Below are 72,089 nucleotides of genomic sequence, written 5' to 3'. Positions count from 1 at the left end.
CCCAAAGACCAGTGTTGAAGAAGATGAATAGAGCACCAGTTTGGAGAAGCTAGAAATTTGTGCAGAAAAACAACAGGTTGATTCGCAGAAACAACTGATTGAAATTCTGCAACAGAGTGAGCTGCCCAAGGAGTGGAGGATTCCTAGAGATCTGTCAGTGGATAATATCATAGGGCAGATAAAGGAAGGTGTTTCCACACGTAGCTCCATCTCAAACTTCTGCAGGCACACAGCTTTTGTCTCCCTAATTGAACCAAAGTCAATTGAGGAAGCTCTCAAGGATGAGAAGTGGGTTGAAGCTATGCATGAAGAGTTGAATCAGTTTGCAAGGAATGAGGTATGGTTTCTTGTCCCTAAAACTGATGAAATGAATATTATTGGTTCGAAATGGGTTTTCAGGAACAAGCTAGATGAAGATGGTGTGATCACAAGGAACAAAGCAAGGCTAGTTGCCAAGGGCTACAATCAAGAGAAGGGTATAGACTATGGTGAAACTTTTGCTCCTGTTGCTAGATTGGAGGCTGTGAGGCTGTTGCTGGCTTTTGCTTGTATGAGTGGTTTCAAACTCTTCCAAATGGATGTCAAGAGTGCCTTCTTGAATGGCTACATCAATGAGGAAGTTTATGTAGATCAACCACCGGGCTTTGAAGATCATAAGTATCCCAACCATGTCTTCAAGTTGAAGAAAGCTTTGTATGGACTGAATCAAGCTCCAAGACAGTGGTATGAGAGGCTTAGCAACTTTCTGCTATCTCATGGTTATGAAAGGGGAATGGTAGACAAGACTCTCTTCATCAAAAAGTCAAATGCAGAAATAATTCTTGTGCAAATCTATGTTGATGACATCATCTTTGGTGCTACACAAGATAGTTTGTGTGAAGAGTTTGTGGCTGCAATGAAAGGTGAGTTTGAAATGTCTATGATGGGAGAACTGTCTTTCTTTCTTGGATTGCAGGTTAAGCAAACAAAGGATGGAATCTTTCTATGTCAATCAAAGTATTGCAAAGAGATTCTCAAGAAATTTGAAATTGAGAGTTGCAAAGAAGCAAGCACTCCAATGTCATCAAGTTGTTACATGGATGCTGATGCTGCTGGAAAGAATGTAGATTAAACAAAATACAGAGGATTGATTGGCTCTTTGCTTTATCTAACAGCTAGTAGGTCGGACATCTTGTTTGCAGTGTGTCTATGTGCAAGATATCAAGCAAATCCTAAAAAGTCACACTTTAAAGCTGCAAAAACAATTCTGAAATATCACAAAGGAACATCATATGTGGGTTTATGGTATCCTTCTCACTCTCCAATTCATTTAATTGGTTATTCATATTCTGACTTTGCAAGTTGCAAGCTAGATAGAAAGAGCACAAGTGACACTTGCCACCTTCTTGGCTCAAGCCTAATCTCATGCCATAGCAAGAAGCAAGCATGTGTTGATATCTCTACTGATGAGGCTGAATATATTGCTGCTGAAAGTTGTTGTTCACAGATTATGTGGATCAAACAACAACTTGCAGACTTTGGATTACAAATCAGCAAGGTTCCTTTGATGTGTGATAACACAAGTGCCATGAATCTTACCAAAAATCAGATTCAACACTCAAGGACCAAACATATTGAGATAAGACATCATTTCATCAGGGATCATGTAAACAATGGGAACTATGAAGTGAAGTTTGTGGAGACCAAACTGCAGTTAGCTGACATCTTCACGAAACCATTACCAAAAGAGAGGTTTTTCTTCCTAAGAAATGAGCTAGGTATTCTTGATCTTAATAATCTCTCCTAAATCTGTTTTGATACATGCTAAAAGTCTATTTGTGAAGACAAATAAGGGGAGAATTAATTGGTTCTTGTATATCCTTATCTGAAACTGTATAAACTGTTAAAATCTCTTATTTAAAGTTGTTTTCTGTTGCTGCTGATAGAAACAACTGATTGTTTCGTGTAAACAACCGATTGTTTATAATGTTTTATGCTTTGAATGTATAAAAATCTAACCTGTTGCTGTAAGAAGCATTAGATAGTATAAATGCTATTTTTGCAGGTACTGCTTCAGATTCAATCAGATCAAACACAAGCACCAGGGATTTGCCTTCATCAAATAGGGAGAGATTATTGAACCAAGTGGTGTTCAAGCTTTGAAGAATCCAAACCCTTTGAAGGATGTTGAAGGCTTGGCTGTGCTTGTTGTTGCTGAGCTGTTTTAGTTAGGATCTGGGGTAGTTTGAGCATTGTAATACACTCCTTGATTGAATCCAAAGCATAGGCATTCTTAATCTTTTTGAAAGAAAAATGTTTTTCAAACTAAGTTAAAAACAACCGATTGCTTTGTCGAAACAACCGATTGTTTATACTTAGATGCTTTTAGAAAAGATTGAAAACTGTGTTTCAAATGGTTGAACTGTTAGAACCAAAACAACCGATTGATTCGAGGAAACAACCGATTGTTTGTTTTGGTACCATAACAGAAAAACTGTTTTATCTTTGACTGAGCTTTAAATGATTTAACTGCTTACGCTCCAGTCTTTAAATTCTTTGACCAATCCTTAAATGCAATTAAGAGTTTGTTAAGATTTTATAACAAACAACATCTTTGAATATATTCAGAAAAATAGATTTGAGTAATAAGATTTTGAACACAAGTTTTTCAGTTTTTCAAAGAGTTGAGATTGCTTAGTGTTTGTGATTGATCAAAGTGTGTGGAATAGGATTTTTGCTTGTATTGATTTCAGATTATCTTCAGTAACAAGTGTAATCCTTGTACTCTGTTGAACAAGTTTCGTTTGTGTGTTTGCTGAGATTTGTTGTGTGTTCTTGAGGGGATCAAGATCAACAATCTTAGTGTTGGTGTGTTGGCCAAGAGAAGTGTGTGTCTTGAGGGGATCAAGGTCACTTTCTTGGTTGTGGTGTAAGTGATCAAGGTGTGATTGCTTAGTGGATTTCCTCAGAGGTTTCTGAGAAGACTGGATGTAGCTCTGGGTTTGGAGTGAACGAGTATAAACATTTGTGTGCATTCTCTCTATCCCTAACTCTTTAAATTCAGTTGTGATATTTGTTAACTGGTATAAACAACCGATTGTTTCTGCGAAACAACCGATTGTTTTACTGTTACAGTGGTTTTTGCTTTGTGTTTTGGAAAACTAATTTCTCAATCAAGGTATTCGCGAAGTATTTTCATTCAGGGCTTAAAAGTTTGCGAAAACTCTCTTTAAACAATTCACCCCCCCCCCTCTAGTTTAAAGCCATATATTCTAACATTTACATTTGCTTTAAGAATGTCTTAGGTATAGTTTAGAGGTTGTTTAGAATAGGCTTTTTGCTAGGTAACTCACTTCTTAACCCCTGACCATGTGATAAGAGCAAGAACAAGTTTTCTGAAATTGTTTTTCACATGCTTTGCAAAAATACCCTTACTGCATAAAAAATGAATCTGTTCTTTTCTAAATTAATAGATTCTTTTTTAAACTGATGCATTGACTAAGTCTTTTGAAAATCATGGTTTGTGCTTCAAGTATTTTAACTAAATCCTCATTCCATCAAAACAACTGTGTTTTACTTGTTAAGAATTTTCTGTTATCGTTTTGAAAAATAAATCTGTTAATCTGTAAATGAATAGATTCTTTTTAGTCTAGTGTTATGTTTACCTTAAAAGGTTTTTTTCGTTTTATCCTTGCACCAGAGTGTTTGACTATGTTTTCTTCACATAACAAATTCCCTAACTGCTTTTGAAAATAAATCTGTTCATTTTCTTTTCAATCTGTTCTTTTTATAACAGCTTTAACGGTTTTTCGAAAATATGTTATAAGTTGTTCTTCTATAAAAAGAGAGCTTGTTCCTACGTTCAAAGGTGAATCATACAATTCAGAAAACAAGTTTAACAACAGAGAATTAGCATGTGTTCTTGAAAGATTTTACAACTCAAAAGTGTGCTTGTTCTTGGTTGGCTCTAAGGCTTGGTTAGAGGTGCTACTACTGTGTGAGCAATCTGTTCTACTGGTCTAAGAAAGATTTCTGCATCCTCTATCAGGTGTATTCGTTTCATATTTCATTTCTTGTAAAAGTGTGGTTGTAAACTCTTCTTGATAGGGTTTCTTGAAGAGTTGTGTGTGCTGGAATAGTTTTTTTCAGCAAGGTTTGTCATGTTCTTGTAGGGTTCAAGAACTATGGTGTTTTGTAATTGTTTGAATTGTGTTTTAGTGAATTTCACCTTGGATTAGGTGAAGACTGGATGTAGCTCATTGGAGTGAACCAGTATAATGCTTTGTGTTCATTCTCTCATAATCCATTCACTCAATAACTGCTGAATAAACTAAACAGTCAAGAAATAAATTTGTTCAATTGTAATTGAATCTGTTCTTTCTTGGCACGTATATACTGTTCTTGTTTTTCTAAAGAACTTCTGCATAAATCCATATGTGGTGAAACATCAGTGAATTTCATGCTCTGTGAAAGATAATACAATCTGACAAGTGTTTTTAAATAACAAGTATTGGCTCTATATTTAAAGATTGTGATTAACTGCTGAAGCTCACTGTTTTAATTCTGCACAAATTAATTTGAACCTTTCCTGTGTATTGTGACAATATCTAATTCTGTGCGAAACTTTTAAAAGGTCAATTCACCCCCCCCCCCTCTCCTCTTTGAACTTTGACACTATTGAACCGCTTTTTGCTGAGGGATCTTCTGTCAATAGACCACCTATGTTTAATGGAATGAATTATGCTTTTTGGAAAATTATAATGAAGATTTTCATGGAATCTATTGACGCGTTAATTTGGTAGGCTATGGTCCATGGACCCTATGTGCCAATGTAGGTTGTCAAGGATGAAGAAGTGGCAAAGCCAAGATCTGAATGGAATGAGATTGAAAGGAAGAAGGCTCAATATGATCTTGTGGCCAAGAACATCATAACCTCCTCATTAACAATGGATGGGTTCTTCAAGATATCCCAATGCAGTTTAGCTAAGGAGATATGGGAGGTCTTGGAAGTCACTCATGAGGGTACTGAAGATGTGAAGAGATCAAGAAAACATTCTTTCATCCAAGAATATGAATTGTTTAGAATGCAACCCGAGGAGAGCATTGCTGATGTGCAGAAAAGGTTCACTCATATTGTGAATCACCTTACTGGTTTGGGAAAGGAATTTGACAGAGAGGAACTCAACATAAAAGTGTTGAAGTGCCTCAACAGAAGCTGGCAACCCAAGGTGACTGTCATATCAGAAAGTTGTGATCTGTCAAAGTTGTCAACTGCTACACTCTTTGAGAAATTAATGGAGCATGAGCTGGAGCTCAAAAGACTCAAAGAGCAGGAAAACCCAAAGGACTTGCACTGAAAGCAAGTGAACAAAATGAGATCAATGAGGAAAAAGAACATGCTGAACATGATGAAACAATCAGCCTACTTACAAAGAGGTTCAGCAAATTCCTCTAACTACACTTGCTTTGGCTGTGGCAAAACAGGGCACATCAAAATGGATTGTCCAAACAATCAATCAAAGGACAAATCTGCCAGCAAGAAGGTTGAAAGGAGCAAGGGGAGAAGAGCTTACATTTCATTGGAAGAAAATGAAGTACCTTCAACCAGTAGCTCTTCAACTGAGAGTGAGGAAAACAATTTGTTCTTCATGGTGAAGGATGAATGGTCAATCTCTGATTCAGTAAGTGAATTCTCTATGGAATCTTATAACTATGATCAATTGCTTGTTGCTTTCAAAGAAACACATGATGAAGCAAATAGGCTAGCTGTAATATGCCGTAAGTTGCAAAAGGTAAATAATGTGTTTGGACCTAAAGTAAAAACCATTTAGGAAGAACTGCATAAGGCCAAAACAGATACGGTAAGCCTTGAACTAACATGCTTGCATGTCTCTATTAAAACCTGTGAAAACTGCAAAAAATTGGAAAAACAAGTAGAGTATTTGCTAAAAACCCTTTCCAATTTCACCAAGGGAAGAGAGAACCTTGAGTCTCTCCTTGGATCACAGAATGTTGTTTTCAACAAGAATGGTATTGCTTATAACCCTGGAAATGTAACCAATGACAAAAAGCTTTCAAGTTTTTTTGTTCCAGCAAAATCAGGTTTCTCAACTTTTAACAGTGGCAAAAAGGCATCTCATGTAACCTGTTTTTACTGCATGAAATCTGGTCATATATCTAGGTCATGCATTGGTAGAAAACATCTTGTTCCTAAGAACTTAGGAAAATGGTTACCAAAGGGAAGGTTTTAATATGTGCTGGACCCTATACTGAAAAGGGTACCATTTGTATCATCTTTGCTCTGTTTTGCAGAAAGGCAGCAAGAGAAATCAATGGTACTTGGACAGTGGTTGTTCCAAACATATGACTGGAGATCTTACAAAAGTCACTGTTGAACCAAGTGCTGTTCAAGTTTCGAAGAATCCAAACCCTTTGAAGGATGTTGAAGCCTTGGTTGTGATTGGTGTTGTTGTGCTTGTTTAGCTTAGTTCTGGGTAGTTTATATGTTGTAATCCACCCTTTGATTAAATCTAAACTATTAGCATTCTCAATCTTTGTGAAAGTAAAATGTTTTCAAACTAAGTTAAAACAACCGATTGTTTATACTTAGGTGTTTTGAGAAAAAGATTGAAAACTGTTTTTAAAATGGTTGAACTGTTAAGTACTAAAATAACCGATTGATTCGAGGAAACAACCGATTGTTTGTTTTGGGACCATAACAGAAAAACTATTTTCTGTTTGACTGAGCTTTAAGTGATTTAACTGCTTACGCTCCAGTCATTAAATGCTTTGACCAATCTTTTAATGCAATTTAAGAGTTTGTTAAGATTTGATAACAAACTACATCTTTGAATATATTAAGAAAAACATGTTTGAGAATTAAGAATCTTTGACAAGTTTTTCCTAAGAGTTTTGAGTTTTTCAAAGAACTGAGATTGCTAAGAGTTTGTGATTGATCAAAGTGTATGGAATAGGATTTTGCTTGTATTGATTTCAGATTATCTTCTGTAACAAGTGTAATCCTTGTACTCTGTTGAACAAGTATTTGTTTCTGTGTTTTGCTGAGATTGGTTGTGTGTTCTTGAGGGGATCAAGATCAGCAATCTTAGTGTTGGTGTGTTGACCAAGGAGAGTGTGTTTCTTGAGGTGTTCAAGGTCATTCTCTTGGTTGTTGTGTAAGTGATCAAGGTGTGATTACTTAGTGGATTTCCTCAGGGTTCTGGGACCTAAAGTAAAAACACTTGAGGAAGAACTGCATAAGGCCAAAACAGATATGGTAAGCCTTGAACTAACATGTTTGCATGTCTCTATTAAAACCTGTGAAAACTGTAAAAAATTGGAAAAACAAGTAGAGTATTTGCTAAAAACCCTTTCCAATTTCACCAAGGGAAGAGAGAACCTTGAGTCTCTCCTTGGATCACAAAATGTTGTTTTTCAACAAGAATGGTATTGGTTATAACCCTGGAAATGTAACCAATGACAAAAAGCTTTCAAGTTTTTTTGTTCCAGCAAAATCAGGTTTCTCAGCTTTTAGCAGTGGCAAAAAGGCATCTCATGTAACCTGTTTTTACTGCATGAAATTTGGTCATATCTCTAGGTCATGCATTGGTAGAAAGCATCTTGTTCCTAAGAACTTAGCAAAATGGTTACCAAAGGGAAGGTTTTAATCAGTGTTGGACCCTATACTGAAAAGGGTACCATTTGTATCATCTTTGCTCTGTTTTGCAGAAAGGAAGCAAGAGAAATCAATGGTACTTGGACAGTGGTTGTTCCAAACATATGACTGGAGATCTTACAAAAGTCACTATCTTGAAGCTCAAGGCAGAGGGACATGTAACCTATGGTGATAATAACCGAGGAAGAATTCTGCACAGAGGCACTGTTGGAACAGGGAATTCAACCACTATTGAGAATGTGCTTTATGTAGAAGGACTCAAGCATAGGCTTCTTAGTATCATTCAACTTTGTGATAAAGGATACAAGGTGAACTTCAAGTCAAAGGGCTGCACAATCTCATGGAAACTAACTCTTCAAATGAGTGTTTACTGTCTAGAAGTGATGAGTCTTGGCTTTGGCACAGGAGGTTAGCTCACACACACACTAATCACTTAAATAAATTGAAATCTAAAGATCTTGTTTTTGGTTTACCTAACATTAAATTTCAGGACAACAGGCTCTGTGATGGTTGTGTGAAAGGTAAACAAATCAGATCCTCTTTCAATTCAAAAGACATTGTTTCTACAAAAAATCCATTGGATGTATTGCATATGGACTTGTTTGGACCCTCTAGAGTTGCTAGCTTGGCTAGAAATTTGTATGTTTTAGTTGTTGTGGATGACTACTCTAGATTTACATGGACTTTGTTTCTTGCACATAAAATGATGCTTACAATGCCTTTAAGAAATTAGCAAAGGTTTTACAGAATGAAAATGGTTGCTGCATAAAATCAATTCGAAGTGATCATGGGGGAGAGTTTCAGAATGCTAGTTTTGAGAGGTTCTGTGAGAAACATGGGATATCACATAGCTTTTCAACCCCTAGGACACCCCAACAAAACGGTGTAGTTGAAAGGAAAAACAGATCATTAGAGGAACTAGCTAGAACCATGTTAAATGAATCTAAGCTTCCTAAGTATTTTTAGGCAGATGCAGTCCATATTGCAGCTTATGTGTTAAACAAAACCGTAATTAGACCCATTCTTAAGAAAACTTAATATGAATTGTATAAGGGCAAGAAACCTAGTGTGAGTCACCTTAGAGTGTTTGGGTGTAAATGCTTTGTATTGAATAATGACAAACAAAATTTAGGTAAGTTTGATGCTAAATCTGATGAAGGTGTGCACATTGGTTATGCTTTGAATGGTCATGCATATAGAGTCTTTAATAAAAGATTGCTCATAGTAGAAGAATCAATGCATGTTGTATTTGATGAAGCTGATCATAGCATATCTAAAAATGCTACAGATGACCTTGACTGTGATGAATTTAAATCTGTTTTAAATCAAAATGAATCGATTCATATTGATACTGCTGACTCACATGGTATCCAAGAGCCTACTGTGTCTGCAGGTTTGCCAAAAGAATGGAAAACCCCTAGAGACCTAACCCTTGATAATGTCATTGGGAACATTGAGAAATTGAGAAGGGAGTTTCAACTAGGAAATCCCTGAATAACTTCTGTGAAACAATGGCCTTTGTATCTCAAGTGGAACCCAAAAATCTGAATGAAGCCCTCAAGGACAGTAACTGGATTCTGGCCATGCAAGAGGAACTGAATCAATTTGCTCTGAATGAGGTCTGGACTCTTGTTCCTAGAATACTTGAAATGAATATCATTGGAACAAAATGGGTATTCAGAAACAAGATGGATGAGCATGGGGTGATTACCAGAAATAAGGCTAGAAGCTGTTAGATTACTACTTGCCTTCTCCTGCATCAAAGGGTTCGAGCTATTCCAAATGGATGTGAAGAGTGTCTTCTTGAATGGTTATATAAATGAAGAGGTATTTGTTTTACAGCCACCAGGTTTTGAAGACCATCAGCATCCAAGACACGTGTTCAAACTCAAAAAGGCTCTCTATGGGCTCAAGCAAGCTCTTAGGCAACGGTATGAGAAGCTAAGTGATTTCCTCACCTCACAATGCTATGACAAAGGCACATCAGATAAGACCTTGTTCATTAAGAAGAAAGGAGATGACACAATTCTAGTACAAGTATATGTGGATGACGTCATTTTTGGATCAAATAATGGAGAATTGTGTGAAACTTTTGTGGAAATCATGAAGAGTGAGTTTGAAATGTCAATGATGGGTGAGTTGACTATTTTCTAGGCTTGTAGGTCAAACAACTCAAGGAAAGGCATATTCTAGAATCAAGCCAAGTATTGCAAGGATCTGCTGAGAAAATTTGAAATGGACAAGTGCAAACCAATCAGCACACCCTTCTCAACTAGTTGTCACTTGGATCATGATGAAGCTGGAATTCCTGTTGATGAAACTAAATACAGAGGACTCATAGGATCTCTACTGTATTTCACTGCCAGCAGGCCTGACATAATGTTTGCAGTGTGCATGTGTGCTCGGTTTCAATCTACTCCTAAAGAATCACACTTCAATGCTGCCAAAAGGATTTTGAAATATTTGCAAGGAACTAAAGAAGTTGGCTCGTGGTATCCAGGTAACATTTCCTTATGTTTGACTGGCTATTCTGATTCAGACTTTGCAGGTTGCAGAATTTATAGGAAGAGCACCAGTGGTACCTGTCACTTGCTTGGATCAAGTTTGATCTCATGGCAATGCAAAAAACAGGCATGTGTTGCTCTCTCCACTGCTGAAGCAGAGTACATTGCAGCAGGGAGTTGTTGTGCTCAAACCATATGGCTAAGACAACAATTGAATGACTTTGGTATCTTACTTAACCATATACCTTTGTTGTGTGACAACACAAGTGCCATCAACATAACCAAAAATCCTGTCCTGCATTCAAGAACCAAACACATTGAAATTAGGCATCACTTTCTAAGGGAACACATATCAAATGGAACATGTGAGATTAAGTTCATTGGTACAGATTTACTGCTTGCAGATTTGTTTACAAAACCATTGGCTAAAGATAGGTTTAATTTTCTGCTCAATGAATTGGGAATTATAAATGTTAATTGTGCCTCGTAGTGAAAAATTAAATATGTTTATTCGCAATTAAATGTGTTTATTGTTGGTACTCAATGAATCTTTTGTTTTGCCTCCGCATGGAAGGCTAAACCTTTTTGATTGATTCTTTTGTAATTCCCCATTGAGTTCTGAGGTTTTGTTCAATAAAAGTTTCGATTTTTAATTCTCTATAACAGTTGTTTTTATTGTCTAATCTCCTGGAAAACTGGTTTTTGTGAGAGGTTGTACTTGAACGCATGATTGAGAGTCTTCCTTATCTTAAACTTTGGTTTCTTAGTTAGTTTGCATTGTTCTAATTAATTTCTTGGGCGCATGATTCAAGGGAGAGGAGGTAAGCATTGCCGTGGAGTATATGCATGGAACAAAGTGGGTATTGATTAAACTAGTAGACGCATGCTTTACTGGTGAGTTTCAGTTGAATCAAATCGGCGCATGTTCAATCTGGTTTAGCTCTGTTGGAGGATTGAGAAAAGATTAATCTTTAGAGAACCTGTGAAGAATTCAATGGTGGAAGAACTTGGGATCAACCGCTTTTTATTTGCTATTTTAATCTCTTTTATATTTTTTGCACAACTATCTGAAACCCCCTTTTCATCTTTATTGTTATTGCTAACTTTTATTGCTTGCAGATAGATTTTAAACCCTGATCAACTGATTTTAGTATTGGATTCGTTGGGAGACGACTTGGGGACATTTGTCCACAGTTATACTATCATCTCTCTAGTGTTAGACAAGTCTACGCTAGAATCATATTAATTTGACAGCAAAATGACAGTTATCAAATTTGGCGTCGTTGCCGGGGATTCCAATTTGATTTTGGTTATCAGGTTTTTCTGCATATTTAACCTTTGTTTTCTTCCTTTTAGTTTTTATTTATTTATTAAAACAATAAAAAAAATATAATAATAATAATAAAAAAATAAAAAAATAAAAAAATATAATATTTAGGATATCTCTTACCTTTATTTTATTTTGATTTGTTTTTATTTTCTTTCTATATATCTTTTATCTTTATTTTGTTTTGATTTGTTTTATTTTCTTTCTTTATATCTTTTATCTTTATTTTTTGTTTTGATTTGTTTTTATTTTATTCCTTTATATCTTTTATCTTTATCTTATTTTGCCTTTATTTTATATCTATTATGTTTTTAGTTATTTCTTTTATTTTGTTTTGTCATCTTTATTTATTTCTTTTTTTTTTTTGTTTACTGTTTTTATTTTCTATATTTTATTTATTTTAACATAATTTTTTTTTCTCTAACTTTTTTTTTTAAGCATTAAGTGTAGCATTTGCATTAGTTTTTGTTTTTATAGGATCTTGCATTTAGGGTAGACACTTCAGTTGCTACTCTTTGATTTTTTAATATTGAAAGCAATTCAGGGAAGACTCTGGCTAGGAAAGACTTGGTTTCTAAGTTTGTCCACTTGTGACTCACCTAAAAAAAGAGCTCTAAGGCATCTAATAGGTGTTGGTGTCCATAATATGCATCCCCTGTTTTCAATTCTAATATGGAACGGAAATTACCTGAAGAAATTTACAATTATGATATTCATTATGAGCCATGTTTGCAGCAACCTTCACAATTTTATGAGGAGCCTCTACATTGTGAACCATATTTACAACAACCTCGATATTTTAATCCATATTATCAGCCGTCATATAAGCAACCTCAACAGCAACCATATTATCAACAATACTATTTTGATGAAAGGCAAACACCTTTTCAACCATTTTTGCAAACTGATAATATTCCTCATAATCTTGAAGAGCCATCTTTAGAGGAGCTGGTGAGACAATTAATGATAAATACAATGAAATCTCAACAAAGCATAGATGCTAGTCTATTAAAATTAGAAGAGAAAGCTAGTTAATTGGCTAGACAAGTTGAAGATATTGCTAAGAACTTTGATGATACTTGTGCAACATGTGTTGAGATGAACAAATGCATATCGTCTGATGATATGATTTGCACTGCAGACGCTGATATTACTACACCAACATTGTCTAATGAGTCAGAGTGCATAGATGCAACCATACCAATTGTTTTTTATGTTGACCCAGTTGATTTGCAGGTTGTTAGGATCTCTGAACCATTACCAACTAATTTCCAACCTCCACTGATGGAGGAAAAATCATTGCTTAATCAAGAGGCATTAGACTCTATGACACCTGCTGATAAAAATCATTTTGTGCATCATATAAACACTGAGAATGAAAATGTGCTTGAGCTTCTAGGAGATTTTAACTTCTCCAATCCAGTTGAATGTACAAAGGATGAGATAGATGAGTTCTTAGAATGCACTAACCCTTGTGATGCATGTCTTGATACAGAAGTTGTTGATGTTGTTATACTTGCTGAATCTACTGAAAAAGATAGCGCACTAGCAGATGGCTCTAACAGGGTTTTGGAGGTAATACAAGAAGAGGAAGAGCAGACATTACCCATCTTTCAAGTAAACACGGCTAGTGGAGAAGAAGATGACATTATTCTTCCATCCTTAAAGCTTCAAAGAGTACAACCTCCACTATTTAAGGTGAAGCCCATATCACTCATTCCATCATCTCCACTGGCTACACTTTCTATCATAATTGGACGTTTGAAAGCAGCCTTTACCAGCCACCACCACCTCCTAACTTACATTTCATTCCATCTCCCACCCCAACTAGACCGTCTACCCTAGCTAGATTGTCTAGCCTTAGACCACCACCCTTAGACGATCCCCAAACAGTTAACCATATTAGATCGTCTATATTGAATAAATTTACATCTTCCATATATACTCTGGAAAATACCATCATCCATCCATGGAAGAAACTGTACCATTTCACACGTCCTCCAGACCTACCCCAGTTCCATCCACTATTTCAAGGCTTCTTCATCATAATATGTTTGTTACATACAACTATGCTCCAACAATCAAGTGATGACATGATCGTTCAAACACTGGTGAAATAAGATGTTGTGTTGTTGAAACTTGTTGGAAGAGACACAACAATTACACCACTCAAGCGTTGTGAGAACCCTTAAACATTGTGAGAGCATTCAAGCATTAAGTGGGTATTTGAACAAAGAAGAGACATAATTAATTCTACTATTTTGGAGTTGTCTCGTTCAAACAATATGAAACTACTCAAGCAAAAAAGTTTTCTTCAATTGTAAGAATCAAGATTACTTAACTAAAAGAAACTCGTTCAAGTGACAAATAGTTATATAATAGCAACATAATATGATATTAATTGTATAAATTTATATATTTAATTAATGTGTGATATGTATTAGATAGAATAATAGGTGAATCATTGATATATATATATATATATATATATATATATAATTTTATTTAAATTTTAAATCATAAATTCTTAACCAAATTATTATCTTTAAATTTAAATTTAAAACAAGTTTTAAATGAAATAATATTCTAAATTATCAATGAATTTTAATTAATTTTTATCTAATTTACAAATAAAAGCAATGGGTTTATTAAGATAGGAAAGATATTTTAAAAAGTAACATATTTATTGATATTTTTAATTTAGCTAAAGAATATTAAAATAATTATGAAATAAAAGTAGTGCTAATATAGTAAATAGTATTGTGTTTCTCATTCATTACCTTACGAGTAGTTTTCTTATTCTAATGAGATGAGATAGTCACTGCAAATCTTTTTATCTTTTTTTTTCTATTCATCTTTTATTTAAAAAAAAGTTACAAAAAATCTCACTATTAAGGAAAAAACGCAATTTTACCCAACATTTATAACTTGAAAATTGGATTCTATGAAACATATCTATTAATTAATGCATTCATCAATAAAAACACAACAGTTTTGAATCCAATAAAAATATATAATAAATGCATTCATCACACAAACACACACAAAAATGCATAAAAAATTAAATAAAATGAATGAATAAATAATAAACATGGTGATAGTTTCATAAAAAACATTAATTAGTAAACCTAGAAAAACCTTTATAAAAGGAGATTGAACCAAAACTAAACACATTATCATAAACCATGAAGTCTACACTATCCCTCACTCTCTCTTTCTTCCTTCTCTTCACTTCCAACTTTCTTCCATTAGCCTTCTGTAGGGTTCCTAAACAAGTTCTGGACTCAAATGGTTTACTCATTTCTCCTTCTGTTCAATACGATATTTCAGAACTCAATTGTCAAGGTCCACAAGGTGGTGGAGTAGAGTTAGATTTTGATGGGAACTCAAGATGCCCCAAGTTGTTGTTATACTGAATTATGATCAGTTTTTCCCTGGGGAGGGTCTGAGATTCAGCACAGAAGGAAGAAGCTCAGGTGCCATACTGACAGAGACACCATTAGAGATTAGATTTGATTATCATCCTTATTGTGCTTCATCCTCCAAGTGGGTGGTAGTTGGTGATGATTTTCCTACAAAATGGGTTGGTATTGGTGATGGTACAGACCATGCAGGGAAGGAAATCTTAAGTGGAACGTTTATGATTAAGAAATATGGTGAGGGCTATAAGTTTGTATTTTGCAGCAATAACACTAATCACAACACTTGTTTTAGTATTGGGAGAATTGATGATCATAAGCGAAGGCGTCTTGTTTTGATGGATGATTCTCATCTTAATACTCCCTTTAATTTTGCACTTATTAATATTGGCTGAAGAACCTTCACAAGGTTTAATAAAATGTTCCTACTAGATATATGTGAGTGTTGTGGTAAAACTATTTTAGAGTTATATTTTTATATATCTAAATTCGTTTATTAAGAAATGTACTTTTAAGTTTGATTCAATTTTCTAAAGTTTGGTTCGGTACGATAAGTTTTGAATGACTCTGATATATATTAAGAAGTATATTTTAAATTTAATTCAAATTAAAAAATTAGTTTTTAAAATTAAAAAATTATTTTCTAATAGTATATTGATTATGTAAACTCAAGTTTCTTACCATGAATAAATTTTGAATGTATAAAAATCTCTCTTAATTTTAAAAATTCATCATAAAAACCTAAAGAAAATTTTAACCAAGGGTTTGAGCTCTTTCATTTCTTTCGAAAGTGATGATATCTCTATTGTTTTTTATTATTTATGCATATCCTTTAATTATTAAATGGTTAATTAAAGGATGAAACACTACTTTGATATGATATTGGGTATTTTTTAATGATTTTTTTATCGAATATGTTTCTTATTATTTAGATAACTTTTTCATATGGATATGTATTTTTTTGTATTAAAAGTTTTTTAGGAATATTTCAATAAAGTTTAAGTTATTGACATGTAGAAGAAGTTGTTTTCATATACCATTGATCATATAATAAAAAAAGAATTTGTAAGTAAAATACTTGAGGATTTCTGTGTAGGTAACTTCATGTGATTTTATTCGCATATATAATTGTTTACATATAATATCATAATATAATTACCTAGATATAAATTCATATATTATTACATGTGGATGGATCTATATAGGTAACTACATATAAGGTTTCTAAAATAAAAGTGACGTTATATAGGTTCTTTTTTAAAATTACACATCAACTAGAGATAATGACATTTTATAGTATATAAGTGAGTGCAAACTTCACTTTATAAACTGATTTTATAAGGTTGAGTTAGATTTAAAGTGTATTTCTTAATAGTTCATTGAAGTTGTATAGAATATGCTAAAGTGGTCCTATGTAGGTCTAATACTCTTTGAAGGAAGATTGTGGTTCATGGAAGCATCTTCCATTAAAAAAATTTAAATGTGTTACTAAAGAATAAAGGAAAGTCACTAAATATTTTGAGAGATGAAATCTAGTTTGCCACAAATACTAAAACGCTAATGAAAACAAAAGAAAAATAATTCCACCTAAGTCTAGAGTAATGCCTCTTGGACTTTACAAATTCCTCCCCATATCCACTGCCCTTTGGACTATGTGCTTGGTCTCCCAAGGATCCAAATAAGTTATGACTCAAATAACCTATGACTATATCTTATAGTAGTGGACCATTTTCATATTCTACATTCCATAAGAGAGGATAGTCTTTTTCGTAATCACTTCTTCATTTTTCATCATTTTAGTCATTAATTTTATTAGTGAATTCTCCTATATGGTTCTCCATTAATAGTTTTATGTGGTCTACCACTATTTGAGAAGATTGTAGTGCTCCTCTTGTTTTCTTTGTTTCAAAGTTTTGCATTTTACTCCTATTGATTAAGACTACCATTAATACATGTGAATTGGTGATATGTATAGACTATATGCAAATGTATTTGATGATTCTAACCAATTGATAAAGACATATATATAGGGAAGGAATGAGAATTTTGAGTGAAAAGATATTTTGTCACAAGATTTAAGGGGTGAAAATTCAAGTCAAGAATGGTTGTTGTGCGATTAAATCATGTGTTTTATACTTAATTTTTTGTGTAAGTTCCTTTTGTGCCTTGATTTGATCATATGTCAAGTTAGGAAGCTTTTTGAACACGTATTGGGCATTTTGTGATTTCAAGTATGTTATGATAAAATATTTTGTTTTGTTGGAAAAACTTTTAAAAAAATGATCATGTTCTAAAACTTTATATCTCTCATTTAAAAATCAAATTGTTTCAAATCAATTGCATTATTTTTAAATTAATTTACTTGTTAAGAGGGCCTGAGACTCGAATAAGACATTGTTTTTTATTCATCTTATTGTTTGAAGTTTTTTTTATCATTACCTTGCCACAACAAGAACATTTGGAGTAATCACCCAAGTATGTAGTTGTTTTATTGTATTTTATTTTTCTCTAGGTGATTGTATTTTGTATTGATTTGTTTTCTAATAAAGTTGTGAAATTGGACAAGATTTCCAAGTTGTTCTTACAATATTTTTCATCTCAACTTTTAGGATTGACTTTTAGACTTATTTGTGAAATTAGCAAAGAAGGAAGGTACTAGGATGTTTTGATACATCTTGGAATTTAAATCCAGGTGGAATAACTACTTTTTTATATGTAAAACTAGTTTTGGTTGGAGATTTTGTATAAGAATTGAAACATCTCTAAAATGTTTCATTTTATTTAATTAATTTATTATTATTAAAAAAATATCAACTAATAAGATGTCATAAGAGACTCAAATCTTGTAAGACAATAATTTTTGGATCTTTTTTTATTGTTTGTAAAATGTAAAAGTAATAGTAAATAAAATTAACTAAAGTAATTGAAAAATACAATATGTATCCTTGGTGTTCTTCTTCCTCTCAATCTTCTTTACTCTATATATTGTTAATTGTTGTTAATATATTTAATTTTCTATTTTAAATTATTGGGCTTTGTTTGTTTGACCCAACTTTCCTTTTCTGTTTCAGCTAGGTCTTAATCTTTTTCTTATATATACACCATGTATTTTACTCTCTAATATACAAGTGAATAAAAGTTTCTTTTATATTTATTTTTCTCTACAATTAGGGTTCATTAAAACCTCTCTTTCTTCATTACGATTACGTGCGATTACGTACGCTACATTAAAGCATCACATCAGACAAGGAATATTCATCTTCATTTACTGTAATAATTGTCTTGTTATTTTGAATTTATTTTTCTCTCCACGTATAACGTGATTTATTGATATCTTCAATTGTTTTCTCTTATTCTAAATGGTGTCTTAATCATTTGACTTGCATGTATCAGATTTTGAGGTATTCTTGAGTTTTGTTTTCTTTGGTTAGGTGTAGGTGGTTGTGCTCTCCACAGTCGTTAGGATGTAATATTATGTATAAGGGTTGGATCACCTCTGAAGTGGTTCAAATTTATTTATTCTTTCCTACCGATAAAAAAAATGTTCTAAAACTTTATATCTCTCATTTAAAAATCAAATTGTTCGAAATCACTAGCATTATTTTTAAATTAGTTTACCTTTTAAGAGAGAATGAGACTCGGATAAAACATTTATTTTTGGATTCATCTTATTGTTTGAACTTTTTTTATCATTATCTTGTCACAACAAGAACATTTTGAGTAATCACCTAAGTATGTAGTTGTTTAATTGTATTTGATTTTTTTTTTATGGGTGATTACATTTTTGTAAATCATTCTATTTGCATTAAATTGTCAAATTGAAAAAATTAATTTGAATATTCAATTAACACAAAAATTGTTTAGAATTGAAAAACATTGCAGTAAGTAATTCACATATAAAAAAAACTACTCCAACTATTGAAGCATCATAACTCATTAAAATAAAAAATAAATCTATAATAGATTATAATAATTATAAAGAAAATATTTATATAAACTGTTCTCGAACTAGTTTGGGGACTGGGAGAACTATTGTCTTCAGATGTTACTCGGTCGGTCGTGTCTCACGTTCCTCCTTCTATCTTCCTCGCCGAACGGCTCCTCAGACTGGTGGGGTACCTGCAGATGGCACTCCAACGCTCAAGTCAGTGGGGTATCGTATTCGGCTGGTTAGAATACTGTAGATAATGACGTACCTTCTTCCTTGGAATGCGTGATATTTATATTACCTTGATGGACCCTTGCTGTTGGGCCGGATTAGGGGGTTGTTTAGCGATTAGGGTTGGATTAGGTCGTTTCCTAACCATGGGTTGACCTTTGCTAATCGGGTCAACCTTTGACTTGAGCATCTTATCTCGGTCGGCCACATATGACACGTGGTCGACCTTGTACCTTAAAGTAGGGTCTTGACGCATGGGTTGACCAGGTCCATAGACCGGTCGGTCATCCCAGTACAGTTGCCTCCCAAGCTCGAGAGATGGTACAGCCGAAGAGTCTGAGGAATGGGCCTCGGGCGGATTGTGTAATGATGGGTGAAGTGATGTTTTGGGGGCGCCTAAGCGATTGATGTGACGCACATTTATGCGGGGTTTTTCTGGGCGCCAAGTGATGCGAACCGTTGGATCAAGCGAATCCAACGGTTGAGGTTTTTGCGACGTTTGGAATTTCAAGGTCCTCCCGGGCTATAAATAGGGGCTGGGAACAGTAGTGTTTCACGCGTTATCTTTGTTTGAGCTCCGACACTTCGAATCAATTCGACCGATCTCAGTTGCCTTCTTCGTTCGTCCAAAGGTTAGTCATGTCTGCTCCTTCTGAGTCTCCCCCCCCCCCCCCCCCCCGCCGCTTCTTCTTCTTCTTCTTCTTCTTTTTCTTCTTCTTCTTCTTCTTCTTCTTCTTCTTCTTCTTCTACTTCTTCTTCTTCTTCTTTGGAGGATCGTGTGTACAGGGAGCGGTCATCTACTGAGCCTCCCTTTTTCTTTATGTATGGTTGTCTTTTTGCGGACCTGCATGTGTCCCTTCCCTTTGATGCCTTCACGGCCGGGGTCCTGAAGGAGCTGAATGTGGCTCCGACCCAGCTTCACCCCAACTCGTGGGCGTCTATGCAAGTGTTTCGCATCGTTTGACGGACGTTTGGGTTGCGTCCTCTCCCTTCTTGTTTTCTCCATTTCTATTCGTCATACCCGGCCAAGCTTGTTAGTTGGCAATCGCTGGTCAGCCGGGCGGGTAACGTGTTGTTCAAACCCTTCACGGCCTCTTATAAGAACTTTAAAGAGAAGTTCTTTAAAGTGTATGTGGAGCCGGCGGGGACACGTTACTTTTTTGACGAGGTCGGTCAGCCTTGTTTCCCGTTGTTTTGGTCGAAGAGTCCAATAAAGATAACGGATTGGCCGAGGCCGGCATATCCGAGCGAGCATGAGCGTCTTATTTTTTCTTTGTTCGATGTCCTTCCAAGGAAGCTCCCCGCTCGGCCACTCATGTCGCTGTACAATGCGACCGACCGTGAGGAGGCTTTTGAGGGTATGCCTTTCAACACTTGTCATCTTATTAGTTGCGTTTTGTTCTGACCGATCTTTTCTTTGTTTTGCTTGCAGAAATTGCAAAGAAGGAGATACCTCAAGCGATCGGCATGCTGCATTCGTTCAAGAATAAGCTGAACGAGAAGAGGGGGCCGTTGGCGCCAAGCCCCGGACGGAAGAGGGCTCCCGGGGGGGACCTTCCAAGAAGCGTGGCCGCGAGGGCGGCAATATTGCTCGCACCGTGCGGGCAGTGGGACAGATGCCCACCTCCAGCTCGGTCGGCTAGACCATCTTCTCCGCCTACCGATGAATTCAACCGTCCTATTCCGACCGGGGTGGCGGTACCCTTGGCTTCTTCGGGCGGATCAACGCTTGCGTTGGTGGGGGGCGATCGGTCCTTCTCACGGGTCGCGCCTCGAGCACGAGCTTCAGGAGGCCGGGAAAAACATGAAGCAGGCCGTGGAGGCCAACACAACTTACGAAAAGAAGTTGTATGCGCAAGCGGCCGAACTGGAGCTGCACTAGAACAGTTTGGCCGAGCTGGAGAAGGCCAATGCCGACAAAGCCGCGGAGGTTATTCTCCTTCGCAAGGCATTGGAGGCGGCCGACCATCGGGCTACCCTGATGGAGGAGGAAGCTGCGGCCGAGCGCGAGGCGAAGAGGGCGGCCGAGGCTGAAGTTCTGAAGACCATGGAGGACACCATGGTTCTTATCGGTCAGAGTTTCGACCTTGCCGTCCGCCAGGCCGAAGTGCTCTACGGCGGCCCACCCCCTTCTGGTCGATTTGACCAAGACATGGAAGTTGTCGATGGCCGTTTGGTTCCTGCGGCGGCCGGCCCTCCTGCTGATGAAGCTGAAGCTGATCCCTCTAATGATGTATTGAATATTGTGGATTAGGCGGTTGGCTTTAATTTTGAACCCTTGGGGCCGGGGTGTGGCCCCCTCCTCTTTTGTTTTAATGGAATGTAGTTTTTTTCGTTTAATTGTTTTTATGCTTTTTCTGGACGAACGGGCCTTTACGAGCCGAGTGGGTTCGAATAATTTAATCTTAAACCGGGGTAAAATTAACTGAGTAAAAAGAACTAAGTAATCGGTCGGTAGATGAAATCAACTGAGTGACTCGTGATAATTAAAATCAACCAAGTGATTGTAACGGACTTCGATCAGTCGGTCGTTCTTTAGCGAATTCGATTTAGACGAATTTTATTGGATGTCTAGGTGAACCGGGGTTCTTGTCGAACGTTATGTGTGCATCGGGAGGGTATGCCGGTTATGGCTACGTCCTGGCCGAGCTAGATACGGGTTTCGGGAGGGTATGCCGGTTAAGGCTACATCCTGACCGAACCGTGTGGGTTACAGGAGGGTATGTCGGTTAAGGCTACATCCTGGTCGTGCCGTGTGGATTACGGGAGGGTATGCCGGTTAAGGCTACATCCTGGCCGAACCGTGTGTGTCATTCGTTATATACACCATGTATGAAACGCCTCGTTAAAACCTCTCCGACCGATGGATCGGTCGAGCGAGGAAAGAGTGCGTGTATTTTATTCATGCTTAGCTGAAATAAAACTTTAGGTGCGTGGCATTCCATGTCCTAGGTACAATTTTTCCCGATAGATGCTCTAAGTGATAAGCCCCCCCCCCCCCCCCCCCCTCTCCTACTTCTCGGATTCGGAATGGTCCGTCCCAGTTTGATGAGAATTTGTCGTCCGACTTCCTAGCGTTGCTGCGCATTCTCCAGACGAGGTCGCCTTGGTGGATGTTTCTGGGCTGGACTTTCGAGTTGTACCTTCTTGACGCTCGGAGCTTGCATGCTGCCTCTCGTATCTTGCTTTTGTCTCGAAGCTCGTTCAAGAGGTCGAGGCCGACCGCCAGACTTTCCTTGTTGAGGGATACGTCGAAGAGTTGGCGTCGGATGGATGGCTCCCCGACCTCCACCGGTATCATGGCCTCGGTGCCGTATGTGAGGCTGTAGGGGGTTTCTTGTGTGGTGGATTGCGGGGTGCAACGGTATGCCCATAGGACCTCGGGCAGCTCCTCCGTCCATCTTCCCTTTGCAGTGCCGAGCCTCTTTCTTAGTTCGTTCAATAAGACCTTGTTGGCTGCTTCGGCTTGTCCGTTCGTTTGCGGGTGCTCGACGGAGCTTGTGAGGGATTTGATGTCGAGGTCGTTGTAGAAAGTCATGAGGCCTTGGTCGATGAACTGCCGGCCGTTGTCGGAGACTATCGAGTGTGGTATGCCGAATCTGCACACTATGTTCTTCCACACGAAATTTTGGACATTTCGAGCAGTGATGGTGGCTAGGGGTTCGGCCTCTATCCACTTGGTGAAGTAGTCTACCGCGACTAGCAAGTGCTTCGTTTGGCATGTTCATCCCCCACATGGCGAACAGCCAGGGTGATGTCATGCTATGCAGTTCTTCTGGTTTTTGATGGTGGAGGGGGCCAAACTCTTGGCATTTTTGGCATTTCTTGACATAGTCAGCGCTATCTCCATGAACGGTCTGCCAGTAGTATCCCGCACGGATGACTCTGGCCGCCATCGTTCGGGCCCCGGAGTGGCTCCCGCACGCTCCCTCGTGGATTTCTTGTAGCACGTATTGGGATTGTTCTTTGGTGAGACACTTTAGGAGTGGTGTTGAGTACCCCCTACGGTATAGGTCTTGGCCGATCATGGTGTATCGTGCGCACTTCCGTCTGATGCTTTTTTCTTCCGCCGGTTGGCATGTTCCGTGTTCTAAGTACTGGGTGATCGGGGTCATCCATGTGTGGGTCTCGGTGACCATCATGCATTTGGCGTCACCTACGCTCGGTTATGCTAGTCGCACTTGGACGACCGATCGGTGATGACTTTGTTTTTTAGAGGATGCCAGTCGTGAGAGTGCATCAGCACACTCGTTTACCTGTCGTGGTATGTGTTCGACCATGACCGCGTCGAACTTGGCTATGACGTTGCGAACCGTGTGATAGTATCGCTGGAGGAGGGGCTCCTTGACTTCAAATTCTCCTTTGATTTGGCCGACGACCAGTTGGGAGTCGCTCTTGCATGTGACCTCCCGGGCGCCTAGGTCGTTTGCTAAGTTGAGGCCGGCCAGTATGGCCTCGTACTCTGCTTGATTGTTCGTTGCTTTGAAGGAGAACTGGAGGGCTTGCTCGATCAATAAGTCCCCAGGCCCCTCGAGGACGACCCCGACGCCACAAGCCGTTTTGTTGGATGAGCCGTCCACATAGAGGACCCACTTGGCCGAGGTTTCTGGGTTTTTGGGGAGCTCGGCGGCAAAATCTGCCAAGCATTGGGATTTGATGGCACCCCTTGGTTCGTACCTGATGTCGAACTCTGAAAGTTTGACCGACCACCCTATCATCCGTCCTACAAGGTCGGGTTTAGATAAAATTTTGTATATAGGATAGTTGGTCCTTACCCTGATTTCATGGTTCTGGAAGTATGGGCGCATCCTCCTTGCGGTCAGCACCAGGGCTAGTGCCACTTTCTCTATCATTTGGTACCTGGTTTCGGCTGCGTGGAGCGTCCAGCTGACGAAGTATACCGGGTATTCTTCGTGGTCCACTTCTTGGACAAGGGCGGCGCTGACCGCTTCTTCTGATACGGCCAGGTAGACTACGATGGGTAGGTCCAGACGGGGCTTTTTGATGACGGTCGGCGACGACAGGAATGTTTTGAGCTGGCCGAAGATTTGTTCGCATTCCTCGTTCCAACTGCATTTCGAAGTTTTGTGGAGCATTGTGGCTATCGGCCTGATCCGCTCAGCGAGGCGGGGGACGAATCTAGAAAGTGTTGTTAGCCGGCCGAGTAGCTGCTGAATTTCTTTCAAGTTTTTCGAGCTTCTCATTTCCGTTATGGCCTTGCATTTGTCAGGGTTCGCTTCGATCCCTCTGTGGGTGAGCATGAAGCCAAGGAATTTGCCACCCTCTACGCCGAACGCACACTTCTCAAGGTTGAGGCGCATGTTGACCCTTCTCAGAGCGTCGAAAACTTCTTGTAGGTCTTTTATGTGTTGGCCGCACGAGTCGGATTTCACCACGATGTCGTCCACGTACACCTCCACGCTTCTGCCGATCATCCCTTTGAAAATCTTGTCCATGAGCCTCTGGTAGGTGGCTCCAGCGTTCTTTAGGCCGAACGACATTACCTTGTAGAAGTAGTTGGCGCCGTCCTTCGTAAAAGCCGTTTTGCCTCTATCGCTATGGTGCATGCTTATCTGGTTGTAGCCGGAGTAGGCGTCCAGAAAGCTCAGTATCTTGTGACCGGCCGCTCCATCCACCAGCCGGTCGATGTTGGGAAGGGGGTTTGAATCTTTGGGGCACGCTTTATTGAGGTCTTTATAATCTACACACATCCACCATTTTCCGCTTGACTTTTTGACCATCACCACGTTGGCCAGCCAAGTGGAATATCGTGCTTCGGCGATAAAGCCAGCTTTGAGGAGCTTCTCGGCCTCGCTTCTGGCCGCCAGCCGCTTGTCCTCTCCGTAGTTTCTTTTCTTTTGTGCTACCGGGCGCGCTTCTTTATACACTGAAAGGCGATGGGTGATGATGTCCGGATGGACGCCTGATACGTCGGCAGTTGTCCAGGCAAAGAGATCTACGTTTCTCTTGAGGGTTTGGTGAACGAAATCCGCATCAGCGGCAGCCATTGCCGTGCCGATGCTCGTATATCGGTCCTCCCCATCAAGTTCGACCCGGCGCAGCTCGTCCTTGGCTTTGAGTCTTGGCTCGACTTCTCTTGGATCCAGATCTGCCATGGTGATGGCTTTCTTTGGTTGTGGTGAGTACCGGTGGGGGCTTCTCCCACGGCCGGCAATCTTTCGTCTTGGTGAGCGGCTACTGTTGGACCTCTGTCGTGTAGGTTCAACTCGTAGGCTTTCAGCGTAGCATTCTCGGGCGACCTTTTGGTCTATGTGGATCGTTAAGATGTCGCCTGAGAGGGAAGGGAATTTCATTGTTAAGTGGGACGTGGAGACGATCGCTTCGAGCTTGTTGAGGGACGACCTGCCGAGGAGGATGTTGTAGGACGTGTTGGCATTTATGACCAAGTATCTGATCTTAAGGGTTTTGCTAGCCCCTTCAAGGCCGAACGTTGTGTATAGCTCTATGTAACCCTTCGTTCCTACGCGTTCCCCAGAAAAGCCGACCACGTGGTCGTTGTAGGGCATCATTTCCTCCTTCGGGATTCTCATGGCTTTGAAGGTCTTCCAGTATAATATGTCGACCGAACTTCCCTGGTCCACGAGGGTTTTCTTGATCGTGAAGTTGTCTATATCGACCGATATCACCATTGGGTCGTCCTGTGCTGGGTCTATCCCCTTGAAATCTTCGTCTATGAACGTGATCGGTGGCATCCTCGGCCGGGCGGAGACGAGGTTTACTTGGTGGACGGCCCGTAGATGTTTCTTGCGTGCGCTGTTGGAACTACCTCCGCCAGCGAACCCTCCGGCTATGGTGTTGATTACCTCTCGGCCCCTACGAGTGTCGGCTTGTGGGGGGTCGTCCCTTCGTCCCCGCCGGTCTCCGCGCCTATCGCCCTCTCGTGGCCCTGGGGTGGTTCGGTCTCTTCTCCTAGGCGTTTGCTCTTTGCATGGGGAGCGACGCGTTTCCCGGGTCCCACGCACAAAGCGTTTGAGGTGCTCGGCCTGGATGAGTTCTTCTATTTTGTCCTTCAGGGCTTGGCATTCTTCGGTGGAGTGGCTGGTATTCTTGTGGTACCGGCACCTTTTGCTGCGGTCGGCGTTTTCTGGGCTCATAGCCCTCCGGGGCGGTGGTATCAACTCGGCATTTAGGGCCTCTTGCAAAATTTTGCTCCTATCCGCGTTCAGAGGCGTGTAGCGGGAGAAGAGGGGCCCTCGGTTGTCCCTTTTTTGGTCTCGGTCAGTTCGTGACCTTCCTTGTTGCTCCCTGTCCTCCTTCTTTTCTCCGCTTGCCTCGGCCCGGGCGTTGTTCCTGAATTCACGAAGTTCCTCTAGCTGCATGAATTTCGCCGCTCGGCGTCTAAGGTCATCGAGGTTGGTAGCAGGCTGCATACACAGGCTATCGGCAAACGGACCGGGTCTAAGGGCGGTCAGCATGTGGTGCATCGCCACCTCGGGGCTGAGGTTGCGAATGCTCATAGCGGTCTTGCTGAACCGATCGATGAACGTTCTGAGGGACTCTCCCTTCTCTTGGCGAATGCCGACCAGCGCTATGGATGTTAGATGGTGGGGGCGGCTTGTTGCGAATTGGACATCGAATTTCGCTATCAGGGTCTCGAAACAATCTATCGAGTTTGCAGGGAGTTTGGTGAACCAGCTCAGAGCGCCTCCCTTTAGGGAGGTGGGGAAGACTCGGCAAAAGACCGCATCGTCCGTGGTGTACAGGCTCATATGTGTTGTGTATGCGTCCACGTGCTCATCGGGGTCGGTCGTTCCATCGTACCGATCCCTGTTGAAGCCTTTCCATTTGTCCGGCAGGGGGGTCCATGACGCGGTCAGTAAAGGGATGACGCTGATCTGGGCCCGTCATGGCGGTAGTGTTGGCTGTTTTGCTGGGGTGGGACTCCCCATCCATTTCCAGAGTGAAGTCGTTTTTCGTGTCTTTTTCGGCCTGGAGGCCGGCACCGGTGGCGTAGGACTTGCCGGCCTGGTTGGTCATGGTGAGGGACGGCACCCCCTCGACCAGCTTCTTCATTCGTTTGTTTTCTTCTTGGAGGCTTTTGATTTCCTCTTCTTTCTTCTTAGCGGCCTCCTCGTGTGCCTTCTTCATCTCTGCTAACTCCTTCTGGAGTGCCATCATCATTGCCGTTTGGTCTGCCTCGGTCATGCTTGCCATGCTACGGGTTGATACCATCTACTACTATGGTTTCTTCTGGCTCTCCTCGGCCCCACAGTGGGCGCCAATTGTTCTCGAACTAGTTTGGGGACTGGGAGAACTATTGTCTTCAGATGTTACTCGGTCGGTCGTGTCTCACGTTCCTCCTTCTATCTTCCTCGCCGAACGGCTCCTCAGACTGGTGGGGTACCTGCAGATGGCACTCCAACGCTCAAGTCAGTGGGGTATCGTATTCGGCTGGTTAGAATACTGTAGATAATGACGTACCTTCTTCCTTGGAATGCGTGATATTTATATTACCTTGATGGGCCCTTGCTGTTGTGCCGGATTAGGGGGTTGTTTAGCGATTAGGGTTGGATTAGGTCGTTTCCTAACCATGGGTTGACCTTTGCTAATCAGATCAACCTTTGACTTGAGCATCTTATCTCGGTCGGCTACATATAACACGTGGTCGACCTTGTACCTTAAAGTAGGGTCTTGACGCATGGGTTGACCGGGTCCATAGACCGGTCGGTCATCCCAGTACATAAACATAACAACCTACGTAAATATAAATAAAACAACAGAAATTTTTATAAATATTAAACATATACCAGAAAGTTATAAAAAAAATCAATATTAGTAACATAAATACAAACATAATATTTTCGTTTGTTATAATTCTTCACAGTAATGGAAAATAAAAAAATATTACTGTTAAAAGAAATTATAATAACGGATTATAATCTTTGCGGTAATTAAAATTCCTATATAAATTTATAATAAACTAAATCATGTATAAAAAAACTAATTTATAACATATTATAATAAACTAAAAACCAAAAAAAAAAATCGAATTACAATAAAAAGAAAATATCGATTGTGAATTCTATTTACACATAACAAAATCAATTTACCAAAAAGAAAAAAACAAAAATCAAGTGTGAACTCTATTCATATATATATATATATATATATAACAAAATCGATTTAAAGAAAAAATTACAAAATCAATTTTTGCAATCTTATTATGATACACATTTTCCACTACATAAACCCAAAAAAAACTGACCATCACATAAAATAACGACAAATACTAGAAACCAAATATAATTAATTGTTATGGTGACTAAATTATAAACTATTTTAGAAACTAAAAAAACTTTTAGTTTTTAAATTAGTTTCTATTATTGTTAAATGGTTTCTAAATTGGTAACTAATTAGTTACCAAGGTTTTTGCAACCAAATTTAGAATCTAAATAATTAGTAGTTAAAATTTGGTAGTTAATTACGTACCAATTTAGAAACTATTTAACAATAATAAAAACTAATTTATAAACCAAATTTTTTTAGTTTCTAAAATGATTTCTAATTTAGTCACTATAGTAACTAATAATTTTTTATTTCTAAAATTAGTTTATATTTTATAATTTTCTTGTAATGAAAAAAAAAATTACTTCATGTGTACTATCTATCTTCACACTCATATAAAACCTCCAAAACATCTCATCTCATATTGGTCAATAGTATTTTCTAAATTATAAAAAAGTATATTATAAAAAAATATTACAAGAAATTAAAAGAAGAAAAACTAAACACATGAAACAAGGAGGTAACTTCAAAAGACAATTTTTCAATCTTTCTTATATAGTCATTAGGATCAACGTTCACTTTATATATAAATATATTTTATTAAAATAATTAAACTCTTTTGATAGATTTAAAGTTGTGCTGAAAGACTTTAAAAAAAACAAATCATGGTTACAGTGACAATTTCTAAAAAAATATATATATTTAAAGTTGTGTTTTTAAGTACAACTCTATTAAAAATAATTAAATAAAAAATATATAACGTGTTTTGAAGGATGATTTTAGGTTTGAAATTGCACAAAATGAAAATTTTGAAAACATAATTTCTTAATTTTAAAGTTGTACTTCAAAATATAATTTATCTATTTTTATAATTTTTTTAAAATTTATCTATTTCAATAAATCTTTACAAAATTACACCGTATTGATAAATTAACCCCTCTTTTACTCTACACACCGTTATTCCTTTTAAAAATTGTTTCCGCCAAGTGCCATCTAAATATATTTCTAATCTAATATCATACTATTTATAATAATTTAATAAATACGCATGATCGGTTAAACCATAGCATGCAAAAATTACTCACTACCTTTTATTTATTTTAGAAGCCAAATAATAAAAATAAATTAAAAATTTATAATTGAATTTATTAAACCTATTAAAAGTATTTAAACATAAAATTAAGAACATATTCTATGTTAATCAAATAAAATTTATAACTAAAAATATATAGTTATTTTTAAAATTATATAAACAAATTATTTACATATCACATAAGTTATACAAATATCGGTTTCATATCAAGTAATTTTTCTTTCTACCATATCAAATAATTTTATTATTAAATTTTAACCTTTGAATTTAGTTTTATTATGACTAATTTTTTTTTGAATAAACTAAAGGATTATACTAAAAATTAATTTATTGAAAATAATAAAATATCAAAATTAAATAACGACCATGCATTTATTGATATGCCATAAAACTTTTTTATAACAATTTCGAAGACCTTATAGCTATAAAACAATACAAAAAATAGGATATATATTCATATGTGTGTCACCATATGTAAAGCTATTTTTATATCAGCTATTGAAATTGTTTATTAAAAGAATGATTATGTTTTATCATCGATTTAAGTATTTCATCAAGAAAATTATATAAATGCAAAATTAATATTGATACTACACTACAAGAAAATCATGAAATAGAAACCAATTTGTAGAAACCAAAATAATTAGTTGCAATAGTAACTAAATTAGAGACCATTTTAGAAACTAAAAAGAAATTTGGTTTCTAAATTAGTTTCTATTATTGTTAAATAGTTTCTAAATTGGTATCTAATTAGCAACCAAGTTTTTGCTACCAAATTTAGAAACTAAATATTTGGTACTTAAAACCTTAGTTGCTAATTAGATACCAATTTAGAAACTATTTAACAATAATAAAAAATAATAAAAACTAATTTAGAAACCAAATTTTCATTTAGTTTCTAAAATGGTATCTATTTTAGTTACTATTGTAACTAATTATTTTGGTTTCTAAAAATTGGTTTCTATTTCAAGATTTTCTTGTACTGCTATACACGCTGCATTATTATAATAATTTTTTAACATATATAATAATATAATGTATATTAAAGAAAAAAAAATTATTAACCATTCATCAACAATCCAAGACAAACATACAACAACCAAAGATTTTGTTGGTTCTCTGCATAATTGATTCAATCCTGGGGCTGTTGACACAGAACACTAATTTCGGTGATTTTAGCTAACAATTTGAAACTGACTCCTTGCATGCTTCAATGGTGGATTTTGTTTGCACTTGATGTTGAAAACTGAATAATAAGACAAAATTTCTGCAACTTCTCTTGATCTTACGATGCGTGATGGGAAGGGAAGGCAAGCTCGCCATTCGCAAAGATACGATGGGATTAGCTCAGGTCAAAAACATAAGGGAAGGGAAGCTCGCCATTTGCAAAGGCAAGTCGGGGTCCGCGCAGGTCAGAAACACAAGTATGACTTCACCACCTTCTTCTTTTCTAATTTTCCAAATGGGTTTGGAGAGATGGATATGCACAAGGTCTTCCAAAGATGGGCAAGAGTAAAAGAAGTGTTTATTTCTCGAAAGCTGAACAAGTGGGGCAGGAGATTCGGTTTTGTCCGTTTTTTTGAGGTGAGACATGTGGGGAAATTAGAGAAGGAGTTGGATCAAATATATATAAGTAACATGAAGCTTCACGTGAACGTACCGAGGTATCGAAGACTTGAGTCAGAACCCAGAAGGGAACAGAGAAAGGGCGAAAAGACACCTTTTTTAGAGTCACAAGGAGGACCTAGGAGGTGGGGCCAGGCTGATGGCCCAGTAGGAAAAGGAAGGGCGATCAGGAAGGAGATCTGGGTGGAAAAAAGAGGGAAGAAATCTTACGCAGAGATAGTCAAAGGAGACAATCAGCAGAAGTGGAAGGATCCAGCTATTGCAACTCATAAACAGATTCTACCGTGGATGGAGAATAGTGTCATTGGCCAGTTCAGTGAAGATCTAGACTTTGAACAGCTGGAGGATGAGGTTCTGAAGGGGGGCATGAGCATGATAAACGTACGCTACTTGGGTGATAATCTAGCCATGCTGACGCCAAGAGAAGGGGAGAGTATGGAGAACTTGATAAATCTCAATAAGGATTGGTTTGAGAGTGTCTTTGACAGCATCAAGCCGTGGTCGGAGAATCACGTAGCGGGTCATAAAATTGTGTGGGTAAGGTGCTATGGGATACCCATCTCTCTCTGGACCAAGGATTGCTTCTCCAAAGTAGTAGGTGAAATGGCATCGTTAGTGTCAATTGATAAATCTACTCTCCTATGGGAAAACCTCGAGTATGCTAGATTACAAGTCCGGCTACTGATAAATCAGAATGCAAGGCTGGAGAAAAGTATGTGGATCAATGACCATCTTTTCAACATACGTGTAGAGGAGGAAATACCTTGAGAAAACAGAGGTCCGTGTAAATGCAGCTATGAAGGCTTTGCTTCCTCTGATAGCATCTCCTCGTCGGAGACCTATGTAGAGGAAACTGCGTGCTCTATCAATAGTTGTGAAGAGGAGGTCGGGAGGAGGGACCGAGAGGCACGGTGGTCGAAGGAGGAGGTGAACGGAGGAGAGGTGGGGGGAGAAGGAGAGAGAAAAGCAGAAACGACAAATTGTTTAGTATTGGAGGAAGATATGCTGCAGGGGGTACAATGTCAGAGTAAAAGTAATAAAGGTTTCACATATGAGGTAAGGGGGGCCCAGAGGTTGTCAGGAGAGGCTGCGGACCTGAAGTCTTTTAATCAAAAGGTTGTATCTTCCCAATACAGCCCTCTCAAACAGGATGACATGGCCAAGTTAGTGGTCGACGTGGAGTTTGGTTATGCTATGACTGAATCCTTCATGGGTTTGGGCCAAGTGGGTGCAAGGGTGGACCAGAATGGTCAAGGGCAGATTAAAATTTTAGCCCAAGAGGAAGAAGGAACTAGAGAGCGCATACATGCGGGATGTGGGTCAAATGTGAGGAGATAAATTCTAGTACAAACCAGCTCAACCCAAAGGCGGTACAGGAATTAGAGCAAAGTCACGAAGAAGGAAATATGTTGAAAGGTCTACAAGATGGTGGTGGAGCAGGGGATAGTGAGTGTCAGTCCCCACCACGTAGAAGTAGGATGAAAGGTTTGTGGGAAGTGGGGGAACCAAGTACACACCCACGACGATCAGCTAGAATAAGTGCAAGGTATAACCAGGTGAGAAATACTCCCCTTCCTTAAAGCTGGTACCTTCTCTGCTTCTGTCTCTGACGGGGAGATTGCTAAATGCAATTCTCGGTTTCGGGATCCAGAAATTAGGATGGAACCAGTAAAGTTGTGGGACTTAGGTAAGCATCTGGGAATTGCTTGTAGAGGGGTTGAGGAAGAGGCTGTTCAGGAAATGCAGTGTATGGAATTGAGAGACGAGGAGTTTATGCAGAGGTTCGAGGAGGGTGTAAAAAAAGGTTTTTTATGCTGATAGTTAATCTGAATATAAGAGGTTTGGGGGGAGGAACGAAGACCAGATATTTGAGACAATTAATTGCTTGGGAGGGAGCAGAATTTGTAACTTTACAAGAAACGAAAACAACAAATTTCACAGAAAGCAGATGTTTTGCCCTATGGGGGGATAATCGAATTGGATGGGTTCACAATGAAGGTGAAAATGGAGGAGGGAGCTTACTATCCATGTGGCACAAAGAAGCCTTCTGCTTTGAGAGCCATATGATGGGGAAGGGTTTTGTTGTTATTGTTGGCCAACACTTAAGTTCTAAAAGAAGATGTGTTATAGCAAACATCTATTCTGCTTGTACATTAAGAGATAAAAAGATACTTTGGGAGGAGCTCACCAATATCAAAGCGGCCTCTCAGGAGTCGGTTTGGTGTTTCTGTGGGGATTTTAATGTTGTAAGAAGTAGAAGGGAAAGAAAAGGTTCTAGTGGTAGAGGGGATCAATCTGGTAACCACACAAGCGAGATCAATGGTTTTAATAGGTTCATAGATTCCAATTTGTTATTGGATCTACCTATAGTTGGCAAGAAATACACGTGGTTTAAATCAAATGGTTCAGCTAAGAGCAGGCTTGATAGAATTCTTGTTTCTGAAGAATGGATGAATATTTGGCCAATGTGTAAGCAGTATGTCCAGCATAGGGAAGTTTCAGATCACTGTGCTTTGGTGGTGAAGTCCATGGAGAAGGATTGGGGTCCTAAACCGTTCCGAACCATTGATGCATGGCATATGGAGGGAGACTTTAATGGGATGGTGAAGGAAAAGTGGCAGTCTTATTCTGTACAGGGGAATGAAATCTTGAAAATCAAGGAAAAGTTGAAACTGCTAAAGGGGGATCTGAAAATCTGGAATAGGGATGTGTATGGTAATCTGCATACTGCAAAGAGGAACATTCTGAGAGAAATGGAGGCTCTTGACAATCAGGACTTTGAGGGAGATGCGGTAGGAAGCGTGAGCTTGGTAAGGATGGATCTAACAAGTCGGTTAAGGGATGTAGATAGAAAGATAGACTCACTGATCTGCCAAAAAGCAAGGTCAAATTGGTTCAAGTATGGGGACTCTTGTACCAAATTCTATCACTCATCTTTGAGATGGAGAAGACTTAGAAATGAAGTGAAGGGAGTAGAAGTTGGGGGTCAGTGGTGCGAGGAGCCATGCACGGTCCGAGTTGAAGCGAAGAATCTGTTTGAGAAGAGGTTCAAGGCTACAAGAGATTTTGGCGTAAGGCTTGATGGTGTACAGTTTAAGGCTCTATCCTCAGAAGAAAACCTGACCCTCATATCTACTTTTAGGGAGGAGGAAATCAAGGAAGCGATGTGGCAATGTGATGGGTCAAAGAGCCCTGGTCCTGATGGGTTCAACTTTAAATTTATCAAGGAAAGTTGGGCGTACATAAAAGATGAGCTTATTAAAGCCTTGGCCTTCTTTCATGAGTCTAGTACCATACCCAAGGGGTGCAATCCATCCTTCATAGCCCTGGTTCCAAAAGTTAAGGAACCCTCTAAGCTAGAGGAGTATAGACCTATCTCTCTAGTGGGGGCCATTTATAAAATTATATCGAAGGTGTTGGCTGGCAGAATAAAGAAAGTGTTAAACTCAGTCATCGATGAAAGGCAGTCTGCGTTCCTAAAAGGTAGAGGGATGTTAGATAGTGTGGTCATGGCTAATGAAGTGGTGGAGGACCTTAGAAGGAGCGGGAGGAGAGGTTTATGCTTGAAGGTTGACTTTGAAAAGGCCTATGACTCGGTGAGATGGGAGTTTCTATACGACATGCTACATAAATTGGGGTTTCATAATAAGTGGATTATGTGGATGCGAGGGTGTCTGGAATCGGCCACAATCTCAGTGCTAGTTAATGGAAGTCCGACAGAGGAATTCAAACCAACAAGAGGCTTGAGACAAGGTGACCCGCTTGCCCCCTTTCTCTTTTTAGTGGTAGCTGAAGGGCTAGCTGGGTTAGTAAGGCAAGCAAATATGATTAATATGCTGTCAGGAGTTAAGTTTGGTAGAGAGAAGATAGAACTAAGTATCCTGCAATTCGCAGATGATACTTTATTCTTATGTGAAGAATCACACAGTAATGTGGTAACCATGAAGGTGATCTTAAGGGGCTTTGAGTTAGCCTCAGGCTTAAAAATTAATTTTCATAAGTCCAAGATTGCAGGAGTGAATGTTGAAAGTAATGCCTTGCTAAGCTATGCAAAGACTCTAAATTGTGCTCAGATGGGAATACCGTTTAAATATCTGGGTGTAGAAGTGGGAGGAAACCCAAGGAAGACTAAATTCTGGGAGCCCGTACTAACAAAGTTAAAAGCTCGACTCAGTGTGTGGAAAGGAAGATTTCTATCCTTGGCAGGGAGAATTTGTCTAATTAAATCAGTCATCTCCGCGGTTCCTCTTTTTTACCTCTCCATCTTTAAAGCACCAAACTCCATCTACCAAAGTATAATCAGAATTCAGCGGAGGTTTCTATGGGGGTGGGGGAAGGAAAAGAGACCGATCTCATGGGTCAGCTGGGAAGACGTATGTAAAACAAAAGAGGAGGGAGGCTTGGGGATTAGAGATATCCAGAAGTTCAATTATGCTCTCCTAGCTAAATGGAGATGGCGTCTTGTGTCGGAAGAAAAAGGGATGTGGAAGGACCTCTTGATCTCAAAATATGGGCAGGATCAGGATAACCAACAAACTCCAATGAAACTGCAAACATGGTGGTGGAAAGACTTGCAGAAAGTATGTAAAGAAGGAGAAGGAGCAGGTTGGTTTCAGCAGCAGCTTAGATGGAGACTAGGAGGGGGCGAAAAAGTGAAATTTTGGGAGGATGTGTGGATTGGAAGCAGTAGTCTTAAATCTTTGTATCCCAGGTTGTTCTCACTATCGTTAAATCAAGGTCAAAGGGTGAATGAGGTTGGGGAGTGGGAAGATTCAGCTTGGCAGTGGAAAATAAGGTAGAGGAGGGCCAGATTTGAGTGGGAAGTTCCTTTGGAAGCTGATCTTACTCACCAAATATCCCAGGTAAGCTTGTCTAGGGAAAGGAAAGACGTTCAGATGTGGGGGGGTGAAGATACAAGAGTCTTCTCTGTCAATTCAGCGTATAGGTACCTAACCAAGCAGACCAGGAATTCTCAACAAGAGGTCTTTATATCTCTTTGGAAGACCAAAGCACTACCCAATGTCATAACCACAGCTTGGAGGGCCCTCCTAGGTAGACTTCCAACAAGAGTGAACCTGAGGAGGAGGGGGGTGTTGCTAAGCTCGACTTTATGTGTATTCTGTCATACTAAGGAGGAAACCTGCCAGCATATCTTCCTTGAATGCGAATTTGCCCAAAAGGTGTGGACCCTGTGCTTTAAATGGATAGGCGTACAGTTTGTACAACACAATGACCTGATGTTTCACTTTGAGAATTTCTCTCTGTCACAGTTGAACTGTAAACAAAATCTTCTGTGGAAAGGAGTATGGGCAACTATTGTGAGGTGTATTTGGGAACATAGAAATTCCAATGTGTTCAAACAAGGAGTTGTAGATGTGGAAGAGATATTCCAGATGGCTCAACTCAAGATGTGGCAATGGTTAAAACACAGGAGTCAATCCTTTAATTATTCCTTTTCAGACTGGATTCTAAATCCACTGATCTGCTGCAGAAGCTTTAAGTAACAAGATGGCGGTGGGAGAGTAATTGCGAAATCAGAGCTGGAAGGATGTATTATCTATATGAGGGTGAGGTTAATGCTGAAGTACTCCTAAGGGGTGAAAGGTGTGGTTTGTATGAGGCAAATTCCGCCATGATCGCCGAAGTTATACAAGGTCGATGAACCGGCGATCTCCACGCGGGCGTAGTCGGTGGTCGTCGAAGGTCTGCAAGGGTCAACATGAAACGCCGATCTCCATGTGTGCGGAGTCGGTGGTCATCGAAAAAGGCGATCTCCATGCGTGCGTAGTCGGTGGTCGCCGAAGGTATGCAAAGGCCAACATGATCGCCGGTTAATGAAGCGGCGTTCTGTCAACATGATCGTCGATCGAAGAAGCGGCGTTCTCCATATGTGTGTAGTCGAAGGGTGCTGAAGTTTTACAAGGACAACATGATCGCCGGTCGATCAACCGGCGATCTCCATCAACATGATCGTCGGTCGATCAACGGGCGATCTCCATGTGCGTGGTCGGTGGTCGCCGGAGGTATGCAAAGATCAACATGATCGCCGGTTGATGAAGCGGCGATCTCCTTAGGTCAACATGACTGCCGATCGATGAAGCGACGTCCACTATATGTGTAATCGGTGGTCGCCGGTGTTGGTTATTTTTTGCTGCTGAGGTGCCAAAGCTGGGTTCAGTAATTGTTGGTTTGAACCTTGGTTCTATCGTGAAAAGTGAGCTTGTACGTGGACCTGATTTCAATTCTTGTGTGCTACTTAAAGCTGTGAAATCTTAAGAGGTAAGTGTCGAAGCAGGGAAGTCTTGAAGGAGTGAATTGGAAAGGAGAGAATTGTATTGAAGTTTGGAGCTATACCAAACCAGCAGTGCAGCAGCTGGTCCTTGATGGTTTGAAGGTGGTGGTTTGGTGTGATGTCCGGGGTAGGATGAGACTATCTCATGAAATACGGGATGGTTCAAGGTGCCAAGGTATGAGAAGAGTCGACCCCGTATGGTGGTTGTGGAGAAGTGGGATTGTATTCCATGCTGTTGTGGTGAGAAAGTGGGCATATGTTTCTGCTCTTTAATACGTGTTGTGTCCCCCTTTTTTTTCACATAGAAGTTTATGCTTGGGTAGTTGTTTTATAGGGTCTTATGTGTTTTTTCTCTACCCTGCTTTTCTAAAGTTTTTGTAGGCTAGATTTGGTGGTTTGTATAAGGGTTGGGATACCCCTGAAGTATCCCCTTTAATTTATTTAATTCTTTGCTGATCAAAAAAAAAAAAAAAAAAATACAACAACCAAAGATATTTCACATGAGCTTATTGAAATACTTGTATTGAGTATGTCCTACTAAAGACTAACATTTGAGTCATTCCAATATTAAATTTACAAGCGAACTCAAGAATCATAGATCATGGTAAGTTCATTATAACCTAGGTTCGGACATCTATACATATCACGGTATGTAAAAACCCCCACCACCTGATATCTTAATTATGTAATTTAGATCATCAGTAAAGTAAGATTATATTTGTTACCACATAAGTATCAATACTTACAAAAATCATCAAACAATAGTTCACATATCCCATATATGTGATGACAAATCATGCAAATTTCATCAATCTTAGTAAGCATTGTCATACAATATAACTTATTTAAACAAAAACAAAAAATTAATTAAATATAAAATTCATTTAAATATACAATTCATTTCACTTTTAAAATAAATATTCATATACAATCCAATCCATTACCAAGATAAGAAGAAAAGAGAACAAAAAGAGAAAAGAAAAAAAAAGTTTTTTTTAGCTTGAGCAAAAATTTGACAAAAGAAAATTGATTTTCAATGTTGTTTTTGCTTGAGAGAAAATATTTTTTCTTCGGTGAAAACAAGTCTGAAAGAGGATGAGTTATATGGTTATTTTCATTTGAGCAAAAATAGCAAGAAATCAACCTAGTGCAAAACAACACATGTTTTTATCTAAGATTAATTTAACATATACGTTATTTAACCAACAACAAATTCCATTTAATCAAACTATACAGATCACATCTCAAATATTACAAACATGATCAACAACACAGAACTCCAGATAAAACTCAAATAATGTGACCACGTCACCTTTTCATCCAGATTATTTGTTCTAAGTTTTTACAAAAAACATTAATAGCTTTACTTACCTGTAATGTCTATCTTTAAAGTAAATTTCCAAATTCAAATAGTAAAACTAGTCAAGATCTTAGATTCTAGAACATAGACTATCCAAAAGTTTTAGTATATGCTTAACGAAGTTGAGAACATCACTTTTTTCAAGTGATTCCACCAGATTGATGACAACAATAAGAAATGGAAGAATATTTTTTTTTTATAGTAAGTACACATTTATTTTGTTTTAAAAACTAAAATAGTAAGTACAAACATTAATTTGTTTTAAGTACAAATGTAACATTCAAATGTAATAAATATTTTTTAATTAAATCTCATACTATTTATAATAAAAAACCAAACTATACTATTAAATTCCTCAAATATATAACGTTAAAAGTATTCAAATGTAACATTAAAAATATAATTTATGTCATTTATTACAATAATAACTATATAAAAGGATATATTTTAGAGTATGCATCTCATATTTCTATTTTATCTTTAATAATATAAAAATAGTTTATTTTTAGTACACATATCATATTGCTATCAATTATATTTTAATTTTTTTTTCAAATACTAGAAGTAGTGTCTAACATATTACAACTCATTTATAACCAAACACTACTTTTTATTTAACTATCATTATTAATATTATTTTTTTAACATTAAAAAAAATGTAAAGTGTGTCTTTCCCCCCTCAGTTCAAATAAAAATAATAACTAGGAAATAGAATTATTTCTAAAATCATATAAAAAAATATTTACACATTACATAAGTAAATACGTACATATAAATGTATTAGTGAAAATAAAATTACTTTTTTAAAACAACTAATTAAACCATCTTTATTCTATAATAATAAAATAACATTTTTATTTAAAATAATCACCACCTATATTTTTTAATGTTATTCTTAAAAATTATATACATAACTATTTTAATATAATAAAAAATTGAATATATATATATATATATATAATATGGATCTCATTTTTAAGTAAGCTGATATCATGCTGATACTTTTCTTCCCGAGAGTTACACATTTACTTCAGTAATTTAGTCACTTTAAAAACACATTTATTTCAATTTGAATTCAAAGAAGAAAAAAAACTAAATTCAATAAAAGTATTCATTAACATTGATGATCAAACAAAACTTAAGAAAGAAATAGAACAAAATCATATGATAATTAGGGTAAAAACCAATCATGAAAGCTTTGAGTAACAGCATGAGAGAAACAAAACGTTCACACATGCAACCCTAAGAAACCTCTATATATATGAAACAAGATCGAAGCAACAAGAACACAAACACAGAAACCATGAAGTCATCATCATCATCACTACCACTCACTCTCCCTTTCCTCCTCTTTGCCATCTCTACCACCTTTGCATCTGCCTTCATGGATCCTCCTGTGATGATCCTTGACCAGAACGGTGTCCCCGTTTCTGCATCTGCAGAATACTACGTGGCGCAACTCAACGGTGGTCCAACAGGTGGTGGATTGACAACAGGCCTAGGTACCAACATAACATGTCCTCTCATTGTTCTGCAAGTTTATTACGAGGCTGTCCGTGGGCAGAAAGTGAAGTTCACCACACGAGGAACAACAAAGTCCGATGATAAGATCAGGACAGGGACACCATTGGATATTGAGTTTGTGGATAAACCTTCGTGCGCTTCATCTTCCAAGTGGGTGGTTGTTTATGACAGCAAGTACCCTGGACAATGGCTGGGAATCGGTGATGCTGCAGACCTTCCAGGGAAGAAGATCGTAGATGGAGTTTTCAAGATTGAGAAATACTCGTTTCTTGAGGGTTACAAGTTCATGTTCTGTCCCACTGCCAGAAACGTTTGTTTGAACTTTGCCAGACTTGAAGATGCAAATGGAAGGCGTCTCATCTTGGTGAATGAGACAAGCTCTCCTTACATCTTAGAAGCTGGATTTGATAAAGCTACCACCTCATCAAAACCCTTGTTCTAGATGTATAATCAACATTTACTTGTGTTAGACATTAGAGTATGATATGGGAGTTGCTTAAACCACTTTTTTTTAATTAATAAAAATATGCTTTTTGTTATTTGGATCTATAGATTGGTTCTTTCAAAGTGGAAAAACCTGTTTATGTAAGTCTTTTTTTTCTTCTTAAAAACTAATACTTATACTAATTTTTTACTAATGAATAATTTCTCATTAAATATCATTAATTCTTTTTTATGTTTTTTAAAAATAGTAATCAATAGTCAGTGTAGTATTCAGTATTCAGCACTCGGTTGTCAGTGTACCTTTCTCATTGACCGGATTAGGAAACTTGGATAGTGTTTACATTACTTATTATTGACCGTTGATTAGCTCACTAACTCTATTCCAATACTCGAACTCCATGCTATAATGTCTCATCCAATCAACCAATAATTTGATTTAAATTGTACAACAATAATTTGATTTAAATTGTTATATTTATCATTATAATGGAACTAATTAATATCTCAAATATTTGAATTCAACTACTATAAATATAAAAAAAAGTAAGGAAACATAAACTAATTTAGAGATAAAAAAAATAATTAACTATTATATTAATTAAGTTAGATACTATTTTATAAATTAAAAAATTATTAATATATAATTATAATAAAAAAATTATAAAGTAGTTTATAAATTGGTATGTAATATTACTTATTAAATTTTAAATACTAATTATTTTATATTATAAAATAATTTTTAATTATATTATTGACAAATTTAAAATAGAATTAGTAGTTAAAATCTTTTATTTAATATTATATATCAATTTATAAATTATTTATAAATTTGTATTTACAATAGAAACTACTTTAGATATTAATATTTTTTAATTTATAAAATAATTTTTAATTTAATTAATATAATAATTAAGTATTTTTTTCTAAATTAATTGATATTTAATAAAAAATATTATTTAGTCAAAGAAAAATATTTTTTTTCTATCTTTAGATTCGTGCTGTTTAAGGTTTTGTATAAATCAATAATACGAAAATTATATTGTCTTTCAATTTTATTTTATTTACTGAAATAACCTTTATCTTAATTAATAAGTATATTACTTGTATTAAAATTAAAAGAATGGCTACTTTAGGAATAAAAGACGAAAAAAAATATCACAATGCGAATATTAATTAGTCAATTTAAATATTTTCTTAACCAATTTTTTTAATCAGAAAAAAAATCAATAAATTGGGAATACTAAAATACTCGAACCCTTTAAAAAAATTAATTTTAAAAAATAAAATGTAATCGATATAAAGTAATGCATAAGAAATATTATTTATTAATGCATTTATTAATTGAACTAACGTCTTAAAAATTTGAATTAAGGGAAACGTATTTATTAATGCATTTATTAATATAATTAGTAATGAATACGTTTTTTCAAAATTTATTAATAACAAAAATAAATTTTATCTACAGTATCATTTTTAAAAATTTAAATAAAATAAACTGAATCAGTTATTTTTACCGATATATATTATTAAATTAAAAGTGATACAATAAGCAATAACTCATCAATTTGTATTCTCAAACAAATTCATTAAGGCACCTACCAAACAATTTTAGTATATATTAGACAAATAAATAAAGTAAAAAATTAAGTATAAAGTTTTTAAATTTTGGTATTATTTATCTCCTTTATCATTAAAATACACTTACACAAAAATTATTAAATAAAAAATAATAATTAATTATTATATTAATTAAGTTAGATACTATTTTAATAAATTATTGATATGTATACTAATCTCTATTTTAATAAAAAAAATTAATTTTTAAATTAATATTCAATATTAATTACAAAATTTTTAACCAATTATTAAGCTTCCTCATTCTAGCCGCGGTTCTATTTTACTTGTTTCTCACTTGCTTGCACGAAGGCTAGTGATTAATTTATAATCTATACCTATATATAAAAGGGATTTTCCTCTTAACTGTTCTTAATTTTTTTTCCTATTTTATCCTTATATTAATATTTAATTTTATTATTATATTATGGTCATTGTGTCATTTCTTATTTTCCTCTTAACTGCTCTTAATTTGTTTTTCTATTTTATCTTTACTTAATAATTTATTGTATTAATTTATTTTGGTTATTTGGACATTTTATAATTTCAAAAATTAATAAAATATTTTTTTAATTTTAAAATTTATTTTATTTATTATTATTATTATTTGACTGGAGAGTGGAGATAATGGAGAGAGTGGAGAGATTGATTAGTTACTTTTATGTTTTAAAAATCTTCTTCCCTATTAAATAAAAAAATTAATTACTCTTTACCTTCTCATTTTAATGTTATTAAGAGAAATGGTAAAGAAATAAAAAATGCGGATACACAGGTTAGTAGGAGAGTGGAGATTTGATACGTTACTTTTCTAATTTAAACTGATATTTTTTTATTAAAATTGATTTAAGAAACAGATTTTATGATTCTCCACTACACATAATCCACATGTCCTACTTTCTACTTTCTCTCTCCTATATAAGTACCTACTCCCCACTTTCTCTCTCCACTACTCTTTAACTAATTATTTTTGAAAAATAAAAAAATACTAAAGAAATAAAAAATGCAGATACACATACACGTTGTTCTCGCTAGTATAAAATAATTAATATTACTAACTGACTAAAATTTTTGTAGATAATATTAATTTATAAATTTTTATTAATAATAGAAATTATTTAATATACTAGTACTTTTTAATTTAAAAAAATGACATCCAATTTAGTGATACAGATGATAGAAAAAAAAACTTAATTAATATAATATAGTAATTAATTATTATTATTTTATTAAAATTAATTTTTATTTAATTTTTTTAATGTGATTTTAATATGTATTTATTTTTTTTTATATTTTAAAATATCAAAATTAATATATTTTAAAAATTAAAGATAAGACCAAAATCTTTTTAAAAATCCAAATTCCAAAATAGTTAGATAAACATTTCCATAACAATACAATTAATGCCATAAATAGTTTCCATAAAACCGCTATAAAAGAAGATTGAACCAACAAAACACAAACACATTCCTGACATAACCATGGAGTCTGCACTATCATCACTGAGCCTCTGCTTCCTCCTCTTAGCCTTCACCACCAACTTCCCATCAGCCTTCTCAGGTGCTCCAGAAAAAGTGACAGACACACAAGGAAGACCCATTTCCGGTGCAGGAAAATACTACATCTCACAAGTTAATGGTGGTGCAACAGGTGGTGGTGGACTATTTCTTGCTCAAACTGGCAACTCAAAATGCCAAGTTACAATTCTACAAGATTACTACGACGGCCACCGCGGTCTGGCAGTGAAACTCGGCGCCCAAGGAGCAGGGTCAGGTGGCGTCTTCACAGGAACACCATTAGATGTTGCACTTGATTTGAAGCCTTCGTGTGCTTCGTCCTCTAAGTGGGTGGTGGTGGCTGATGGTTTCAGTCAGAAATGGGTAGGTATTGGTGGTGGCAGCGACCATCCAGGAGCGGCGATCGTAACTGGAACGTTGAAGATTGAGAAGTACAATGAGGGTTATAAGTTTGTGTTCTGTGTGAGCGCCACCACTTGTTCTGACATTGGGACACTTGATGATGGTGAGACCGGAAAACGTCTCGTCTTAACCAATAACGCTCCCTTCAAAATTGCATTTGTTAGTGCTACCTGATATCGCAAACTGTTCAAACACTAGCATTGAACTCAATTTATATAATCAGATTCAGTGGTGATTTAGGTATTATTATTAATAGAAACAATAACATTAATAATATTATTATCATGATTGCTTTTATTATTAATAATATTCACAATAATATTAATACTAAAAATATTAATATTATTATAATTATCTACAAATTTAAATACATAAATAATTACCTACTAGTTTAAATCTGTACGTAACACCTGTGAATTTAATTTTGTATATAAACGGATAGATTCATAGATAATATTTGTTGATGAATATTTGTAGATAATATTTGTAGGTAAAATTAAAAAATATTAATTTTAAACTTACTTTTTATAAATTGAAAATAATGATTTTTTAAAAAAAATTTAATATATTTAAATAATTAATTGCAAATCACATTAGTATGAAAATAAGGAGTGAAGGTTAAATTGTATGAAAATTTAATATGTATAATTATAATATATTTGATCTTTATCACATTATATTACTTTTTATTTTTATCACCTAAACAATTTGTTTTTTTATATAGTTTATTTGGTATTTTCTTAAAGTATGAAAAACTATCAAGGATGATTAAAATTAAGAATTTTTTAAATCAATTTTAATTAAATTGCATTCATATAATTTTATTTAAATATATCTCTGCCTCGTTGACAATAATGGAGCGATTCGCTTATTTAAAACTAGTATATTTTAATATTAATGTGTGGATCGACAAAATAAATAAAAATTAAATGGAGTGGATAGGGTGCATAGTCCATCATGCACTCAATTCTTTGTGGAATTATTCCAAACATTTATTTGAAATCAAAGTCCATAAATTGATATTCTTCAAATTTCAATTTCATTGATAGAATCGCAAATTAATTGGTAATTATTGGTTCTTTGTGACATAAAGTTGCTTGAAATTATTGCTTGAATGCACTATGCATGTAAAATTGAAATGTCAAATACTGAGACAAATTGCAACATTCAAATATCTCTATGTGCATTTGTAGTCAAAAGTAAGGGAAAAGCTGTGAAAAGATCTTTACCACCTCTCTTTCTTCTAATTTCATAACACTATTTTATAGGAAAAAATTTTCTTTAATACCCAAAAATGAAATACATACACTTGACAAACTATTATAATTAACTCAGTGAAATTTGACTTACCTAAAAAATCTACGGACATGTTTTCTTTAATAATGTTTGTTTTGAAATTAAAGGATATTAGTAACTACCAAAGTGAAATTATTGTGATAAATACATGTATTATGTACGTAGTAATTAATAAGGTACTAGATATAGATATTTGAGAGTCGCACGATCAGTTTCAGCTTTATCAATGGATCGATTAATCTCATGTCTCGACTCCATTAGGTCGACCAATGCCATGTTTCGGCTCCATCAGCAGGTCGACCGATATAATGTCTCGACTCCATCAATAGGTCAACCGACACCACAAATTCAATTACGCTTAAATCAACAATCAAGAGTTAGATACTACACTTCTAAACACGATCCAAACTCTCTAATCTAACCCAATAAGAAAGACCCACTAAAATAATATAAATAACACATATTTCAAGAACCATGTACGTCATCATACACTCAGATTATCGAGTGTCAAATACTAAAATTGACTTGAACGTCAGAGTGTCTTCTGCAGGTACCATCCGAGTTTGAGTTACAAGAAGACTGAAAGGTGAAACGAGTAAAGGAGAGGAAGGAGCTTCCAAGAGGAATTGAAGTGCAATCCGACTGGCCAACCAAAAGAGTAGAAAAACAATTTCAAAAATCTTTACGCCCAACCGGTCGAGAACAAATGTGTTTTTAATTAGTTTATCAAAAGTCATCAACAGCAAACAACCATCCATTGATCTGCAAAATATGCTCTGAATTTGCCCATAACAAGTTTAAGTCAGCCCAATAAACTTTCAATTTCCCATGTTCTTATTCTCTTGCAAAAATCAGATTCATGCATTTTTATCTTCTTTGACTTTAACCTTCTATAAATCATATAGTATAACCAAAGTCTATTTTAAGAAATTATGCTTTATTGTCCACAACTTGTCCTGCATTGCACATTTGAATAGTTCCTGCACCCAATAGCATCCTTCTGTTTGTACAAATAAAGGTGCAAAAAATTATAAGTATAACTTGACTGTTATTTTTTTGAAGAGATTAAATACTTAGTGTACCTACCTGATTGGAGATCGGGCATGACGTTAGTTCGAGATGAGTATCCAAATTCGTACCCGAGTCTTTATTCATTACAATTAAGAAAAAACGGTCTAATCAATGAAGCTTAAAAAAAAAATATTGTTCTAGGAATAAATAGCGGTTACAGAACCTGTCTACCTAAAACCCCATTTGATCCACTATAGATTCATTATCTCATACTCTTAAACTCATAAAAAGAAAAAAATATTATCTTTTTGCTCCTACCTCAAAAAAATTTTTGCAAGTGAATCTGCCCTTGTCCCTGAGAACCAACTAAAGGCTTGACCCCGAAAAACACGCAATCCTCACCGATCTCGGAACTTGTTTTGGGTAAGAACACTGAGTAATAGGGAGAATGATGATGACACAGTAATATATAAGTATAACCTACAATGAGTAATTAATTGTTTGTGCAGAGAGTGGCAGTATCCAAAGTACGTAGTTTTTGTTTGTGAAATAATCAGCGGGCCAGTAATTGAGTACAACTTATGGTCATGAAAGGAATACGACGTCCCACATAGACTAGTTTAATATAAAATTCATTCTTTATAAACAGCTAATCCACTAATGAATTTGCCGAGCTCAGTAGCGCTAGCTTGTAACTCATGTGAGGGCAAACGGTGATGGAACAAGGCACTATGTTTGTTTGGCCTGCCCACTCCTATGCCAGGAGTCTGATCTTTGATCCTAAACTGGAGGTTGAGGTGTGTGAAGCCGCCTGTTTTAAGCATATATAAGGCTGCCTCTGCAATTATGATGGAATTTGAGCAAAATGGCTTAAGATTAAGATTCCATTGATCCAGAATGGAGGGTGCTTACGCTGCCCGCCCTTATATGGAATTTGAGCAAAAAGGCTTAGGTTCCATTTCCATTGGTCTAAGATAGAATGGAAGTGGCCATTGGTTTAAGACAGAATGGAAGGGGTAAAATGGAATTTGAGCCTCGCTTAGGTTCTCCATTGTTCAGACTGGAGCCCTGAGGCTGGTTTACACAGCAATAACCTCCGGCTCTTGACAGTGGAGGGTTAACAGGCTGGCTACATATGAACCATCACTTTTTATTTTTTTTTAGGTGCTGCACCCAATGCCATCCTTCTGTTTGTACAAAGAAAGGTGCAAAGAATAAGTACAATTTAACTGATATTTTTTCAGAGATTAAATACTAAGTAATAGGGAGAATGATGATGACACACTAATATAAGTATAATCCTACATTAACAATAAAAAGTCTGCATAAGTAGTACCTTTTTCATGCTCACTGCTTGCATAACTATTCTACATTTATAAACTTGTTAATTGCTTTGCTACATACAATTCATTCGTCTTTGTAATCCTTAACTAGATCACAGTTTTATGCCTCATTGCTGCTATTATGGTTTTATCCAGAAGACTGGTACTTAATTCCCTTCATGAAAATTTCATCCATGGTTGGATATATATGCTTAATGGTTATTGGGAAACTAATAATATTTTTAATTAAAAAATAAATTAAATATAATGTTGGTGGTGTTAACCTATCACTTTCTTTTCTAATATTTTCATTTAAATAAGTATAAGCAAATTGCCACTCTTCAATTTTGATTAACACACTCAGAAAACATAGCCTTAAGGATCATTAATGTCTTTTATTAAATATATTTTGAAAGTCAAATATCAATCAGTTACTTCTAATATAGTCAAATAAATCCACGTATGAAATTTAAATTTAAAAAAAGATATTCTCAATTTACCAATTAATTAGTTCGTAATACAACATATCTACAGTATCACATTACAATTATCATCCTTTAAATGTTATTTTAATTCAATTTATTCTTTAAGGATAAAAAAAAACATTACATTTAACAAGTTGAATTTCACGATAGACAATTTATTAATAAAACTCAACCGATAAAACATCTTAAACTCAATGAAACATAACAGTAATAACACCACAAAAGTGGTTACTTATTAAAGGTAATAACAAAACAAAATAGGTGCAAATGAGGCAAAAATTACATGAAACTTTGACTAATAATAGTAATATTGTAAGTTATCAAAAGATACATTAAGACTCACTAATTACATGAATAAGGTGAAATCTACATCTACATTAATACAAGATGATATAATTTGGAAACACCTTTGAAAAGCTATGAATCAAAAGTAACAGACCTTATGTGGATCCTTGAACCAACAGATTTGAAAAAAAATATGCTTCATATGCAACCCTAAGAGAATCTTTATAAAAGGAGGTTGAACCAGCAACACAAACATAAACCTAAACCAGCAAAACATAAACATCATTTTACATAAACCTAAACCAGGAAAACATAAACATCATGAAGGTTGCAGTATCACTCACCCTTTCCTTCTTCCTCTTTGCCTTCACCACCAACCTCCCATTAGCCTTCTCAGATGTTTCTGCAAAAGTGGTAGACTCACAAGGAAGGCCCGTTTCTTCTGCTGCCAAATACTACATTTTGCCATTTTTTTCTGGTCCAACAGGTGGTGGAGTAGCAGTAGGTAAAGCTGGCAACTCAACATGCGATGCTACTGTTCTACAAACGACTGATGAGTCTGATCGAGGGCAGGCAGTGAAATTCAGCACACGAGGAACAAGCTCAGATGCCATCTTCACAGGCCAACCTTTAGATATTGCATTTGCAGATGAGCCTCTGTGTGCTTCATCCTCCAAGTGGGTGGTGGTTTCTGATGATTTCCCTGAGGCATGGGTGGGTATTGGTGGTGCTGAAGACCATCCAGGGAAGAAGATAATGAGTGGAACGTTTAAGATTGAGAAATTTGATGAGGGTTACAAGCTTGTGTTCTGTGCCACCACCACCACCACCACTTGTTATAACATTGGGAGGCATGATGATGTTAAAGGAAGGCGTCTCGTCTTAACCAATAAACCCTTTCAGGTTTCGTTTAATCATATATGATAGTTAATGCAGCTGAGGGATTCCACAAATTGTATTAAACCTTCATAATATAACAATAGAGTAAATTATAATATAATGGTGTATGAAACTATTATTAATAATACTAAAGGAAAATATTTATTTGACATCCAAAAAATAAACAATATACCCATTCTAATAATATAATAATATTTTTAATTAAAAATTATTAAAATATTAATTTATTGGGTTGTTAAATATATATTTTTCACTATTTTCAGATCATCACTCTAATATTAATCCGATAACATTTTTTATTGTTTTACTTTTTTAGCAATGTAGATGACACTACATTCATTTCACCAACAAATATATAATTATTTTATTTTAAAATTTTGTTTATATTAATTTTTATTAAGAAAATATAATATTTATTATTTAAAGGGATTGTAAAATGCGAGTGAGAGAAATCCATTTTTTTATGCTCCTGTACTATTTTTTAGCAATTAAACGGATACTCTTGCATTATATTACCAGATTTGTTATCACATGACAATGAATGTTAATCGGGAGATGTATAGGGATATTATGTATGTTTATGTAATATAAACTGAGTGATTTGATTTTGATTATAATATTTTTATTTTTATAATAAAGAAACACATAATAAAAAAATAATGATATCTTTTATATCAATCTCATTTACTTGATATTTAAAAAAAAATTATTTTATTATAATATAATATTTTATTTTAAAAAAATGTTGTAAAATATTTTTTTAAGTATTAAAGTGTTACAGTAAACTTTATTCAAACAAAAAAGTGTTGTTACTACTTAGTTCTTCATAGGGAAGAAAGGCAGATGTTATTTCAGATTGGAGGTTGTGTTAGTAATAATATCAAGGTGTTTCACCTTCTATTGCATGTTTCTGTCTTGGTTGGTGTTATGTTTGTTTCGGTGTAATGGAGTTGGTGCTACTAACATTACATGCATGTTAATATGGAGTCTTGTTGTCTTATGCAAGGCTAAAGAAGGCTTAGGAAAGAACTATATTTATGGTGAATAAAGACATTTAACATGTTATGGAGTGCCCCTTCTTGTTTTCTCATAGTTCTTTCTCATACCTTGTGTCTTATGGAGTAGATTAAACATGGGTATTTGATTTTGGAAAATGTTGCCAGGAACATATTATATGTAGAGTGTGGTAAAGTTTGTGTTTGGCAAAGACACTCATGTCATTAGATTGTTGGAAAGTGTTATTCTTTAGGCTTTGGAGCTGTGTTATAACAATTTATATTATGTGATTGATTTATTCCTTTGTATAAGGTATGATATCGATCTTGTTCCTTTTTGTATAAGAGTTGAGATACCTATATTTTATTTTTTCATTGTTGAAAAAAAAACTCATACTTAGTTATCATTGGATTACGCATCCACCTCTTATTCCTTGTATCACAAATATTCTTGATCATAAGATTGTTAGTAAAATCCCAAATGACAATCTTATTGTTTGCTTGAGGTATCACATCTAAATTTCGTGTTTAAACCTATGTCTAAACCCTTTACTAAAGCTTATCACTACAAAAAAAAAGTTTTATTATCGTGGGCCAAAAACGGAGGTTAAGTATGAAAAACCTACACAAAATGATGATTATCGCCGGCGTTAATAAGAATTTTGAAGCTAATATACTCGACCTAAAGATATATTGGCGGGTGTGGGCGACACATGGCGAGTGTTTTTTGCGTAGGTGAAGCGTGGGCTTAGCCTACAAGGAGTTTAGAAATTTATAAAAAATTGTGAGTTTAACTCACGCTAAGCCCACACAAAATTATATTAGCATGGGTCAAACCTTCAAAATGTCCAAGTAGTTATAAAAAATTGTGAGTTTGACCCACGCTAAGCCCACACAAAATTATATTAGCGTGGACCAAGCCTTCAAAATGTCCAAGTAGAGTCAGTTTAGCTACGAGGGGCACACAATAAGCGTAGGCTAAACCTTCATGTTGGCCACAAATTAGCGTAGGCTTAACCTTCAAAATATTCAAAATATTTTTTATATTTTTTATTTGAAAAAGTGTAGGCTTAGCCTACAAGCACACAAAGAATTTCAGTTTGAAATATATTTTTATTGAAATAAATCAATTTTAAAAAGAAAACTATTTTTTATTAAAATAAATCAATTTTAAATTACTCTACTTCTCTTTTTCTTATTGCATTTATCCTATTTTTTACCTATTTCATTTTTTTTTCAATATAATTATTCAAGATAAAATTATTTTAGGAAGCAATCTAATATGAAGAAATGTTTTTCTTACTAAAAAAATTTATTTATAACTTTTTCTTTATATTTTTTACTTGTCTTGAAAATTGAATATTGTTTTTAAAATGAGCAAGAAAAAATATATTTTTAATAGGAACAAGGAAAAGAACAAGAAAAATTATTTTCTAATACAAGGTCCACGATAATAAACTTGAAATTGTGTACAAAAATACAATGGTAGAAACGTGATATCTGTGGTTTTTTATTGAAGATATTTTGATTGAAATTGAACTAAAGTTACTTTAATTAACTAAGGTTGAGCTAGTAGATACCAAGACAAGTTTACCTTCACACTCTTCAAAATACCAAGAAAAACAGAAAACACGCTTTAAAAAATAGTAACTTGATGACAAACAGAAGTTGAGCTATATAAGGTTCCAAGAAACTTCTACTTTCTGATCATGTCAACCTAGAGAAGTTAAATCTTAAACAGTTTGAAACCTTTCTTGTTTTAACATAACAAGAAAGAGCCTAAAACTAAAGAGATAATCTACATAATAGATGACTACAAACATTCCCAAAGAACAAGGACACACACTCAAACAAACTATGCTTAACACCCTACTACTAAACCTAAAAAAAACAGTGCCTGGGCTCCAAAAAGAACATCAAAAGCACTTTAACTGCAACAAAAACAACATCAAAACAACACCAAACCAGCACCAAAACTGCTGTATAAACCAGCATTTATACAGCATAAAATCAGCTAAAAATAGTACCAAAACTGCAGCAGAAAACTAGCATTTGCACATCATAAAACCAGCACCAAAATTGCAGCAGAAAACCAACATTTATACAACATAAAACCAGCAAAAAATAGTACCAAAACTATGCTTCCACTACTAGAAAACTAAGGACCATCCTACTAAAATCCACTTAAAGGACTATCCTGCTAAAATCCAACCTCACAAAGCTAAGATATTCACAGTCCTCTATCAATGACCTACAAGGAACTTAGCATCAAAATCATTCGAGAACTTAGCATCCTCTTAAATCAACATGTAAGAAGAAAAATCATCCTAGGGTTACACAAATCAACATCATAATTGTAAGAAAAAGCAAGTATATGGGAAACCTACATCAAGAACCTAGGGTTCCTCATTAACGGTCGTCAAAGAAGAAGAAGGAATGGAGGAAGAAATGTGAAACTCACCGTTCACGGTCGCACGTTCACAGTCTAAGCACGGTCACCGTCACAGAGTTTTGTGGAGTGGAGAAAGAAGAAGAAGAAGAAGGAGTGGATGAAGAAATGTTCGCTCAACAATTTTGTGGGCTCTCTGGCTCATTCGAGTTCAACACCTTTCAACAACTAGAAGTTTTGAAATAAATTAATTATAATTTTATTATTTTTAATTTTAAAATCATAGCGTGGGTTGAACCTTCAAAACGTTTAAGTAGCGGGGACTTAGCTTCAAAAGCATAGCATGGGCTAAACCTTCAAAAATTTAAAAATTTATTATTATAATTTTTTTTTTAAGTTTGCATTCGTTTTGCGTGGGTTTGGTCGACGAAAAATGCGTCCATATTTGGCCCCCACAAATATGTGGAAACTAATTACTTTTTTTCTTGTAGTGTGAGGATTTTTCTTGTGTTTGACGGACACTATTTTTTTTTATTTTTTTTCTTCTTCATTTTGTGTAGGCTTAACCTATGCAAATAGTGTGACACACGCTTTCTATTGCAGCTAAATCTTATTATTCTTGTAGTGTATAGTGCCATATGATGAGTACTCAATTTACTTTATCTGTTCTAATTCTTTTTATAGGTTTTTTTCATTCAAATTTCAAGATGTTTGCGGTTGTCATATGTATGTTCTAGTACTTTAATTTTTTCTTAAGTTTCAAATATGATTTTTTTATTCATATTAGATTATCTATTTTGGAGTTGTTATAACTAAAATTAAATTTCCATTATAACTAAAATTAAATTTCCACTTAATTTGTGTCAGCTTTTAAGTCCACACTAAAATTTAGCATCAAGGGTACACTATTACAGAAGAATCCTTTAACAATGGTTAAAAAGATCATATAAAGACGATTATGGAATCGTCGACATTATGGGTGTCATTATATGTCATTCTAATAATTCATCTATCCTAAAGTATTATACATGGTTACCTTAAGGTATATCCAAATTCATCGTTATTTGTGTCCAAATTTCATTATTAACGACAATTCAGTGTAACAACCATCGTTATTTGTGCTCAGATTCATTTTTAACGACAATTATAGCGATAACCGTCGTTATTTCTCACCGAAAACTCAAAAAAATTACACAAATGTCACCACGCTTTCTGGTACGATGATTTTTTTAAATGTCATTATTCTTAGTTGTTTTTTAGCCTTTTCGTACTAGTGATAATAAATGTCATATGTTGTGCGATGCTGGATTGACAATAATATAGATTTCGCATCAGCTTTTAATTATTTGAGTTCCTCTATCACCCACTCTCTTTGTCATTTTTCTTGTAGCGTAGAGTTGGCTTAGTCAACTTTAAAATAAAAATATTAGCGTGGGTCAAGTCAACACTAAATAGATTTTAAAATAAAAAGACATTAGATTTGATGGAGATCAAGCTCAAGAGAACCTGGAGGCCACTCATCAAGCTCAAGAAGAGGTGGAGGCACAAATGGAGGACGCCCATGGAGGTCAAAGTCCACCTCAAAGGATTACAAGAAGCATGTTCAAAGCTTTGGGAGCTAGAGGACATTTATTTTCTCTTTTTGTAGTTTCTTTAGTTAAAGGTGCTTAGAGGGAAACTTTAGAAACCTCTTTTGTTATAGCATCTTTTAGGCTTTAGTTAGGAGCTTTAGGGGGGTGTATTAGTAGATAGGTGTAGGAGTAGAATAGGGGGTGCCAAAGTGAAGGAAAGGATCACACCTCCCTTGCTTTGCAAATAAGCGCCGGTTCTAGATTGTTTTGGGAGGGAATTTTGAATTGTTTTAGCTTTCATTTTCAGCACCTTAGGCTATAAATAGAGGTGCCTTCCTTGTAAAATTCAGATTTGAATTTATCTAAAGAAACTATACTCAAAATTGGAGTGAGCATTTGGAGAGCTTTTGAGCCTTCTACTCTAGTCTTATCTTGAAGGACCATGGTTTCCTCAAGTGGCGGCTTGCACACTCATCTAGGAGCATCCATACTTCTAGTGGCGTGATCATCCAACCATTCTTCCATCTTCATGAGCATTCTCTTCTCCTTCCTTTCTTCTTTTTCAATTGTTCATGTTGCCTTGTGTTCTTGATTTGTTTTTGGTTCGGCTATTCCATTTTCCAGCACCTATGTTCTGTTTTTGTTTTTAATTTCTATTATGTTCGGTTCATATGTTTTCTTGCCTAATTCTGTTCGGTCAATCCATTTTATAATTCCTTTGTTGATTCAATTTGACAATATTTGGTTCATCCAAATGAGTTTGGGATTTGGTACTTGTTATTGGTGAGTTCTTGACTTAGAACCATGATCCAACTCTAAGAAAAGTGCCTCTATATTTTCCAGCTCAAGGTGATTCCTAAAAATGTCAAGAATCTTGTTCTATGTGGCTATTGGAATCACATCAAGATTGGGTCAAACTGACACAAAATTAAATAAATTTTAAAATAAAAAAACATTAGCATGGACTAAATTGACGTTAACTAAAACGAATATTAAAAATAAATAAAGTTATCATCAGTCTAACGTTTGTTAATTTTATTTGTTTATAATGTTTCTATTTATTTTACTCTCCGGCTAAACTGACGCTAACTTTTATGCTATGAATTTGTGCGCTTTCGTGACAACAAACATGAATCATAGATTTGTTTTAATCTAAAAGTCAAGATTTAAAGATGATAAATCTTCTCACCAACATTTTTTCTCTCTCACTTTCTATATAAATCTTCTCATACTTATTTCCTTTATTCATGCTAAAATCTCTTTTCATCAAAATTCATCTCCTTCATCCACAATCATCTCCTTCAGTCACACTTATCCATCACCTTCATCACTCTTCTTCTAATTCTTTCATTCACATTCATCTACTTTATTTCACAATTATTTCCTTCATCAACACTCATCATTCATTTACTAAAAAAAAAATCTTTTTTTTTATATTTTATTTAATTTGTTAAAAATGAATAGTTTCATAAGAATTTTTTTTTAAATTACTTTCATTAACATCGGCTAAACCAATATAATTTAAAATTTATTTGACGCTAGCTTAAATAAATATAAATATTAAAAATAGTGTAAATACATTTAAAGGAGTAGAAAGTGTTTCTAATATATGTCCTTGAATCTTTTCTCGATTCACATTATATAAATTTTCCCTTGCTATATTTAATTATGTCATCGTGTAAAAAACCTAACATTTATTAAAAAATCACATTTCATTTTATTTTCAAATAAAAAATTTACTAATATTTATTAAATGTTGTAAAATATTTACATTAGTAATACTTTTACAATATTTCCTCTATTAAAAAAAATATTTTTATTAGCATTTTAATGGTTACTTTTTTTTATGAAAAAGAGAATATTACTAATCATTTTCATAATGTTGCTTTTTATTGAAAAATAATTTAGTAAAGTTTTTTAGTAACAATAATTTTTTATTATATTATTGAAAAAATAACAATAATTTTAAAATATCACCTTTCCCATTAACGAAAATGTCTAAAAAAATTTAATATCATTTTATAAATGTTATCATTAATAGATAAAAGTTTTATTGATAGTCATTAATTAATAATATAAAAAAATTATTACTTTGATAACTGAGAAATAAAGGAAAGGTTTCATATTACAACTGTTTAACACATTGCAAATTCAAAATTGCTCAATCTTTTTGTATGGACTCTGCAGCACAAACAAACAAATACTTTTGTTTCTTATTGTAATATGCTACATGGTTGTGAAACATATATAAAGTAAGACTAAATCATATTGTACATATTTTCCTATATTTTAATAACTTTTTAAATCTTACTACACATCAAGCATCAAGTGGTGATAGAGGAAGGAACATCTCATGAAGGTTGAATGATCAAAACTAAAATCATCTATGCCTTCAATATCTTATGCTAACCTTCTCTCTAATGGAGTTCAAGCATAACTTCTGTTTGTTATTCATTGACTAGGCAAGCTGAATGATGACTTGGATCGTTTTCGAGAAAAAGAATTAGTGAGCCTTTTGAACCTGCTAGGTTTAAAATTCTCTTCCTGCTTATATATCTGAACTTCTCCATCTTTCTCCATGATTTTGAACCCAAGTTTCAGAACCAGTTCTCCTCCTTTTGCCTTTCCTGATAAGCCAAAGCTTTTGTTCCACTGCCTCACACGCGTGCCTTGCTGCCTTTTCTCAATGGATTCTTGAACCAACTGGCTCAAATCCACACTGTTTCTTCCAAAACCAAGCTCTTCTGCATCAACTGCAACAAGGTATATCCAAAACGGTTTTGGCTCAAACCTAAGCTGCTTTCCACTACCATGGTTCCAATAAACGTGGCACCTTATGAAGAAGATCTCTTCAAAATCTGCAGCACCTTGATCAACCCTTGATGGCATTGTCTGCACACTCCCGTCTTTGGTCTCTTTCTTTCTAACACAAACAGAAAGCCTTAGTCCATTCATGGATGAAGGAAGGCCTTGAGCAGTCACCACTTTAACAGAAAACAAACAGCTTAGTTTATGCATTCCAATATGAGAAATTGCCCTCAAAGGCTTCCACTTCCAAATGCTTTTCTTGTCACTTGAATTTGCCGTGTCATCAAAGTTATTGGTATCTGGCTGAATGAGAGTTGCCTTGGCATCTTCAGGCTTTGGCCTTGATCTCAATGGAGACAAGGACATGCCGCGAGACCTATTTTTGTTGCTTTGTTTGTGTTTAACTTTAGCTGTGTCATTGTGATCTTCAACAGATGAGAGAAAAGGAGGTGAAGCTTTTGGTGGTAGAGCTAATGAAGCTGCTGTTCTGGTTCTGTTTGAGGTGTGTGATTGGTAAAGGGTTTCACTAAGGGCCTCTAGTTCTTGTAGGATCTGAAAAATGGAGTTTTTCTCGGTAGAGTTACCTTCTGCCATCATTAGTATGAAGAAGTTGTTGCTACCAAAAAGGAAGAGAAAAAGAGACAGTTTTGGGACTAGTAAGAAGAAAATGTGATGCTCACATCAGAAAGGTTGGTTAGTTAACATAGGTGTAAGGACTGTGCATTGGTGGTGGAAACAGTGAAGGTGCTGGATCTTTCTGAACCAAGAATGTGATGGTAGATTTGTGGTGGATAGAACATGAACGATATTGCATCTCTTGGTGACCAAGACAAGTTTCAAAATTAATTGGCAAAGGGTCCAATCGAATTTAATGTTGAATATGTTATCAAGAGAATTTTAGTTGACATGTCTAAGTCCAAATATTAAATTTTAGTATTTTTTTATCAGCAAAGTCACACATGCTAACACTGCATAGGTATTTTTATTTGATTAGTTTGTTGAGCATTTATTTTTTGTTGTTGGAAGCTCTAGTTCTTCTGGATGATCATTACTTTCTAATTTTTTTTTGAAGGACAATATTTTCTTGAGAGACAATTCATGAAGTTGCATCAGATAATGTTGACTTTAGGGATATTTTTTTTAATCTCTCTTTTTCTGAACATTCAAAGTATTGTAGATCTCACATCGACTAGAAATAAGAACATTTCATAATATATAAGTGATGCAAATCTCAACTTATAAGTCGATTTTATAAGATTGAGTTAAACTTAAAGTTCACTTCTTAATATGGTATCATAGTTAGAGTTTATTCTAGCGAAAGTTTGTTGAGTTTATCAGGTCACCCGATACTTATCAAGTTACCTGTTATTGGGTCTCTATCGAACCACCCGTAAATATTCTCACACACAAGTTGTAGGGTCTCGACGTGAGGATGGTGTATTAGAGATCCCACATCGACTAGATATAAGGACATTTCATGGAAGGAGATTCTTTATTCTAAATACGGAGGTTAGAAGCTTGAAAGATGGTAGGTTTTATAATAAGGATTCTCTTTGGTGGAGAAATCTGAAAGAGATTTGAAGGATGGAGGAGTGGGGAAGGAATTTTGAGGAGTGTGTTGAGTGGGATGTCGGAAATGGGAAGAAAGTCTTGTTCTGGGACGATGTATATGGGCGGGCAATGAAGAGTTGAAGAGCAGGTCCTCGAGATTGTTTTCTTTGAGTATTAGCAAGGACACCTTTGTAGACTCCTTTGGGAAATGGGCTAATGGTTCTTGGAGGTGGGACCTTGTTTGGAGAAGGGGCTTGTTTGACAAAGAGAAGTCTCAAGAACTTCAGCTTTTTCAGGAGCTACAAGGCTTGTGTCTCGTCTTGGAGGAAGATTGTTGGGTGTGGAAGGACGACGTGTCCAATGTACTCAGTCAGTTCGGCTTAAAATATTTTAAGGGTTTCATGTGAAAATGAATGTTCGTCTTTGTTTGATTCTTTTTGGAAGATCAAGGTTTTGCCTTCAACTCACTTTACAGTTTGGAGAAGCTTTGAGGGTGTTTGAAAATACGATTTCCTCGAAGGCTAACTTGGTTAGACAAGGGATTGTAGTTGATAGTATTTCATGTTGTAGGTGTGGGGAGGAAGAGAAGATAACAAGACACTTGTTTTTTGACTTTTCTTGACTTGTTTGGACCCAGTCTTATGCTTGGCTTGGGGTATTGTCAGTATATCATATTGACTTTATTTCACATTTCTTGCATTTTAAATTATGCAATGTCCCGACCTATGTAAATGTCGTTTGAGAAAGTGTTTGAGTTGCAATTATTAGTGAGATTTGGAGGCATAGGGACAAACACATCTTTAAAGGATGAGTGATTGATCATTCTAAAAAATTTTCTTTGGTTCAACTAAAGGTTTGGTCCTGGATTACATCTAAATTTTCTTATGCTTGTTTTTTTTCTGATTGGTGTATTGATCTGGTGACTTGTTTATTTTTTATCAAGAACTTTTGTTATCAAGATTACTTAACTAAAAGAAGCTCGTTCAAGTGACAAATAGTTATATAACAACAATGTAATATGATATTAATTGTATAAATTTATATATTTAATTAATGTGCGATATGTATTAGATAGAATAATAGGTGAATCATATATATATATATATATATAAAATTTTATTTAAATCATAAATTCTTAACAAATTATTCTCTTTAAATTTAAATTTAAAACAAATTTTAAATGAAATAATATTCTAAATTATCAATGAATTTTAATTAATTTTTATCTAATTTACAAATAAAAGCAATGGGTTTATTAAGATAGGAAAGATATTTTAACAAGTAACATATTTATTGATATTTTTAATTTAGCTAAAGAATATTAAAATAATTATGAAATAAAAGTAGTGCTAATATAGTAAATAGTACTGTGTTTCTCATTCGTTACCTTACGAGTAGTTTTCTTATTTTAATGAGATAGTCACTGCAAATCTTTTTATCTTTTTTTTCTATTCATCTTTTATTTAAAAAAAAGTTTAAAAAATCTCACTATTAAGGAAAAAAGCGTAATTTTACCCAACATTTATAACTTGAAAATTGGATTCTATGAAACATATCTATTAATTAATGCATTCATGAATAAAAACACAACAGTTTTGAATCCAATAAAAATATATAATAAATGCATTCATCACACAAACACACACAAAAACGCGTAAAAAAAATTAAATAAAATGAATGAATAAATAATAAGCATGGTGATAGTTTCATAAAAAACATTAATGAGTAAACCTAGAAAAACCTTTATAAAAGGAGATTCAACCAAAACTAAACACATTATCATAAACCATGAAGTCTACACTATTCCTCACTCTCTCTTTCTTTCTTCTCTTCACTTCCAACTTTCTTCCATTAGTCTTATGTAGGGTTCCTGAACAAGTTGTGGACTCAAATGGTTTACCCATTTCTCCTTTTGTTCAATACGATCTTTCACAACTTAATTTTCAAGGTCCACAAGGTGGTGGAGTAGAGTTAGATTTTGATGGGAACTCAAGATGCCAAGTTGTTGTTATACAAAATTATGATCAGTTTTTCCGTGGGGAGGGTCTGAGATTCAGCACAGAAGGAAGAAGCTCAGGTGCCATACTGACAGAGACACCATTAGAGATTAGATTTGATTATCATCCTTATTGTGCTTCATCCTCCAAGTGGGTGGTAGTTGGTGATGATTTTCCTGCAAAATGGGTTGGTATTGGTGATGGTGCAGACCATGCAGGGAAGGAGATCTTAAGTGGAACGTTTATGATTAAGAAATATGGTGAGGGTTATAAGTTTGCATTTTGCAGCAACAACACTAACCACAACACTTGTTTTAGTATTGGGAGAATTGATGATCATAAGGGAAGGCGTCTTGTTTTGATGGATGATTCTCACCTTAATACTCCCTTTAATTTTGTACTTATTAATATTGGCTAAAGAACCTTCACAAGGTTTAATAAAATGTTCTACTAGATATATGTGAGTGTTGTGGTAAAACTATTTTAGAGTTATATTTTTATATATATAAATTCATTTCTTAAGAAATCTACTTTTAAGTTTGATTCAATTTTCTAAAGTTTGGTTCAGTACGATAAGTTTTGAATGACTCTAATATATATTAAGAAGTATATTTTAAATTTAGTTCAAATTAAAAAATTATTTTCTAATAGTATATTGATTATGTAAACTCAAGTTTCTTACCATGAATAAATTTTGAATGTATAAAAATCTCTCTTAATTTTAAAAATTCATCATAAAAACCTAAAGAAAATTTTAACCACGGGTTTGAGCTTTGATATGATATTGGGTATTCTTTAATTATTTTTCACATATTCCTTTAGTGACTAGGGTAAATTTCACCAGTACAACAGTCAACTTCTTTTGTATTATTATGATTTTTATTATACTTATTATTAATAACAATACTAATAATACTAATAATATTAATAATACTAATAATATTAATAATACTAATAATACTAATAATATTAATAATACTAAAAATATTTTATAATACTAATAATATTAATAATAATATGTATAAATTATATTAATAGTAATAAATATAAATTATATTAATAATATGTATAAATTATATTAATAATAATATGTATAAATTATATTAATAATAATAAGTATAAATTATATTAATAATAATAAGTATAAATTATATTAATAATAATAAGTATAAATTATATTAATAATAATATGTATAAGTTATATTAATAATGATAATAATAAGTATAAATTATATTAATAATAATATGTATAAATTATATTTATAATAATATGTATAAATTATATTTATAATAATATGTATAAATTGTATTAATAATAATATGTATAAATTGTATTAATGATAATAAGTATAATAAAAATGGTAATATGACCAAAGAACTTGTTTGGTCTAGTGGTTGATGTTTCCTTGGTCTCTGAAGGGTCTTGGGTTTGATTTTGGGCCTTACATACGGATTTTGGCTGTATGTAATTCCAATTTTTCTTGTAGTGAAAGTTTTTTAGGAATAGATTTGAAGGATGGAGGAGTGGGGAAGGAATTTTGAGGAGTGTGTTGAGTGGGATGTCGGAAATGGGAAGAAAGTCTTGTTCTGGGACGATGTATATGGGCGGGCAATGAAGAGTTGAAGAGTAGGTCCTCGAGATTGTTTTCTTTGAGTATTAGCAAGGACACCTTTGTGGACTCCTTTGGGAAATGGGCTAATGGTTCTTGGAGGTGGGACCTTGTTTGGAGAAGGGGCTTGTTTGATAAAGAGAAGTCTCAAGAACTTTAGCTTTTTCAGGAGCTACAAGGCTTGTGTCTCGTCTTGGAGGAAGATTGTTGGGTGTGGAAGGACAACGTGTCCACTGGGTACTCAGTTAGTTCGGCTTACAATATTTTAAGGGTTTCCTGTGAAAATGAATGTTCGTCTTTGTTTGATTCTTTTTGGAAGATCAAGGTTTTGCCTTCAACTCACTTTACAGTTTGGAGAAGCTTTGAGGGTGTTTGAAAATACGATTTCCTCTAAGGCTAACTTGGTTAGACAAGGGGTTGTAGTTGATAGTATTTCATGTTGTAGGTGTGGGGAGGAAGAAAAGATAACAAGACACTTGTTTGGACCCAGTCTTATGCTTGGCTTGGGGTATTGTCAGTATATCATATTGACTTTATTTCACATTTCTTGCATTTCAAATTATGCAATGTCCCGACCTATGTAAATGTCGTTTGAGAAAGTGTTTGAGTTGCAATTATTAGTGAGATTTGGAGGCATAGGGACAAACACATCTTTAAAGGATGAGTGATTGATCATTCTGAAAATTTTTCTTTGGTTCAACTAAAGGTTTGGTCCTGGATTACATCTAAATTTTCTTATGCTGGTTTTTTTTCTGATTGGTGTATTGATCTGGTGACTTCTTTGTTTTTTATCAAGAGCTTTTGTTAGTTTGACTATGTTGGTTTTGTGGTGTTTCTCTTTTAGTTGCCCTGATGATTTGAGTTGGCAGCTTTTGGTATGCTTGTAGGGTCTCTTTCTTGAAAAGAGAATTGTTAAAATATTATTTTGTATTTTGTTACTATTTTCCTTTTATTCTGTCAATGTTGTTATTGTACTTTAGTTTTTCTTTTTTTGGTCTTTTTTAGTCTTTGGGTTGCATATATACTTTTGCTTTTTGTAACATCACCATATTTTACTTTCATTAAATTCTGATTAATGAAATTCTTTCACTCATCTCTTCTCTTTCAAAGCTTCTTCTTCCCTTTCTCCCTAAACTTCTTTGCAATCACGTTGTCTTTGAACTTTCAACATTAGGGTTCGCAAGCGATTACTTTTGAAGTGTTTGTAAAAGGGTTGGATCACCCCTGAAATGTTTCCATATTAGAATCAAACCAGTTGTCTTCCCACAACTTGACTTTTTCATCAGACCCAACCGCCCATTCCATATTAGAATCAAACCAATTGGTGCCCTGCCCATCCTGACAAGCTTTGTTTAAATCGCACCACCATCTAGAAGCATGCTTTGAAATTCTATATTCAGATAAATTTCTCCAAGAACCATATTTAGAAGCAAGAATATCTTTCCATAAACCATTCTCAAGAGACCCAAGTCTTTATTTCCATTTGCTAAGTAAAGCTTTGTTGAAAATGTCTATCTGCATGCCTAACCCACCTTTTGCTTTAGGTTTACATAAATTATCCCATTTAATCCAAACAATTTTTCTTCCCTCAGTATCCTAATCCCACAAGAACTTACGTTGTAACTTGGTAAACTTTTTGCATATAGATGATGGAACTTTGAAGAAAGAGAGATAATACAGGGGGATTGCATTCAACACATAACGAATTAAGCACACACGACTAGCAAATGATAGATTTTTACCTTTCCACATAGATAGCCTCTTCTTAACCTTTGTAAGCATCGGGTCGCAAAAAGAAACCTTCGTAGAATTTTCCCCAAAGGAATATTCATTAATGCTGCAATGGAGAACCGCAGAGAAAAATTCTAACACATTTATAACCACTCCTACAACTCCAATTTTGCTCTTAAAGAAGTTTATTCTAAACCTAGAGCAAATTTTAAAACATCTAAGAATCATTTGAATAGCACTAATATTTTGGATATTAAATTTACACATCATCAAAGTTTCATCAGCGAACGGAAGTAATTTCACTTGCACAATTTTTGCACCGACTTTCAATTCAGAAAATTACATGATACTTTTATTTTTAATTTAAATTATAATATGCTTAATATATTTCTAATGCTCCTATTTTTAGTTACTGCAAAATAGTGTTATTCCTTCTCACTTCCCCAATGGTATTGTTTCATCGAACTTTTATAATGTTACTGTAGTTTATAATTGTGGTGTGGTACAGTGAAAGTCCAAAATTATTCCATCTTTTCTCAAAAATTTACATCTCAACAAAAAGTTATTTCTGTTTCTAGTACCAGATTCTCATCATATATTCCAACATCAATTATATAAGTCAGGTCAGAAATCTTATACATACTACATGCACAAAATTTTCTCACAATCAAGCAGAGAAGAGACAAAAGCGTGTTATCAATTGTTATCAATGGTGTGTGGATATAACATTTCTTAAGTACCAGGTTTTGATTGGTTCTACAAAAACCAACCAACTAACTATGACCGTGAGTAACGATTTGACACAATTATTTATCTATAAACTTCAAGAACTAACAAGAATATTCTCCTAAATTTTTATGGAGCCCCCACATGAAACATGATTGCAAGATTGTGCAGTTGTATATTTCATAACCTGCTAAAACTACCTGCATAATTAACAGCACAGTGGATATGCTTATTCCTTCATAAACAAATCAACATCTGGATTTCTCATGGTTTTCAGCCACATGTCAGCCACTATACTTGATGAAATGCTCCACAGAAGGCCTTGCTCATTTACCAATGCATTCTTGCCTTTCTTCTTTGCCTTTCCCAACCCATACTCAATCAACCAGTGCATTGCAGTTAGTCTTTGCTTCTCACTGTCCCATCCATTGCTATTCTGTGTAGCACTCCTCACCTTCAACCCTCCCACATGCATGCTTGTTACCTTGAACCTTTTCTCTTCATCATCTTGGTGGTAATCACTCCCCCTTGTGTCTTCACTGGATGCATGAATGAGCACCATCACAGGACCTCCAACTGCTTCAAATCGTCTTATTGGATCCCTTAGTTGGACAACAAATATGAGTGTGATATTTGATGGCTCACCATCAGAACCTCTACTACTGTTAGTGTAGCTTTGGTCTCTGATCCAATCCTCAAGTGAAACAGCAGAACCTAATAGATCCTTGTCTTTGTTTCCTTCCATTGTCCAGAGTGGTGAAACATCACAGGGAGCTTCTTTCTCTGTCATACCAGCTTGGATTTTCAACCCTTCAACCACCATGAACTCAATCTTCTGCATTGTGAAGGCTAGAATTTCCTCTGCTGTAAGTGGAGTTTCATCCACATTCCAGAGTCCTGTTGAAATCCGCTCTTGTCTTCCTGAACTCATTGCATTTGACATGCCCTTGAGGGCAGAAATTATACGTGCGGCACTTGAACTGGCTCCTTCTTTGTTTCTTCCTTGTATGATGCCTGAAGCAATGCCTTCGAAAGCAATCAGTTCTGCAGTTTTACCTATCAGTTCATCCAAGGGCATCTTGGAGAAAATTTGAGAGCTAAGTTCATCAAGACCAAGGCCAGCCAATTTCTGAAACAACTCTAACCCATTTAGGGACTGGTTTGATGCTAACACATAAGGCTTTGACATCTGCATTGCTAGCTTTGGAGTCTCATTTCTAGCTACAACTTTATCCGAAGGATTCATAGATGTTAAGTAGCCTCCATCCCTTGTTTGAACTACACACCCCAACCCCTTGCCAAGATCTGGGAGATACACTTCAGATTCTACCTCTGTAACTTCTAATGTAGATGTTTGAGATTGGTTGGTTTCGAAACCTCTGGTCTTTTCATCCTCAAGCATATGAAGAAATTCCTTTGTCACAGTTTCTTCATCAGAATCCAATCTTAGTGACTCAGTTTCATCACCTTTTCTGAAATTATTGTTATCTTCTCCCATCATGGACTCAAGATCCTTTATCTGCTTGGCAATTGAATCAAGCTCAGTTAGTCTACTCTGGCGCAACTGATCAAGCACTATTTCCTTGACAACTTCACTCGTACCTGTTTTCACTTTAATGGATTTCTCAGATCCTTCTCCTCCATATTTTTTCTTCTCTTGAACCTCAACCCCTTTATCAACAACCTCAAAATCTGGCAGATCAAAATCTTCCACCTCTTTGCCAGTATCAGGTTTCTGTATAGAGGGAGGGGCGTCACGAAATATGTGTGGATCATCAAGATTGAAATCATCTATACCTTGAATATCTTCTGCTAACCTTCTCTGTGAAGGAGTCCAAGCATCACTTCTGCTTGTTATTCTTGGACTAGGCAAGCTGAATGATGACTTAGATTGTTTGCGAGCAAAAGAGGTTAGATTTTTGAACCTGCTAGACTTAAAATTCTCTTCCTGGTTATATATCTGAACTCCTCCATCTTTCTCCATGATTTGGAACCCAAGTTTCAGAACCAGTTCTCCTCCTTTTGCCTTCCCTGATAAGCCAAAGCTAGTGTCCCACTGCCTGACACGCGTCCCCTGCTGGCTTTTCTCAATGGATTCTTGAATCAACTGGCTCAAGTCCACACAGTTTTTTCCAAAAACAAGCTCTTTGGCATCAACTGCAACAAGGTATATCCAAAATGGCCTTGGCTCAAACTTAAGCTGCTTTCCACTACCATGGTTGCAATAAACATGGCACCTTATGAAAAGGGTCTCTTCAAAATCTGCAGCACCTTGATCAACCCTTGAAGGCATTGCCTGAACACTCCCGTCTTTGGTCTCTTTCTTTCTAACACAAACAGAAAGCCTTAGTCCATTCATGGATGAAGGAAGGCCTTGAGCAGTGACAACTTCCACAGAAAACAAACAGCTTAGTTTATGCATTCCAATATGGGAAATGGCCCTCATAGGCTTCCAGCTCCAAATTCCTTTCTTGTCACCTGAATTTTCCGTGTCATTCAACTTTTTGGCGTCTGGCTGAGTAAGAGTTGCCTTGGCATCTTCAGGCTTTGGCCTTGATCGCCATATAGACAAGGACATGCGGCGAGACCAAGTTTTGTTGCTTTGTCTGTTGTCAATTTTAGCAGTGTCATTGTCATCTTCAGCAGAAGAGACAAGAGGAGGTGAGGCTCTTGGTAGAGCTAATGAAGCTGTTCTTCTAGTTGTGTTTGAGGTGTGTGATTGGTAAAGGCTTTCACTAAGGGCCTCTAGTTCTTCTAGGAGCTGAACGTTGGAGTTTCTCTTGGTAGAGTTATCATCTGCCATCATTAGTGAATGAAGAAGTTGTTGCTTCGAAAAAGGTACTGATGATAATTATGTCACAGTTGAAGAGAGAAATTTTTGGGACAAGGAAGAAGAAAAGGTGATGCTCACATGGTTTGATGTTTGGTTAGTTAACTTAGATGGAAGTAGCATGCATTGGTGGTGGAAAGAGAGAAGGTGCTGGACCTTTCTAAACCAAGAAAGTGATGAAGTAATTTGTGGTGGATAGAACATGAACGATGGCATTGGCATTTGCATTGCCTTGGTAACTAAGACAAGTTTGAAAATTAATAGTCAAAGGGTCCCATTGAATTTAATACAGCACCAGAATATGTTATGAGGGACATCTTAGTAGATATGTCAAAGTCCAAATATGCAAATTTAGTAGTTATTTATCAGTAGGTATTTTTTATTTGAGCATACTTATTGGCATTTATTTTTTCTTGGAAGTTCTTAGTTCTGTTCTTGATGATCACTGCTATCTAAGAACTTTTTCTGGAAAAATATTTGCACTGTAAACTTTATATGTGGTCCATGGCATTTTAACAGGTTCTGTCAATTATTTTCCTCTTACATATTGATGATTATGACTTACAATTTACTCAAGAGTTGTCTAGTATAGTTTCTTTGTCTGTGACGATTTTGACAGTCCATGAAGCTCTTGTTGCATCAGGTACTGCTGCCTCTAGGGATTTATTACCTTTGTTTTTTTTGTCCTTGTCTTCTGAACTTTCTCAAATATAACACTACTTCAAAAAATACTGTGTTTGGCCTTCATCTGACAAGCGTAAGAATTTCTCAAAAATGTAGGGCTAATCCTCAATTAGCCGTTTGTCATGTTATTATATTATAGCTTATAAAAAAACTGTTATATATATATTTATTTAATATATCTTAATCAAATAATACATCAATTTTATGAGACTTATTACATTAGTTTTATCACATATGTAGATGTCAATAATATAGAAATTCCATTCCATTTTATATTGATTTTATAATCAATATAATAAGTCTCTATTTGTTTTATTTATTGATTTTTGTAGAACTTATTATATGGTTTTTATCTGGAATCGATGTATATGTTTCTTTTTACTTAGATTAAAATTTTAACCGATGTAATATGTAATAGATTAAAAATATAATATCAATAAAAATGAATTTTAATTTTAATATTCATCTCAAATATATATGTTCAATAAAGCAAAAATTTTATAAAAATCAAATGCAAATTCTCTCAATTTAAACTTCCTAATTTATCTTAATCTAAATAGTATTTTTAAATATTGAAACTTAAAAAAAAATAGTCTTAAAAACTAACATATTTAAAATAAATTACAAATATTTAAACATATGCATTATCATCAAAATTATTAGCTATTAATATAACATAAATAATAAGAGTAACAAAAATATAAAATACTTATCCGAAATTGAAGCAACCCAAGTGCAAATTAGTGGAAACAACAAAAAATAAGGAATCAACCCAACTCGTCCTAGACAACAAAGCACCTCTGCAACCAGTAGCGGCAAAACCAAACCCAACAACACAATCCAATACCAAAGATCTCTACGATCCAAAAAGGCAAACACATAATCTAAAAAATGAGGTAATGGAGAGAGTAATTAGCACTGACAAAATAAAAAATGCAAGATCCCCTTCCGTCTAAAAAACCAAATCCAACAAACAAAAAAATACAACGCAACAATATAGACTATAGCATGGCATGGTGAGAGAGAACACCAGAAGAAGAATACCAAACCCCAACCAACGACGACGAAACTCTCAGACTACCCACCACGACCAACGTCACCGGTGTTCCAAAGAACCCAACCCCAAAAATGAAAATGAAAAATGCTACAATTGTAAACTGTACACGCCACAACAAGGCAGAAGAAACAGTGAATGTCTCCCATCACCCACTACTCGGCCAACATCGCCGGAGATCCAAAGAACCAAACCAAAAATGGAAATACAAAGAACCGTGGGTATGTGGCGTAGTGAGGGAGAAGAGAAAGCAAACGAAACGCGCGAGAGGAAAGTGAACATCAAAACAAGAAACCTAAAATTTTAAAACAACTCATATAACATCAGTAACCTCACGCAACCGATGTTATATGTGCTTATTACATCGGTTGTGAGTACAACTGATGTAATATCTATAGTAGAAATTGCAAAAAAAAAATCATAGTTTAATGTGTAACGATGTGATGTTGAACATATTACATCAATTATGAGTACAACTGATATAATATTCATGTCAAAAATTGTAAAAATATCACATACTTTACCTCGATTCTCATTTAATCGATTTAATAACTTGTTTTAAGTGTATTTTGCACTAGTGTATTTACCTTAATCATGGAAGGATTATGTTATTAATGGTGATTGACGCAATGAAGTTGTGGACCTTTCTGAACCAAGAAAGTCTGAAGCAGTATATTTGAAGTGGATATAGCATGGACGGTGGCCTTGGTTACCAAGACCAATCTGAAAATTAATAGACAAATTGGTCCCAGCAAATTTAATGCTGGTTTTCCCTTGACAAATGCATGCTAAATTGTTCATTTCATAACCTTTGTACTAATGGGAAATTTTCTACTGGTGTGTATAATTGCTTGGCTAAGCTTCAACCATGCAATATAGTAAACAATTCAAATCATTTATGTTATACAGGAGCATATGTGTACACTAGTTTATGTGTTTGTTTAGAATCAATTAAAACAAGTTGAACCTCTATCTCAAATGCTCTAAGCCTTTACCTGTATATCATCTTTTCTGTTCATGTAACATGAAGAAACAATCACTATCACATGTTTCACTGAAGTGTTTTTTCTGGAGTAATTTAGCTTTGGCAATTTTATGCTTTATGTACACTACTTTGTTTCATCAATTAAAGAAGTTTTTCAGTCATAATGGTACTATTTCATCAACTCCACATTGTAGTTTTCCTACCAAACAATTCAATTGTTTTCTCCATCTTTTTTTTTCATGGAAATGGGACCAAATGCTTGAGTATTGTTTGTGTTGCCAATTTCCATCAAATGATTTTAGATATGTACCTAATCAACTTTTGTAATTTAAAAATTATTCTTCATTCTATAATTGAAATCTGAAACTAAATAATATATTTCGAAAAAAAAGAAATTTATAATATTTTTTTTGTTTTGGAAATAAAAATATGTAATAAAGCAATTCCATAATAAAAAATATATATTCTAAAAAAAATCTAAAAAATATATTTCAGGAAAGAGATTTTTGGAAAATTGTAAAAAATATTTTGATCAAAATATTTGAAGTTAAAGTAGAAAAAGGTTCTTTCTTCACTTTTCACAAATTCTTGTCCACCGTAAGATAATCCATTGGAGACCACATTAATTTCTTTTTCATTTTTTATGAGACCAAAATAATTAGTTGTAATAATAACTAAATTAAAGATCATTTTAAAAATTATAAAAAATAGATAAATAGTTTTTAAATTAGTATTTAATTAACAATTCAGATTTTAACTACCAATTAAAAATATTTTATTTTTTTTAGTTTTTAAATTGGTATCATGATTTTCTTTCAGTGAGATAACATTATTAGTTTTCATTAATTATAATTTTATTTTTCATGGTAATTTCATTAATTTAACAAGACATAGATTATTTTTTTATAGTATAATACAAAAAAAATAAGCATAAAAACATTATAATTTCTTCAGTCTTTTAATAGAGAAAATGTTTTACACCTACTCATATATATTCTCTTTGTTTCTTTTTAACGGTCAACATTAATTATTTTTTTATTAATTGTACCTTTACTTTTCATCAGATATTTAATTAGTTTACAAATGTATTGTAATATAGAAATGAAGAAAGATAAAATAGAAAATCTTATAATTATTTTATTAACATCAAGAAAATTTATTATATTTATAAGTTTCTCTGAAGACGTTAAAGAAATGGAGGAATCGTTGAGTTCTTTTTATTATTATTATTAAAAGCATAATAATCTAAATATCACAATTCAATTGTGATTTATATCGAAAATATCACATTTTAACTAGTGATATAATTAAATTATATTATATAATTAAAATGTAAAAGCTATCTTATTAAATCAGTTTTGTGATATTTAATTAACCTTAAATTTTAATTTCTAAGAATCTGGTACATCTGATGGTCATCAACAATAATTTGTTCTAATACTCATTAGATTAAGATTAAGAAAGAGTGGAAGAGAATCTGGGCTTTTTTTTCATTTTTTATATAATTAATTCATGAACAAAAGGGCCAGAAGAAAGGCCTAAGACTGGTGTTTAAAAAAGGACTGTTTCTTCCTGCACCTCCATATCTTCTTCTGGCACCTCCATACACAACATGAAAATACATTTTTATCCTTCTTGTGCCACCCCCATAGAATAACTTCCGGATTATATAATCCGGAAA

The 72,089-nt window shown here is 35.1% G+C and overlaps 9 protein-coding genes across 9 annotated transcripts; 6 read left to right on the top strand and 3 right to left on the bottom strand.

Annotated features, from left to right (window-relative positions):
* Positions 1–14,876: 14,876 nt before the first annotated feature.
* LOC137838867 (subtilisin inhibitor CLSI-II) lies at positions 14,877–15,299 on the top strand. The gene has a single exon (XM_068648080.1). It carries the CDS (start codon positions 14,877–14,879, stop codon positions 15,297–15,299), a length of 423 nt encoding a protein of 140 aa, XP_068504181.1.
* A 7,930-nt stretch (positions 15,300–23,229) lies between these two features.
* LOC150028118 (uncharacterized) lies at positions 23,230–26,541 on the bottom strand. The gene has a single exon (XM_090301056.1). The coding sequence runs from the start codon at positions 26,539–26,541 to the stop codon at positions 23,230–23,232; it is 3,312 nt and encodes a 1,103-aa protein (XP_090157182.1).
* Positions 26,542–30,692: 4,151 nt separating this feature from the next.
* LOC137838866 (uncharacterized) lies at positions 30,693–31,796 on the top strand. Its single transcript, XM_068648079.1, has one exon. It carries the CDS (start codon positions 30,693–30,695, stop codon positions 31,794–31,796), a length of 1,104 nt encoding a protein of 367 aa, XP_068504180.1.
* An 8,187-nt stretch (positions 31,797–39,983) lies between these two features.
* On the top strand, positions 39,984–40,718 carry LOC137838865 (kunitz-type trypsin inhibitor-like 2 protein). The gene has a single exon (XM_068648078.2). The coding sequence runs from the start codon at positions 39,984–39,986 to the stop codon at positions 40,644–40,646; it is 663 nt and encodes a 220-aa protein (XP_068504179.1). The 3' UTR covers positions 40,647–40,718.
* A 3,007-nt stretch (positions 40,719–43,725) lies between these two features.
* On the top strand, positions 43,726–44,463 carry LOC137836522 (kunitz-type trypsin inhibitor-like 2 protein). The gene has a single exon (XM_068645193.2). The coding sequence runs from the start codon at positions 43,741–43,743 to the stop codon at positions 44,350–44,352; it is 612 nt and encodes a 203-aa protein (XP_068501294.1). The 5' UTR covers positions 43,726–43,740; the 3' UTR covers positions 44,353–44,463.
* A 4,435-nt stretch (positions 44,464–48,898) lies between these two features.
* Positions 48,899–49,501, top strand: LOC137838864 (kunitz-type trypsin inhibitor-like 1 protein). The gene has a single exon (XM_068648077.1). The coding sequence runs from the start codon at positions 48,899–48,901 to the stop codon at positions 49,499–49,501; it is 603 nt and encodes a 200-aa protein (XP_068504178.1).
* Positions 49,502–56,620: 7,119 nt separating this feature from the next.
* LOC137838863 (protein PLASTID MOVEMENT IMPAIRED 1) lies at positions 56,621–57,938 on the bottom strand. The gene has a single exon (XM_068648076.2). It carries the CDS (start codon positions 57,835–57,837, stop codon positions 56,884–56,886), a length of 954 nt encoding a protein of 317 aa, XP_068504177.2. The 5' UTR covers positions 57,838–57,938; the 3' UTR covers positions 56,621–56,883.
* Positions 57,939–60,579: 2,641 nt separating this feature from the next.
* LOC137836521 (subtilisin inhibitor CLSI-II) lies at positions 60,580–61,206 on the top strand. Its single transcript, XM_068645192.2, has one exon. It carries the CDS (start codon positions 60,580–60,582, stop codon positions 61,204–61,206), a length of 627 nt encoding a protein of 208 aa, XP_068501293.1.
* A 3,597-nt stretch (positions 61,207–64,803) lies between these two features.
* LOC137837760 (protein PLASTID MOVEMENT IMPAIRED 1) lies at positions 64,804–68,026 on the bottom strand. The gene has a single exon (XM_068646870.2). The coding sequence runs from the start codon at positions 67,659–67,661 to the stop codon at positions 65,085–65,087; it is 2,577 nt and encodes an 858-aa protein (XP_068502971.1). The 5' UTR covers positions 67,662–68,026; the 3' UTR covers positions 64,804–65,084.
* Positions 68,027–72,089: the final 4,063 nt, after the last annotated feature.

Source organism: Phaseolus vulgaris, chromosome 4, assembly GCF_051622355.1.
Source record: "Phaseolus vulgaris cultivar YP4 chromosome 4, ASM5162235v1, whole genome shotgun sequence".
Classification (NCBI taxonomy): Eukaryota; Viridiplantae; Streptophyta; class Magnoliopsida; order Fabales; family Fabaceae; genus Phaseolus; species Phaseolus vulgaris.
The sequence above is the reverse complement of the archived record's forward strand: the minus strand, read 5'-3'. Positions and strand labels throughout refer to the sequence as shown.

Bases quoted from the DNA above. Each gene is read 5' to 3' on its own strand.
- LOC137838867 (XM_068648080.1), top strand. From the start codon at position 14,877: ATGCCCCAAGTTGTTGTTATACTGAATTATGATCAGTTTTTCCCTGGG.
- LOC150028118 (XM_090301056.1), bottom strand. From the start codon at position 26,541: ATGAGCATTCGCAACCTCAGCCCCGAGGTGGCGATGCACCACATGCTG.
- LOC137838866 (XM_068648079.1), top strand. From the start codon at position 30,693: ATGCGTGATGGGAAGGGAAGGCAAGCTCGCCATTCGCAAAGATACGAT.
- LOC137838865 (XM_068648078.2), top strand. From the start codon at position 39,984: ATGAAGTCATCATCATCATCACTACCACTCACTCTCCCTTTCCTCCTC.
- LOC137836522 (XM_068645193.2), top strand. From the start codon at position 43,741: ATGGAGTCTGCACTATCATCACTGAGCCTCTGCTTCCTCCTCTTAGCC.
- LOC137838864 (XM_068648077.1), top strand. From the start codon at position 48,899: ATGAAGGTTGCAGTATCACTCACCCTTTCCTTCTTCCTCTTTGCCTTC.
- LOC137838863 (XM_068648076.2), bottom strand. From the start codon at position 57,837: ATGATGGCAGAAGGTAACTCTACCGAGAAAAACTCCATTTTTCAGATC.
- LOC137836521 (XM_068645192.2), top strand. From the start codon at position 60,580: ATGAAGTCTACACTATTCCTCACTCTCTCTTTCTTTCTTCTCTTCACT.
- LOC137837760 (XM_068646870.2), bottom strand. From the start codon at position 67,661: ATGATGGCAGATGATAACTCTACCAAGAGAAACTCCAACGTTCAGCTC.